General features: G+C 44.4%; 5 protein-coding genes and 3 long non-coding RNA genes across 13 annotated transcripts; 5 read left to right on the top strand and 3 right to left on the bottom strand.

Moving 5' to 3' along the window:
• Window positions 1-1,677: 1,677 nt before the first annotated feature.
• Window positions 1,678-8,315, top strand: impdh1a (IMP (inosine 5'-monophosphate) dehydrogenase 1a). Of its 3 annotated transcripts, none has more exons than XM_057051763.1 (16): window positions 1,678-3,223; window positions 3,618-3,716; window positions 4,074-4,122; window positions 4,659-4,760; window positions 4,872-4,946; window positions 5,034-5,240; window positions 5,351-5,438; window positions 5,539-5,738; window positions 5,821-5,911; window positions 5,993-6,100; window positions 6,182-6,325; window positions 6,414-6,555; window positions 6,636-6,779; window positions 6,859-6,942; window positions 7,188-7,204; window positions 7,349-8,315. In XM_057051763.1, the coding sequence occupies exons 1-16, from the start codon at window positions 2,988-2,990 to the stop codon at window positions 7,453-7,455; spliced, it is 1,893 nt and encodes a 630-aa protein (XP_056907743.1). In that variant the 5' UTR covers window positions 1,678-2,987; the 3' UTR covers window positions 7,456-8,315. The 3 variants fall into 3 exon arrangements, with proteins under 3 accessions (XP_056907743.1, XP_056907744.1, XP_056907745.1); XM_057051764.1 differs by having other exon boundaries at window positions 1,679-3,223; window positions 5,993-6,088; XM_057051765.1 differs by lacking the exon at window positions 7,188-7,204 and having other exon boundaries at window positions 1,679-3,223; window positions 5,993-6,088.
• Window positions 8,316-8,605: 290 nt separating this feature from the next.
• prrt4a (proline rich transmembrane protein 4a) lies at window positions 8,606-13,248 on the bottom strand. The gene is made up of 3 exons (XM_057051760.1): window positions 13,090-13,248; window positions 12,340-13,001; window positions 8,606-11,226 (listed from the first exon to the last, which is right to left on the bottom strand). The coding sequence occupies exons 2-3, from the start codon at window positions 12,926-12,928 to the stop codon at window positions 9,119-9,121; spliced, it is 2,697 nt and encodes an 898-aa protein (XP_056907740.1). The 5' UTR covers window positions 12,929-13,001; window positions 13,090-13,248; the 3' UTR covers window positions 8,606-9,118.
• On the top strand, window positions 9,423-18,223 carry si:dkey-5i3.5 (uncharacterized protein LOC565091 homolog). Of its 2 annotated transcripts, none has more exons than XM_057051766.1 (4): window positions 9,423-9,563; window positions 15,918-16,236; window positions 16,454-16,700; window positions 16,814-18,223. In XM_057051766.1, the coding sequence occupies exons 1-4, from the start codon at window positions 9,559-9,561 to the stop codon at window positions 17,173-17,175; spliced, it is 933 nt and encodes a 310-aa protein (XP_056907746.1). In that variant the 5' UTR covers window positions 9,423-9,558; the 3' UTR covers window positions 17,176-18,223. The 2 variants fall into 2 exon arrangements, with proteins under 2 accessions (XP_056907746.1, XP_056907747.1); XM_057051767.1 differs by lacking the exon at window positions 9,423-9,563 and adding an exon at window positions 15,241-15,598.
• Window positions 18,224-18,549: 326 nt separating this feature from the next.
• rbm28 (RNA binding motif protein 28) lies at window positions 18,550-24,396 on the top strand. Of its 2 annotated transcripts, none has more exons than XM_057051762.1 (20): window positions 18,550-18,891; window positions 18,989-19,135; window positions 19,212-19,309; window positions 19,388-19,463; window positions 19,556-19,648; window positions 19,726-19,797; window positions 19,888-19,996; window positions 20,086-20,333; window positions 20,427-20,493; window positions 20,635-20,744; window positions 20,816-20,889; window positions 20,964-21,099; window positions 21,184-21,248; window positions 21,354-21,512; window positions 21,621-21,770; window positions 21,882-21,956; window positions 22,055-22,187; window positions 22,327-22,465; window positions 22,824-22,935; window positions 24,019-24,396. In XM_057051762.1, exons 1-20 carry the CDS (start codon window positions 18,762-18,764, stop codon window positions 24,157-24,159), a joined length of 2,334 nt encoding a protein of 777 aa, XP_056907742.1. In that variant the 5' UTR covers window positions 18,550-18,761; the 3' UTR covers window positions 24,160-24,396. The 2 variants fall into 2 exon arrangements, with proteins under 2 accessions (XP_056907742.1, XP_056907741.1); XM_057051761.1 differs by having other exon boundaries at window positions 22,824-22,938.
• On the bottom strand, window positions 24,324-26,260 carry LOC130536113 (leptin). Of its 2 annotated transcripts, none has more exons than XM_057051768.1 (3): window positions 25,992-26,260; window positions 25,466-25,661; window positions 24,324-25,379 (listed from the first exon to the last, which is right to left on the bottom strand). In XM_057051768.1, the coding sequence occupies exons 1-3, from the start codon at window positions 26,033-26,035 to the stop codon at window positions 25,077-25,079; spliced, it is 543 nt and encodes a 180-aa protein (XP_056907748.1). In that variant the 5' UTR covers window positions 26,036-26,260; the 3' UTR covers window positions 24,324-25,076. The 2 variants fall into 2 exon arrangements, with proteins under 2 accessions (XP_056907748.1, XP_056907749.1); XM_057051769.1 differs by having other exon boundaries at window positions 25,997-26,235.
• Window positions 26,261-27,568: 1,308 nt separating this feature from the next.
• LOC130536380 (uncharacterized) lies at window positions 27,569-28,028 on the top strand. The gene is made up of 2 exons (XR_008953340.1): window positions 27,569-27,686; window positions 27,769-28,028. It is a non-coding gene; the product is annotated as an uncharacterized LOC130536380 (long non-coding RNA).
• Window positions 28,029-31,670: 3,642 nt separating this feature from the next.
• LOC130536696 (uncharacterized) lies at window positions 31,671-34,658 on the bottom strand. The gene is made up of 2 exons (XR_008953437.1): window positions 34,233-34,658; window positions 31,671-33,974 (listed from the first exon to the last, which is right to left on the bottom strand). It is a non-coding gene; the product is annotated as an uncharacterized LOC130536696 (long non-coding RNA).
• Window positions 34,659-34,776: 118 nt separating this feature from the next.
• Window positions 34,777-37,399, top strand: LOC130536695 (uncharacterized). Its single transcript, XR_008953436.1, has 2 exons — window positions 34,777-35,452; window positions 35,583-37,399. It is a non-coding gene; the product is annotated as an uncharacterized LOC130536695 (long non-coding RNA).
• Window positions 37,400-59,952: the final 22,553 nt, after the last annotated feature.

Genomic DNA, 59,952 nt, shown 5'->3' with positions numbered 1-59,952 from the left:
GAGTTAAGCGCAAGGGGTCGCTGCTGAGTCGTATTTCATATAAGAAATGTAAGTAAAATTTATTTGTATAGCATATTTATAACTAATATGCTGTGCAGTAAGTGTATGAAGGAAAATAAAAAATAAATCACATTAAAAACAAGGCATCAACCCTCGAACTGTGAACTTTTAACTGATTGAAAAATGGTGAACTTATTTGAGTTAAATGTTATGTGACATTAACAAAACCAAAAATTGATGAAAATTGGGACCCTCATTTACTGTTTGGATGGGAAATTCAGGACATTAGAGACCAAACTGATTTCAAGACTTTTTTTTCTAATGAGGCAACGCTGGACGACCTGTCCGGACCTCCGCCGTGGTCCTTGGCCTTCTGCTTGGACAAATACATGGTTCTTGGGATGAACTTCCTGCATTCCAGAACCTGAAACGAGGTCATGGTGAGCAAGGGACTCAATGCCCAGGTAGCTTCCTCCACCTCCAGCGCTTCTGATCTCATAAACATGAACACGCTCGAGTTATTTTATCGATTTCCAGTCTCATCCCTGTTTTATTGGACATATGTCTTTACAATCAATGAGGCTGACTTCTCTTCTCTTCTACAGAAGAACAGGCCTCCAAGAGAGGTGACTGACCCCAGGAAGGGTTTAAAAGAGATGTTTGACCTCATAAAACCCATCATCCATCCCATTTAAAAGACACCTCTGTTTGATCTATTTCTCTTATATCTAGTTTTTTCTGGAACATGATCTGCTGGATTATATTGGATAGTTTTTATTTGAAGGCTACTCTGCCACGTTTTTCTTATTTTATCAAGATTGGCAGCTCACATCTCTGTTAACTGACTGAAAAACCCTTTCATCCTTCAGAGTGCCTTCAAATCACAGAAAATGTGCTCCTAAAACACGACAGTTCGACAATTCGAACAAGTCTGCTGTGTAGTGTGTAGATTCCAAAATATAGATTAACAATATTAAAATATCGATATTCTGACAATACCCGAAGAAAATTATGAAACTTTGCACATTTCTTTTTTGTCTGTGTCCAATGACACGACTAGAAACCAGCATTCTGTGGTTACACACAGCTTTGCCATCCTCTTGCCCTCCTCAGACACCAGGTAATCTCACCGGAGTGAATAATCCTTTTATAGTGATTCTGTACTTCCTTAAACAGGATGGATCGGTTTTGGTTTTTCCAGAGATGTGAAGGATTGGAAACTATAACGCTTGGTCGATCGCACCAGTAAAGCGTCTGTGCTTTCTGTCCAGCAACCTTTGTGGATAAAAATGTTTCTGAGGTCACTGCAGTGGCGGACGACCTTGGAGATAGCGTCTGCTCCCAAAATTCGTGCCAGCGGGATGAACCGGGAGCGACAGCGTTCTTTCCAGAAGTTTTAAATCCGGACGGTTGAGGGTGAAAGCAGCTTTTTGTGATGCCCTTAAAGAAACGCCAGCCAAGGCTGGCCGAGAAGCTCAGTAAGAGAGCAGAATAAAAGTCATCTTTTATGTATTTGGGTCAGTTGAAGCCCACCTTTTCCCCCCTCAGGTGACTAATTTTAAGCCAAAGTTGGCCCTCCTCAATTTAATGACAGAAGTGTCAAAGTCTTGTCAAAGTTGTTTTTGGTGTAAAACATACTTTATAATGAATGTGTGAGATAAATGATGGAAGATAAATGATTTAATGAACTTTATAATTATCAGACACTGTTCTACAGCTCTAATGGGGAAGGAGGATGTATGAGAGAAGAACGCAGAGAGAGGTAGAGAGAGGTAGGAAAGGGAGAGAGAGCGAGAGAGAGAGACAAAGAGAGAGGGAGAGGGTCAGAGAGAGGGTCTGACTGGCTAAGAGGCTTTTCTGGTTCAATTCCTCAGTAACTGTCACAAGCAGTCAGTCAGTCACCTGCAGATGATGGTGTTGAGGGCATCCCAGGCAACTAATCAGTCCCCCGTCTGCCGTAATTTTATCAGATGTGTTGCTTGTTACTGTCACCGTTGACAATATTGCGTCAGTAGTTTGATGGAGCCCAACAAATAGCCGCTTCAAAATCGGAACAGATATAATTTAAAAGGTAACCCGTCTGATTAGTGGAGGTAAGGTCTTAAAGACGAATTAAATCTGCAGCACAAGCAGACACAAGTACAGACGATTGCTCCTCCATTGTCACGCTGCAGTGGTTCGACCTCAGTCTCGTTCACAGCTCTGCCTCCTTTAGCTTTGGAAAAAAAAAATCCCCCACACTTCTGTAATCCTTTAAAGGGGGGGAAAGTGTTCGAGTGTCATCTTGACCCGTCCCTCTCTCCTTCAGTTCCACCGCCTCACTCCTCCCTGACACACGCCCATGTCACCCCACCCCGTCCCGCATTAATGCTTGCAATCCTCTTTGTGGGAGAGTGACGTCTGCTACTGTCAGAAACAGAGTTAAGCTCAACAGGCACCGGAGGGAAGGAGAAGCTCCCCAGATAAACCAGCAGCGCTGCATTCAGGGGCTCTGTTGGGACTGCTGCCACCTAACCAGAGACCTGAAGCGTATTTCCCAGAGGTTGGCTGGTTGACTTGAAAAACACTGCGTACGTCAGCTTCATCGGGTTAGCGAGGAGCACGTCGTCCCCACCTGTAGGCCGTCAGGGGCCTTAAACCTTAAGGATGATGGACGACAGCATGGAATACAACACCGGGCAACCGTTTCAGTCTTAGGAAGCTTTTATTGCCACTGTTTTGACTTTTTATTGATATTCTGGAGAACTTTTTAAACATCTCTGTGGCTTACCGACCTTATAACAGATGGCGAGTCGGCCTCCTCTCCTGTCAGGTGCGTCTGAAGGGTTTTTCTGTGAGCGTGCACCCAGAGCATTAGGTGTCTATGAAATTGTATAGTTGAACAGCAGTTTGAGTGCATCACCTTCAGAAGTCCTTGAAGTGTGCGCGGGAGGGACAGGGAGAGGTGGTGCGGCCTGGTGGAAGGTGTAGCCCTGGATTTCCTGGAGATGGAGGGTCATGGTTATGACCGGTTTGGAGATGGAGAAAGGGACAATTACCAAATCGACTACCGGAGGATTGTGGGAGACACGGAACCGGCACGGCCACGGATCTCCAACAGAGAAGGGGAGCAACCTCACCCCTTTGGGGCGTATGCCCACCCGATGCCACATGGACACGGGCATGAGACCGCGGCCCAGAGATACAGCGCTACACGCATCCAGGCTGGATATGAGCCAGAAAGGTCAGTCCTGTTTCTAGCTGTTTGGCTCATGCTCGGATAGAAGCTCTTAATCCTCAATGTTTTCACTTTCTAGTAACACAGGCTTCTTGCGTCCACAAGCCCATTTGTCTACGTACCTGGGCAACCAACCAAATCCTCTTACCTACTGTACTGCCAGACACATTCCCTTTGTTTCCTTGTCTTCACTCCAATGGTCTTAATGGGATTGGACTTGTGCAAAATAATGTTTTAAAGGGTTTATCCTTATATGACATTGTGCGACCTGCCCACAACCAGTAGAAGTCTTGTATAATAAGCCTCATAAAATAATTTTAAGGAGAACATTATTAAGTGACAGAAAATGGGGAAATGGCTAATTTTTTGCTAGCCTGACACTTGTTGTCTGTGTACTCAGCATGGCAGACTACCTCATCAGTGGTGGCACCGGGTATGTTCCAGAAGACGGCCTGACAGCGCAGCAGCTCTTTTCCATTGGAGATGGACTTACATACAAGTAAGAGACCCTACTGACACATGTCTGCGCACATACCGAGACACACACACGGAGTTACGCAACACGTTCCATTAAATATTTAGTGCTGTCAGTGGTGACGCATCTGCTTGGGTTTTATACGGAGGATTATATTGACTAATGCTCATTTCAAGGATGACTGACTGATGTCCTAGACATTAAAAATGCCGCCTGTGTAAGTGTGTGAGCGCACGCCGCATCCATGCGCCACAGTTGTTAAGTCGCGCAGATGTTCTGCTTCACATTTGCAGCTATAACCACACGATACATGGTGGAGGCTGTTGTGATGTAAATTGTGGACGATAAATTATCGCTCTGCCGTCCTGTGTTTCTCCTCAGCGACTTTCTGATCCTGCCCGGCTTCATAGATTTTACCTCCGATGAAGTGGTGAGTGCCATGGCTGTGCCACAGCTCACCTGACCAGGGTTGTTTGTTTCACTGGCTGTGTTTTTCGGCTTTGCAAACTCTGCTGGGACATTTAATTAATTTCACGGGGGGGTTATTGGGGGATGGCAGGTGTTACAAACAGGAACAACTGCATCTAAATATTCACCCTCTTGTATATTCCATTTGATTTCTATTTGATTCTATCTTATTTTTCTCTGAGTGCTCTTGTTGCTGTTGTTGCACTGTAAATTTCCCCGTGTGGGACAATAAAGGATCTGAATCTGAATCTGAATCTGAATCTCTCAGTGGGTGAATTCAGACAGAGTCACTGCAAGGTGACTTTTTATTTCCAATGAAGTTTTGCCATCTTTAGTCATTTTTTGTTAAATTTACTCTAGTTTTGAGGCTAGGCCTCATATTTGAGAGCCCCCTAGACTCTTTTCTTCCTTTATGACTGTCTGAGAGACATGCATTATTGTTTTTTATAAGGTCATAAAATCTTGTCTTGTTTGCTTCCAAATGCATTTCAATTTGAGGATCTCACCTCTGCATTAACGAGGAAGATAACCCTGAAGACGCCTCTCATTTCGTCTCCCATGGATACAGTGACAGAGTCATCCATGGCCATCGCCATGGCAGTGAGTCGAAGGGCTGCACACAAACATCACAGAATCTGCTTTGCTCCATCAGTTTGATGCCCAGTGGCAGTTTCAAAGGCAGCTCACAACTTTCCTTGGGTTTCTTTTCAGTTGATGGGCGGGATTGGAATAATTCATCACAACTGCACAGCTGAGTTTCAGGCCAATGAAGTGCGCAAGGTCAAGGTAAGAACGTCTGGGTTGGGGGCTTTTTTCTTTTGCAGTACGCAGTGAATGCTTTTGATCTCAATCAAAGCTTTTTGCCCTCGCCAGAAATTCGAGCAGGGCTTCATCACGGACCCAGTGGTGATGAGTCCGCGGCACACGGTCGGTGACGTGTTCGAAGCAAAAATACGTCACGGCTTCTCTGGGATCCCCGTGACAGAAACGGGCAAAATGGGCAGCAAGCTGGTCGGCATAGTGACGTCCAGAGACATAGACTTTCTGTCTGAGAAGGACCATGACAGACCTCTGGAGGAGGTGGGAGTGTAGCAGACACATCCATATGCTACAAATGTATTATAATTCAGCAGAGAGATCAGTTGTTAGATGAATGAATAAAAATGTGTACTTATATCTTCTTGATTCAGGCAATGACAAAAAGGGAAGATTTGGTTGTTGCGCCTGCTGGAGTGACACTGAAAGAAGCAAATGATATACTGCAGCGGAGCAAGAAAGGTAAATCTGCTAAGTCCTTTGTGCTTCTGGAGAGGAAGTCTGTTCGGAACATTGACTCCTATTGACCTTTAACTAATTTTGATCCTCTGACTCCCTCAAGGTAAGCTCCCTATCGTGAATGACAGTGATGAGCTGGTGGCCATAATTGCCCGGACTGACTTGAAGAAGAACAGGGATTATCCTCTGGCTTCCAAGGACTCCCGCAAACAACTGCTTTGTGGAGCTGCTATCGGTACAAGGGAGGACGACAAATACAGGCTGGACCTACTGGTGCAGGCTGGGGTGGACGTGGTCGTCCTGGTGGGTTTGTTGGCATTTACACCAAGTAAAGACTAAACATCTAATACAACTAGAGAATTTTATTGTTTTTTTTTTTTTGAAGGACTCCTCCCAAGGAAACTCTGTGTATCAAATCAACACGATAAACTACATCAAGCAGAAATATCCTGAACTCCAGGTGGTTGGTGGAAACGGTAACAGCCTGTTCATGCCTCGCCATCACGCTCAAACGCCCCGCTCCCACGCTGATTTTTTGTGCGTTTGTCTCCCTCTAGTGGTCACAGCCGCCCAGGCAAAAAACCTCATAGACGCTGGCGTGGACGCTCTGAGGGTGGGCATGGGTTGTGGCTCCATCTGCATCACCCAGGAAGGTAGAGTAAAGGGTAAACTAATTACAGGTTCATTTGCATCACTTAAAATCAGGTATGAACCGTAGTTTGTAGCTGACCAAAACTAATGTGCAGTGATGGCATGCGGACGGCCCCAAGGTACATCGGTGTACAAGGTTGCAGAGTATGCGCGACGATTTGGGGTGCCAGTAATCGCCGATGGGGGGATTCAGACCGTTGGGCACGTGGTAAAGGCTCTGGCCCTGGGGGCATCTACAGGTACGACAATATTGTGATCATCTGAGTGTTTGTAATCACCCAGTTTCTCCCTTCTTTGAGACATGTCTTCCTTGTTGTCTCCACCAAGTCATGATGGGGTCCTTGCTCGCCGCGACCACTGAAGCTCCGGGGGAATACTTTTTTTCTGATGGAGTGCGTCTGAAAAAGTACAGAGGGATGGGCTCCTTGGATGCCATGGAAAAAAATAATAGCCAGAAGCGCTATTTCAGGTGGAATGTCCTTTCAGTGGTAACAATTCATAGAATATCACCATCACAGAAAAATGAATACATTTTCTATGTGGTTCCAGTGAGGGGGATCGGGTTAAGGTGGCCCAGGGCGTGTCAGGATCAGTACAGGACAAGGGCTCCATACACAAGTTTGTCCCATACCTCATCGCTGGGATCCAGCACGGCTGTCAGGACATCGGGGCCAAGAGTTTGTCCATTTTACGGTAAATGCAGATTTGCACTCGTTTGTTCAAGGGCTCACATCTGAACATTCTTCTGACTCTGGTGAGCTGTGCCTAACAGGTCCATGATGTACTCAGGAGAGCTCAAATTCGAGAAGCGAACCATGTCTGCTCAGATGGAGGGAGGAGTCCACGGCCTGCACTCGTAAGTCTGACCACACGCTGCACCGACCGACTCCACCACTGAGACGTCTTCTGATGTGTCTCCCCCGTCATCTCTAATTACAAAGAGCTTAAATATTTCAATGAGCGATGCTTCCTTTGTGATTATGACACTTTAAAAGTTATACATATTTTCAAATAAACCCATTACTGTCAAACGGAATGAAATTTGCAGATGCATCAAATTTCTCTTCTCTTCCTCTTTTCTCACCCATGCTATCATGTTAGATACTCTTTTGTGCCATGTAAGTACATCCCAGGGTTGTTATCACAGCTCCATCTCATTCTTTCATCTGTTCGTCTTCATCCCAATTTGCTGTTGCCCCAGTAAAATGAGCAGATTGTGGGGAAATGGCTGAAATGTGTCTGCTTTTCTTCCATGCGCCCAGTTATGAAAAGCGGCTTTACTGAGGCAAAAGGAAGAGGAAACAGTCGATCAGGAGGACCCAACATCCCGACCCCGGCAGTCCTGAGCAGATGCACCGGCAGCATGTGACAGCAGCCCAGACAGGAAGTGTGGGAGAGATCTCAGGAAACCTTTAAACTGATCATGAAAGTTCAGAGAAGAACCAAAGAGCTCATGTTCCGTTATTATTAATAAAATAATAATAATTATTTTTAAATAAAGAAGAAGAGAACTCGAGATATCTCTTGAGAGAGAGTGAAAGCAGACTCCAGAAGTATAGATATTTTCTGATAAGGTGAATGTGTGTAAATCTCTCTGAGCCGAATGGAAGCATAAATGATTCTATACAGCATAATACACAACCTTCTTCCTCTCTTTTCAAAACAGAGTGAATCTAAGTCAGGAGGAAATAGAGGTTTATTTTTTTCTTATTTGATCTAATCAACCGTATTTTAAAGTGACAAGAAAGGTTTGTTTGGATTATTCCATAAATCCTTCGTCACAATAAGAATAATCATGCTGTCCGGAAACGTCCTGATCAGCTGCCGTTGCATTTTGCATTATTATTATTCCCACGGACTGTACATAATGGAGCGAGTTATTTGAGATTATTGGACAGTGGGTTTTCGAATTTTAATGTTAATAGAGCGTTTGAGATAGTTAATTGCATTATATTACATGATTTTATTTAGATTTGCAATGAAAACTGTTAAAAAGCTTCAAATTTGACAGCTCATTTTATGAAAGGAACTCAGTGTCTTGCACACAGTTTTGAAATTAAATGAGAGCTTCCTAAAAATGTGTTTGAAATTGTTTTTCCCTGTACAGACAAAAAGAAATCTTATTTATTGTAAGCAGTATTGCATTACGACCATTTCTCCAATGCATTTTGATGAACATGATAAACATTTATGGCAAAACACCAGAAATATATGAAGCAAAAAGTGTTATTGATGATCTTTTTGGTCCTTTTTAATCACATCTGCAATAATATTCATTATCCTCCATCAATCATCCAGTAGTGTTTAGAAGCCATTTCATCTCTTATCAAAGATTTTTTTGTAGGTCTGAATCCTGGGCTATGGTCTATCCTCTGATTCAACAAAAATCTTGGGGGAAGACAAGTGTTACATATGATCACGCACAATACTAGCCAGTATCATTAAAATGTGTGGCAATCGTTGCAACAAATAGGAGATCAAGATGTTTCAGAGGCCTGAAAAGTAAGAGAAACTCTATATGATGATTTTCCTCTTGTTTATTGCAACACACCAAAGTATCATGCAATCTCGTGAAGAAAACTCAACATGTCCAAATGCTAAGCACACAATCTAGCGGAATATCAATGTGCTCCACTGTCATAAATTGTAATATAAATAAATTACATTTTCCTCATTATGACCATAACCAGCAGGAGTCCAGAGGGGTTAGGTCCTTTCTGAATTCACAGCCATCTGCAAATAGACTAACTGCTGTTTGGATCCATGTTGTTTACTTACTATTGAAAAACAAACAAACAAATAAAGTCTTTAATATTACATTTAGAATCAAACAAAAACTCTACAAAACCTTTTACATAATGTTAAAACTCACTCTAAAGATAACCTCTGAATGATTCACAAGATTCAAATTTACACTGGCTTATAAATTAGAATAGTAACAACACGAATATCATTAGTGCGTAAAAAAGTTACAGAGATCAGCTTTACTTCTGTCTAACTCGGGCACTCGAGCGTTCATCTTCTGAGACACGCTACAACTCAATCGTGTCACTGCACACACTAAAAGCGTCAATTTGTTTGCACACATTGACGAACTCTGCCTGTACAGCCAGATCCCATTCGAGCTGTTTGCTTTCACTCAGGTGTTTGGTCTCTGCCAGCCTGCAAGATCCTCGACTGTCCTGGGAGGCTAAGCTAAGGGTTCTGTAACGCCTGTGGTGAGACAGGTGAGGGATCGCTCTCGGGATGCTGCTTTGGGCAAAGTTTTGACCTCTGTTGGCCCAGGAATGCGATCGCAGCTTTTTCGTCTCCTTGGGGTTGCCGCATAAACCCTGAGTTGAGCCAGAGACACTTGCTTTCCAGTCCCATTCCACTGGGGATGTCTGTGGTCTGACCTGAGGTGTCAAAGAAGAATGTGGATGGGAGGGCCTTGAAGTGGAGAGGACGTTCTCTTGATCCACATCTCCGCAGGATGAGGTACGGTATAGTGCACCTTCAACAGAGCTCAGCCCTTGTTTTGCCTTTTCCTGGCCCGGAGAAGTTAAAGACTGACTGGAAGAAGCGTAGAACATTCTTGGCATCCCAAATATACTTGGAGAAAAAATAGATTCACTAAACAGTGCCTGGTCAATGCTGCGAGACAGGTTTATGGGAGTTGGGGGTCTTAGATCAATAGTAGAATCGGTGTCCAGTTGTAGGCTGTCCTGTGATGAAAGCCGAGGCAGAACCGTATTTTGAAGCTTGTGTGGTGGGCTTGTTGGTGTAGGTAGAGGTAGGATTGTGGTTTGGTTTTGGCTGGTCTTAGCGACACAGTCTAGTGCATTTTCAGGAGAATCTGTCATCGAGAAAAGAGGAAGAGCCTCTGAATGTCTTTTAAATGTTGCGTCACAGTTGTCTAGGACTTCCTGCTTATTCCAGGAATCCTGCGTGAAGGCAACGGGGGAATTTGCAGCTCCTTGGGGTGGCAGAGTAAGCCCTTGTGGCGGCAAGCTGCAGGAGAGGCGTGACCAAGATCCTGGCCTAGAATGACTTAGAGACCTAATGGACACCTTGTTGTGACAGAACAGAGGGTGTGTACCGATCAGAGACAAACCTAGACACACTCCAACTTCACAGAGCCTGCAGCCTATGTGGAAGCCCCACCAGGGCCAGGGGTTGAACCCATATCCCTCAACCCCTCCCAGTCCAAGAGCATGCAAGATGCTGTACACTTGGAGACCTCCACAGCCTAACAAACACAGTGAGGCTCCTACCCCTGCTCCTGCTGCCCTGTCCCAGTCCTCTAACTTGGCAAAGGGGCATCTTGCATCTCTTACCAATTCAGGAGATCCTCCACTCTCTCCACTGTCATTCAGTCTGTAGACGTGTTTAGTGTTAACTTTTACTAAACAATAAAAGGTAAGATAGGAGCATGCGAGGACGATGGTGAGGCATACAAAGATGGCTTGCGGGACTAGCAGGATCACAGTGGGAAGGCTATGGAAGAGCTCCAGTATCCCAACACAACCGAGAGAGGCCGCAAACTGCAGCAGCGCCATGCACAGCAACGGGCAAGGCTTCGGCAGTATTGAGAATGAGGTGGAATTAGCAAGGTGCAGTGGAAGATACATGCGTGAGCGTAAGGAAAGGAGCAAGATGGCTAAGGAGAATGCAGCGATCAAACAGGGAAAGGGGAGCTCTAACAGCAGCAAAGAAAACAGGGGGGAGAGCCGGTCTTGGTGACTATAAGCATCATAAATCAAACTAAAAGCTTGGATCCCTGCAAATGCAGCAAGGAAAAAGTGCAGCAGGATGAAGTAAGGTATTCCTGATGGACACCGCAGTGGCAGACCTAACAAGCAGACAACAGAGATTAGGCAAAACGCAGAGAAGACAGAGCCCAGACCGTAGATGTGTGCTTCCCAGGCAAAGCCCCAAGTGGCCAGGGCAGAGTTCCAGTCTGAATACAAAGGGACAAATAGGGCACTGCTGAAAGCCAAAGGGGGTTGCAGGGACCCGCTGGACGTTACATTGTCTGGGTATGGAGAAGTCCAGGACTGGTTCAGTGTTCTGCATGGTGTGCCAGATGTTTGCATGTTCCTGTCAAACAAGACCATGGCGCTGTTGCTGGAGACATGGAGGTCATTGTCTTTAATGTCCTCTGTAAAGCAAACACAAGAGAGTGACAGTTATCCTTTGCCTATCTTTCTCCTTTTTTTTTTTTTTACAGAGAAAAGAGAAAATAAAGCTGGTATAAAATTTTGTACTTGTGCTAACATTTAGCATGTTAGCTCAATCGGCTGGCACTACACATAGAATACAGTCTGCTGCAAAGGAAGCTTTGGAAAAACATTATATTACATATGTGATTGTAGCAATTAGATGATTATTCATTGAAAATTTAGTCAACAAATTCGAATAATCGAATTTAATTCTATGTTTTTTTTTAAATGAAACAGAGAGTAGAGAATCCACATGAAGGCCATCCATAATAAATGAGAGCAGGCTTGTAACTGGGAATGTTTAACTGGGTCACAGAAAAAGCATTGACATGAGAGAGAGAGAGAGAGAGAGTGAAGGAGAGAGAGAAAGTATTGACCTTTCTATCTCTCACTATATCTGTTTATTGTAATTATTCTATGTGCCAGAAAAAAACATCGATATGTATCGATACTATAGTATTCAAATCATTAATATGGCAGAGTTACATTATGGATCATATTGCTATATCTGCCTGTGACTTATTATATCAAATATTCTCCAAATACAGCTCAGGATTCGACAGTTAGAGGCACCACAATCAGGAACCTACTAATTACATGCATTTGCGATGTGTCCTATTTCTGCTCCTGCTGAATTAATCACATCAGTGCAGAAATAAACATCAAGCAACATCACTGGGGGGGGGCACAAAAACATCTCCAGACATTTCACATTATGTCCAGAAGGACCGGCTGTATTCAAGTTCCACAAGGTGAACATTGAGAGGGGTAAACATCTTGCACTCATGTCCCTCTTGTTCCCTGTTTGTGGACACAACGCATCATTTGCTTTGACAAGTGCGTGTGGTCATGTGGCTCTGTTTGCACAGCTAATAATGCATGTGGAACACTGTGCTCTGTTTGCTCAGGACGGGGCCAAAATGAAGGTTTGGGAAGTGTGATGGAAAGATTCTTTTGAAATTTGAGACATTTTAAGTCGTAAATGAGGGGGATATCTTTTAATGTCACAATGCTAATTTTTGAGTGATTTTAAATCAAAGCCAGGATCTTACCTGTGTCTTTTTCCACTGTGACAGTCCCAGACTGTGTCCTCCCCTCACTGCCAATAAAAGGACTTGTGGTCCAACTGCCACTGTCTGTTGGAGTGGGGTGTCCCATGTTCCATTCAGGTCCAGGAGGCACCAATAGAGTGGTTTTCTGGTCTAAATAAAGTGAAGGTTGGTGCACATTCCTGCTTGGCATCGACTGGGTTACTATTGTTGATAGCTCCTGGACAGTTGGAGTCTGTCTTCTCCTCTTGGAAGAAAGTTCTTCTGTAAATTTTTCTGCAGAAGTCTCTGTGGGTCTGGATACTTTTGTTCCTTTGTCATCTGGATCCAAGAGCGACACCTCTGTGCCCTCTGGTAAATCAGCATACTCGCCGATCACGCCCTGTCTGTGCGACTCCTCTGATGATGAGAGAGGCCAACTCAAAGGTTGACCCGGGAAGGCAACATTTTTAGTTGCAGCCATCGGTCCTCCTTGCTCTGGCTGGGCTCTTTCCGTGACATTCTCTTCGGTAACAATTGCCACATGGAGCAGATTCAAGGAGAAAAAGACAACATAGAGGTTCCGCATGGCGATCACAAAGTCACATGCCATAAATTTGAAAAAGTGTTGTCCAATCACATGATGCCAGATCGCTAACCGTGGTCATTTCTCATGATTAACACATCTGAAAGAGAGAGAACAGTAAATCCCATTCAGAACATACTCACTCATTAAAGCACTGACACAAACCCACATCCTCCAAGCCCTCTTACCTCTTTAATAGCCTTCTCTGCCGCAGCCTCTGTAACCACATATGCTGCCGGGTCGCTGCATGTCTGCAGTCTCTCTCAGCGTAGCACTGTGTCCTCACATCGTCACTGCGCTTCTCCCCATCACACAGTCGACACATGGGACAGTCCCCACCTCCATGAGACAACCCTCCACCCCCAGCCCCGCACCCTACTGCTGCCCTCATCTGATAGTAACTTTGATTGTTTGTGTGCGCCCTTCCTCTAACTTTGAGGCAATCGCCGAATGGTTGTCATGGTTTCGAACATGCTCCTCACTTCCACTACGCATTGATGGGATATCTAATAGGAGAGCAGACCAGAGTGGAAGAGAAAAAACGTAAGACTATGGCGCACACATCACCCGAGAGGCCCTGCATCCAACTAACCACTGATCAATACATGTTATTGAATGTAATTTACAACAGCTTTCTCAATAGCCATCACTTAAACATTAACATGAACATGTGATGATAGAGCAAAATCCTTCTATTTACTAGCATAGCTTTAAATAGCACACATGCATAATGTATTGTTTCTGTGCTTCCCTAAGTGTATAAAGTCTATATGCTTCAAAGCAAGTATTTGCTAACCCTGACCTAGATGCCATATAGCGGGTGCTAATTCCTGCTATAGAGTCTTGTGGCCTACTTCAGTCCCCAAGCATGGTGCTAAAATAGACACTGATCCACAAACCTGACTGTCCCAATTTATTAAGCACAGTCAGACCTACATGATTCTTGTGTTTGCTGTATATGAATGTCTGCAAAGTTCCATTTCCTGCTACATCATAATCCATAGTATTCTAAAAGCAAGGATTTGAAAATTATTGTTGGAAAAATTTGAGTTTCAGACCCTCTAAAAGCAGAATGATACAGGAGAACAGATCATTTAGGCGATCAGGCATTGGTGAAGACAGGAACTTTCCAAGGGGTGTGGGTTATGCTGTTCCCTGATGAGGACACAGGAAAGCACTAACCGAGCCGTAACTAAAGGGACTGGAAAGAAACAATGACAGGCCAAACATATGAGCTCACACAGAGACATGGCCAAATTATTGCCGCCTAACAATTGCTTTCGCAACTAGTTTCTGTTTAGATAAGTCATCCTGCAATGAGATAAGTCAGCAGGGACTGGTGTCTAGCTGGGAATGGCCACTCAGGGCATGATACAGAAACAAAGCTGCACAAGCAAAGAGGATAAAAACAATCCACAGTCTTCATTAGGATAAAGGTTTGAATAAGGTTACTGCCCATGCAGCACAATGAATTCTAGATACACAAGGCATAGAATTTGAGACCATTTTATCCTTACTGTATGTCACATTTATGATAAGGATAATAGAAATAATAATTGTTATTCTTAGGTAAGACAATACCATTAAGGCCTCACTTTAATGGTTTAGCTGTAATACTGACTGTTTCTGGTAGGGAGCATCAGTGCACAGAGCAACTGAAGCTATGGAAGGAAAATAAATGCAAAGAGGAAGATAAGGTTAGGATAGGGTTAGAAATAAAAAATCAGTTTGAGAAAACAGAGAAACAAGTTGTAATATTCAGGGAACAGGTACTCGGATAAAGTAAATATCTGAGCAATAAAGCAATAATAATTGCACCGAAATGGATAGAGGAGCGTCAGATAGCTGGGCAGCCCTCACAAGCATACAAGCAATGAACTCTTGCAGGAAAAATATGATTTTTGATGTGCATAATGTGATATATAAAATCAAAAACAGAGGGATGCAGTGTGTTTTGGTTCCTACTCATGTAGGGATTCAATGGAATGATAATGTGGATATTTCAGCTAAACAGTCACTAAGATATTTCTTGGTGGATGTTCAAGTCTAGTTAAGCAAAACAGAAGGGAAAGCACTTACGTAGACCCACATACAAAGAGTGTAGCAAGAGTATTGTGAGTTACAAGGCACAGACAGACACTTATACGCATTAAAAAGATAGTTTGGGAGGGAGGGAGGCTTGGACAGAACTGTAGGGAAGAGACAGTATAAATACAGCTGAGAATATAAACCTGGCAAGCATGCAACTGAGAATAGTGAATCTCAATTGGAACATGATGATGGACAGGGGAAGCTATGGGGGAGAAGAACATTGAAGACAACAGTGGAGAGGGTAAAACAGTGTGCTTTAGAAAATCAACTTAAAGTACAGGTGAACGAAATTTTGAGGCATGCATTTCAGTTTCTACAGAACAACATTAATCGGAAGAATCTATTACTATACAACCTATCTAGTACTATACTGCCTGTTTACTCTGGCGTCGTGAATCCAGCTCACTAGGGGGCGGTAATGCTCCCTGAAATGGGTAGCAAACTGCCACAAAACAGCAAAGAAGAAGAATGATGACAGCCAGATTCTCAGCAAACAGAAGTGTCGGTACAGCTTGTTGACAGATAGTTTTGTTTAAACAAGGTGAAATTTGCTACTTTGTTAGTTGAAAAAATCTGCCAGATTCATCCCAGCATCTTTTTCCGTAGGTAAGTAGGTTAAATCCTACATTCAGGGGAAGAGGGTAAAGTTTACACAAGCCGACCTTTGCGTCCGACCGATATCTGTTCTCAGTGTTCTCATTCATTCAAAGTTTGACAAGATTTTTGCGCAAGTCTAATCCACGACTCATTATTTTCGTTATTTTGTGATATTTAGTGTTGTCTTCTTTTTTTCCTACAGTATATTAATACAAACTCAAACGACCCCCCTCCAGCTGTTCTAATATTCAGACAATAAAATTGTAATTATTTGATTTTCTCGTTTTCCGGTTTTTGATCAATTTCTCCTGTCTGTCCTTGTTTCCAGTTTTCTTGACTGCGGGACACTGTTGTCTCTTGGCGTCCAAAGCCTGTTGTGTCTTGACCCCTCTTGGAGGTCCTACTCGGCAGCTATGTTGTGTAGGACAGTGCAGAGCATTGGCGTTAATGCCCATCGCCTAAGTAAGAATGTCACTTTATATCTTACGGAAGCCTCCCCAGTCCCAGTACTTCAGAATGAAACATCACAGAATCACAAACCGCTGATGCTGATGCTTCCTTGGCTGGGTTCACGTCCACAGACTGTGGACAAGTACTGTCAGATCTACTTTCGGACAGGGTTTGATGTGCTTGTAGTTGAGAGTGAGGTAAGAACTACACCAGCTAACGTTTGCTTAGATTACCTTGTATTAATGATTTAAGTTTTCAGGCCATTTGGATATTCTTGGAAGTTGAAATATATTTTGAACAACGATGTACACTTGTAAGGGTTTAATAAGTCTCCTGACCTGAACTGTAAATAAAATTGCTGACATTTACAAAGCCTGACATGAAAATGAGAAAATCTTGTTTGTTTTGCACAAGGTGCAAGACTTCCTGTGGCCTCGCTGGGGTCTCGATCGTGGAAAGAGTTTGTTAGATTTGCTCCACACTGAACGCTTCATCTCCCGCCCCCTCATCATCCATGCCTTCTCTATTGGTGCCTTCACATTTGCTCAGCTGCTGGTGCACGTGGCTCAGGACACACAGAAATATCAGCCCCTCATACAGAGGATCAAAGGTCAAGTATATGACAGCATGGTGGTGGGCACCCTGGAGACGATGGCGGCAGGTCAGCATTAATGTTTATTGCGCTCATACTATTTATTATGTTTTTAATGCCATCTCACACAGGCTGGATCTGCATTTGTATGTTTTCATCAACCATTCCTCATCTTTGCACAGGTCTTGGGAAAACTTTATTTCCAAACTTGGAAACCCTGGTAAAACACGCAAGTCTGACATACTTTAGCTTATTCAAAAGCCAGACAGTGGACCACTTCGAAAAGGGCATCGATGTGTTTTGGAACACTCCAGTGACTGCGCCCGTGCTGCTGTTCTTCTGTGAGAATGATTTGATGAGTAACGCACAAATGACAGAAGAACTGATCAGTCACTGGAGGAAACGTGGAATGGATGTGACTGCGAAGAAGTGGGAGGATTCGACGCATGCGAGTCACCTCAAGAGGCACCCACAGGAATATCTGAGCCATGTAGACAGGTTCCTGTGCTCACTCCAGCTCAGCCCTCTGAAGGCCAAGCTCTAATATCTTTTCAAACATGGCTTATTTTCTCCTTGAAACATGATTTATGAAGATTTATTTCGGTGTAATCTGAATAAGTTGCATGGGATTTGATTTTAACTAATCATAATATTCTCTGATTACTAGATGAGATGGTGTGATATGCTAATAATTTTATGTCTGCGAAGGAATGTACGAAACGAAAGCAAATGGGAAAAGCAGGGCAGGAGGTGTCTCCATGTCTCTGGTGCCTCAGCTTTAACAATAACAAGTGTGCTTGAATGTGGAAACTGTTTCTCCTAACCTAAAGCACATCACGATGCCGACCTTGGTATATTTTGCACGGCTTTTATCTTGCACCTGCTCAAAAAACTGCCTGGTGTCAGCGGGTCTGTGATGAGATGGGTTCTCTCTGCAGGATAGTGCCTCCTGCCAGACCATTAAAAACTGCTCAGGAACCACCCAAGGAGATACTTCCAGGCGTCCCTGTGAGGTTGTAGCTCAGTCACTGCTTATCTCACAATGTCTGGTTAGAAGGATGCATGATACCTCAAACTGGATGACGGTCATCTTCTTGATCATACCCACGAGTCTGTTACTAAGTTTTTATTTCTATAAGACAAGCTCCAAATTAATGTGGGGTAGATCAAAGTACCTGAATTACAGGGCTCCAAGGTCTGAGGACTTTGTACTGTATCTGATCTGATTATCAGTTTTATTCAATTATTTATACTCAACAATGACTGATTATAATTGTTCCCTGGCATGAATGTTGTGGATCAATAATAAATACAGTATATTTCAACTAGTTTCAAATTACTTAAAAAAAACTCACGCTAAAGCAGGTCAAATAAGATAACGTTTCTCCAAGTGTGTATTTTATTTTACATACCATAATTTGTTGCGTAAATGCCACAGTGTAAGACATTAATCGTTTAATGTTTTAATTAATGCTACATTATATAAATTCTTGAACCTATATGCCATTTGCAACTACATACATGTATAAATACTGTTCTTTCTGAAGCTTTTTGAAATAAATATAAAGCCCTCTGGGGCTTTTCAGGGTGAATGTAAGTGTGTTGTGATTTTATTTTATTGATCTTACGTGATTAGCCTGACCAGTTGTTACTCTTCACTTTCCACTGCATTGACTGATACTATTGCATATTCCAATATGCAAGTTAGATTATAAGAATATGCAGTTATTCATTTTATTTCTAGGTTATTGCTTTTTTGTCAGTTCCATAATTTAAATGTAAATATCTATTCACTAAATAGATCAAAATGTGTGCATAGAACTGGCGTAATTGTTCACAATATTGAAAATACACAAAGTGACAACAAATAAACTTCCTGGTCACGAGGCAGCGATAATGGGTAATCACAAGATACTTCCGGTTCCGTTTAGATTTCCAAGATGGCGGCCCACATATGTAAACATGCGATGTGATCTGGAGTGTAGTCATTCTTTAAATTAACATTTCATATGTTAATTTGATGGACTCATATCATTAAACGGACTGGCTTCGGATTCAAGTGTTATACTTAGTTTAGGCTCCACTAAGTAATTGTTGATTACGTCATTAGTGGCTGTCGTTAGCATTAGCATGGCAGCAGACATGTCAGAACATACCGTGTTTGTTAGCCGCCTCCCAACTACAGCCTCGAATGAACGCTTAGAGGAAATATTCTCTGAAATTGGTCCGGTAAAACAGTGCTTCGTGGTCAACGAAAAAGGTGAGCTTGTGTGTTTCACTCCATAATTAGACAATTTACAGATTTGTTAGTAGTGCAGCCAAAAACACGTGTTACCATTATTTCATTCATCAACCAGGCACACAAAAATGTCGTGGATTTGGTTATGTTACTTATTCAATGACGGAAGATGTACAACGAGCCATGAAAGAAATAAAAGAATACGATGGACAGAAGATTACACTATGTGTGTCAAAGAAGAAAATGCACGAGAAAAAGAAACCGGGTGTGTATGTATGAAGTCATATTCTAGATAGCTTGTACTACACATCTAACGGTACTGTTTCTGTTTCTGCTTAAAGCTCTGGATACGGAAAAGAAGAAAAATGAACATGCACCCAAAGGCATCAGGAAAAACGTTCTCAAAGCGAGGCTCATCATCAGGAATCTCAGTTTTCAGGTGCAGTGAGCTACATGGGTATAGAAACCGGTAGAAGCAGAGGACACTTTAATAAATGAGACTCTCTTGTATTGACAGTGTTCAGAGAATGATCTGAAGCAAGTTTGTACCACATTTGGACCGATTCTTGAGGCTAAAATTCCTCTAAAGCCTGGTGAATAAAAGTTTGATCTTGCAAAAAGCATACACTCCACATGATAACCATCACGTGACCTATATTTGTGACTTAATGTTTTTGTATTCTAGATGGGAAGATGCGAGGTTTTGCATTTGTCCAGTTTAAAAACATGTCCAGTGCGGCGAAAGCGCTGAATGCCCTCAACTTGAAGGAAATCAAAGGTCAGATCGAAATGATGTTTGTGATTGTCATTTAATTTTAATATACATATTTGGAATCGAATTCTTTTCATTCATAGGTCGGCAGGTTGCAGTTGACTGGGCTGTGCCAAAGGACCGGTATGTTGCTACACAGTCATCTTCAAGTGCAGGTAACCTTAAAATAATAGACAAAGAACCATGATATGGCATTATGATTTTTTTTTTTTTTTAGTAATTATACTGTTTTGTTTACAAATTAGAAAAGAAAAACACTTTGGAAGAAGCTCCACATCAGTCTAATGCCACGACTGTCACTGAAGATGATAACAAAGATGAAGAAATGGCATCAGCAGGACCTCCAAAGAAAAAGTGAACCTCAGCTTTGCTGTATAGGGTCTGTTGTTACGCATGTAAAATGGTTACATTTTTAAAGTCTTGCAAAAAAACTCTTTTTACAGAGTTTTGTCTAAACCAGCCACACGGCAGGAAGTGGAATCTCCATCGGACGATGAAGCCTCTCATGAGGAGGAAGATGACACCGAGGAAGATGATGTGTCCCTGGACGATGATGATGAAGATGACGATGATGACGATGACGAAGACAGTGAAGATGATGATGATGACAAAGATAGTGATGATGATGACAAAGATAGTGATGATGACGATGATGACGTTGACGAGGGCAATGATGAGAAAGATAAATCGGGTAAAATTCATGCCATAAATTTATGCCAATTTAAAAATATTTTCATCCATACTGTAGTTAAAACATGATCTTCTGTGACATGTTCATCTGTAGCTCAAAAGAAGACCGTGAAAAAAGATTTGCCATCGGATGTGAAAGAGGGCAGAACCATTTTCATCAGGTGTGTGATTCTTTTAAATACTGATCTGTTACTGATAAAAGTGGGTAAAGCACAATTGTGCATTTTAGTTGTGATGTAACAGCTGTGGACACATTTCCTAATCTGTTTTTCCATTGTTGATTTAATTCATTTCTGTTCAAGGAACCTGTCTTTTGACACAGAGGAGGAGGATCTTGAGAAGGTTCTCCTGCAGTTTGGAGAACTTAAATATGTAAAGATTGTTATGCAGCCAGAAACGGAACATTCAAAAGGTCAGTTGGTCACAGCGGACTGAAACACATTGCTTTCTGACTGATGGGTTTTCTTGGTGCTCTTTTTCCAGGTTGTGCATTTGCCCAGTTCAAAAGCAAAGAGTCCGCTGACCAGTGCATAGCTGCAGCACAAGATGAATCAGAGGTAATCAATTTAATGTCCTTACCAAGCTTTTTTGGCATGTTTCTGCACATTAAATGTTTTGTCCTGTGATGCAGTGCGGTGGGATTCGTGTAGATGGCCGAAAGCTGTTTATTGTGACAGCAGTCAGCAAAGAAGATGCTGTCAAGATGAAAGTAAACAAAGTGAAAGTGGAAACTGGCACCAGAAACCTATACCTGGCACGAGAAGGCTGTGAGTCCACACTTTTAATTCTTCTTTTTCACCACCTTCTTTATCATATCAGCCTTAAACTGTAACATAATGGGTATTTCGCAGTGATCCGTGCTGGAACTAAGGCTGCAGAGGGGGTGTCCGAAACAGACATGATCAAAAGAACCAGAGTACGTCTAGATAATTTTTTAAAAGACCAATGATCATGATCATCACGTCTTGCACTCGTCATTACTTTGATAACTCTTGTATTGATACTTATTTGTTCACTTTAGTTTGAAGAGCTAAAGAGGGCCAAGCTCCGGGACTTAAACGTGTACGTCTCAAAGACTCGCCTGTGTATCCATAACTTGCCAAAGTCTGTGGACAGTAAAAAACTCAAAGCTCTGTGTCTGCAAGCTGTTAAAGGGAACAAAGGAGTCTTCGTTAATGAGGTTAGGAAAAAAATATCACATTTATTTTGGTTGAGAAATTGGCCACATGTCCGGTAGGGGGTGCTGTTTTCAACCGATTTCCGCTGCATGTGACGTTTGTGCTTTTAGAGCCGGGTGATGTATGACAAAAAGCCACTGAAGGGTCAGGTGATGGGGCAGTCTTTAGGTTACGGATTTGTGCAGTTTAAGGAACACGAACACGCTCTTGGTGCACTTCGTTACCTTAACAACAACCCTAACATCTTTGGTCCAAACAAGGTAAACTTTTACAATACATCAAAGACGTAAAATCATTATCAGCATTATAACTTAGAGTTTAAAAAAAACTTTTTTTATTTTGAAACTAATTGCTTTATTGTTACCATGCAGAGGCCAATTGTTGAATTCTCCTTGGAGGATTCAAGAAAACTCAAAATTAAAGAACTGAGGCAACAAAAATACAAAGTATGTTTGAATTCATTCACACACCCAGTTTCCTAATGATGCTGATTTTCTCCCCACTCTCAAATGGAAGTTGACTTTGTCTTGTTTTTTTTAAAAAGGAAACCTTGAAAGGAGCCTCTCAATCCCAGATGACTAGAGAAAAAAAGAGTCCTGGGACAGACATTAACATACAGGAATCATCAGAGCTGCATAGTCGGGGGAAAAGTGTAAAGGATCCATCTGTACAGATGAGTAAGCGCCTCAGATTTGCTTTTAGATGTAACACATACTACACATGCAACTGTACTAAAATCTAATATGAAAAAAACAGTTCTTAGACTTTACTTTAGAATCAAACTAATTTTCAGTTTCCTCTTTTCTGTTCTTCCAGCTGCTCCTCGTGGCCAGACACCAAATAAAAGCCATTTGGGATTCGTGACCAACCCAGAAGTGGAGCACATAGAATTGCAGAACGGCAAGAAGCGGAGGAAGGTCCTTGCATTTCCTTCCCACCGAGGACCAAAGATCAGGTACAGTTTTGGCAGGTCACATTGTGTATTTAACCTCTGTGGCAGAGCTTTTGGATGCTAAGCCAGGGGCAGCGTTTTATGATTTGTTTGATTTGAGTTTCCAATTTTCTAAGCAAAATCTGTTTTGCTATTGAGGAATCCTAACACCATCCTAAAACTATTTTGCCTCTTGCTTGTTTTAACTTGGCAGAAAATTGCCTACTACCTTGTCCCATAATTGTATAACTGCATACATTTCTTACTTTGTGTATGTTACATTTTAAACTTAACCTCAGTAAAACTTTGCATCTTCTTTTTTAGCAATGCTCATTTGCTCACACTATTTATTATTTATTTATCTATTTGTTTATTATTGCAGAATGCGTGATCGAGGAAAGCAGAAGGTTCCCCCTCCCAAGAAAACCAGACCGGGAATGAGCAGAAAAGCACAGAAAATGCAACAGATGGAAAAACCCAGACAGCTACAAAAGCAGGTGAGGGCTCTCAGCCTCCGTGTGGCTTTCTGAGATTTATTCTTCTTCCTAAATTTACCGTCAGAAAGTAAAAGGGGGAGTTGCTTAAATTTGCATAGAGTCGTATAAAGGTTGGTGATGTAGTAGTTTGAGTGCCAGAAAAGCAGTCACCCTAAGCCCCACCCTTAACCCTGACAGCAAATGAACATCCGAAAAAGTGACTAATCTCAGAACATGACACAGTACGTGCGTTTACATGCACACAAGGAAACTGAATTCCTGCACTAGTTTGGTGACGTAGAATGCATGTGGGCTCAGCACATGCTTATAGTTCACAGACCATTAAGTGGGAGATTTTGACTTTGTGGGATTTTGTTTTTATCTCCCCACACACACACACAAAAAAAATCGGTATTGAACAGATTTGATGGTCCTGTGTAATCTCAGACAAAAAGAATACAAAAAGAATGCTTCAGCGTCACTATGCACAGCGCCATGACACTTTCCCCCCACACACACACACAGTCAAAGATTTTGGTCAAGTTTAATATTTATGATTGTGGGCGCCAACTGTTTTGGATAAATCTTAACACACGTCAGACCACAGATTAATTTTATAGGATAATCTTGCAAGACTCCACCCATAATCCTGCAAATTGCCTTTTAGACATACAATCCAGTTGAATAAATCAGGCATGCTGATGTAGCAACAAGTGATTGGTGAATGTGAGTGAGATGTAAAGTAAAAGTTAAGGTCAAGGAGCATAAAAAAGCAGCAACTTTCTCGCCTGTAACATGTCCACACGTAAACTTGCACCCGATAAGTTTTAGCTTGCAAGTTTGTGGACGCGCAGCTTCCTACACAGTTAATACCGCTGCCAATCAACTGTTCAGAATCATCTTTTCCCAGAAAAAGATGACCACGTAGGAAAAATACCGAGCAACATTGTAAAGTTTAATAAGATAAGTGGGAGAATTTCCTCACCGAAGACCAGAATCTACCAACAGCCCCGTTTATTCCTCATTGTCCGTTTATTCCGCTGTATTTGGGGGTGCTTTATCACCTCTGCTCACCCGCTGTGTTTAATTAATTCTTTTTAGGTAAAAACGGCAAAGAAGCCTTTCAAAAACCGGAATGGGGATCATTTTGAAAGCCTGGTGTCGCAGTACAAGAAGAAACTGATGGCGTCCAGTGACAAGGGCAGCAACATGAAGAGGAACAAGTGGTTTGATAGTTTGTGAAGTGCAAGTGTGCGTTTGTATGTCTGTGTCTGTGTGTGTGTGAGCGCGTGTGGGTGTGAGTGAGGGTCCCCCATCCGCTGACAGCCCATGTTTTTTCAAAGTCCAAGCGTCGTGGGTGTCAGATTTGTTTGTACAACTCCTACCATCCCCTTAACTCAACTGGCCCCGTTCCAACTGTTTTCATTTATTATTTTGTTTTTAAAACAGCCACAATAAAAGACATCCGGAAGATGTGAACTGGTGTCTCATCTGTTACATCGGCAGAAAGTTGTGTGTGTGAGATCAGTTATCAGGAATCTGGATAAACAGTCAGTATTTCCAAACCCTGATGTGTCTCTGCATGTCAGCACACAAACGGCAGGAAATTGGTCCTTATTTGCATATTCAATCCAGTCTGTTCAAAAAAATAGTCAACAGTATAAAAATAAACAAAGTGTTGCAATTTTTTGAGGGGAGAGATGACATCGAGGCGTGCCCAAAGTGGGTCTATCCCGCGTGTCCTTGGTCACGTACAAACACACCTGGTAACCCTGGCAAGTTTCTTTGTTGGTCATTGCAATATTTACTTCAGCTGCTGTCCTGGAAGAGTTGAAATTGTGTTTAGGTGCATTTAGGTGTACACACCGGCATATTTCTAGATATTTTTATTTTATTTTTTAACCATTTTTCTGTCGGCGCGGCTGCAGCGATACAGAAAAGCCTTTCTGTGCCGCCCGCTTCTCGCACAAGGTTTTGGGTGTTTTTCTACAAACTATGTTTCAAAATACACTTTCAAGAGTAGATAAATAAATGCATTAACTGCGTAAAATGTACAAGTGTAAGATAATATACAGATGGCATCACGGAGGAAGACGTGGCAGGAAATCCTCCAAAAAGGGGGGAAAACCAGCCATGACTCCCAAACACTGGTCCGTTTTCTAACATCTCTCCAGAAGATCCAGATTTTTCTGCAGCAGCTTGAGGAACTCCTTCACCCTCATCAGAGCCTCAAGGGACACGGTGTGATTGAAGATGTTCCTCCTCGGCCGCACTTTGGGCTGCTGCTCTTGGCAGTTGCCCTCCCTCCAGTGATTGAGGTAACCCGCCAGAGAGGAGATTTCGGTCTTGATCTGCGAGACGCCGCCGAAGCGGTCCGAAATCAGGTTGTTGTAACTCTCCAGGGAGGCCACAACAGAGGCGGATCCCTCCACCTTGTCGGTGTCGACGCGGAGGCCGTGATCCTGCGGTGAAAAGGCCAGTGTTAGTGACACGGGTGCCGATAACCAATCAAGGAAGAGCGAAGATTGTGAAACAAATGGCGGGTTACCGGGAAATGCTTGTCTATCCGGGCCACCAGCCCTTGGGCCTTCCAGGTCACCTTTGACTTCATCTTCTCCACGTCCATTGCATCCAGTGCACCAGGCAGGGCCACGCACAAGCTCAGCGGCAGCAGGGCCAGCACAAGGGCCAGAATGTGATCCATGTCGGCACCTTTTTGTCCAGGTGTTGCTCCTGAAAGCTTCCTGGAAGAGTAACAAAGTCAGCCACATGGTTCACGCATTTCCTTCGCTCACTGGCCATTTCACCATCGTCCCATATCCTTCAGCTTATCACCTCCTGGTCATTTTATTTATTTATTTTTAAAACTTTCTTGCAGTTGTACTGATGTCTGCAGCATTGGGAAATTCCCACAGGGAAATCTGCATCCAGACTCAAATGCAAACTCCCAGCTGATATGTGCAACAATCTCTCACCTGCCACTAACATCTTGTACGATAACAGCCAGTATTTCAAGAACAAACATGCACCGACAAAAGCAAACCCCCCCCGAGAAAAAAAAAAAGGGCGCTGACCTTACCTTAGTGGCGTTCGAGCGTGTGCCACTGGTAGGCTCCATCAGGGTGTCTTATAGTGGAGGGCTGTTGACTCATCTCTTACTCACCTCTCTCGCTCTACGCCCACACCCGCCCCCTCGCCTACCTCTCCATGTCACACCCCTAAAAGCCCTGAAAGGGTCCGATCATAAGGGAATTATATAGCTGACCTGTTTGAGTGGGGCTTAATCAAAATTCGGAGTATTCTCCGGCTGTGAGCTGATCGGAAGCATCAGTGGATTAATATCCCAGTCCAACCCCCCACCCCCCCTTCCGGTTCAAACAGTCTGATTGAACAAGTGTTGACCAGCACACACCATATATGTCACATCCTGTGCTGAGGACGACCTCGACGTTGCCAAATTTGGTCTGATGCCTTTAAAAGTTATGTGTATCTCTGTTGAAATAGGGGAAATTGCCCAGCAAGATAAAACACACCTGTGTGTGTTTTATGGCAGAAAAATCGATGCTGATGTTTTATAATAAGTGGGAAAAAGCAAACAAACACATGATTTTCCTGGGTTTCCGGGTAACATTTAGCTATTTAAAATGTACATTTAACCTTCCCCAGAGCTCAATGCACCTTCACCTGTGCTTTTAAAAAATCATTTCCCATCTTTTAAACAAGCCTTTATGATTACAAAAGTTTGGGTGTGTGCATGTATGGATGCACAACGCCGGGACATCAGCGTGGTCTTTAAGTGTAAACTTGACTACTGCTGCATGCACGCTGTCCTTTGTAATATGTTCAAAACAAATGGACATTGTCCAATTCACTGGTGAATGTTTTCCCTGTTCTCCGATCGTCTTATCGGAAAAAGAAATTAAATCATTTTCCCCGCTGTCTTCACTTTGGAATCCCTCCTCTGTTTTGACTCAGCATTCGACAGAATGGCTAATGAACTTCTTTAACTCTGTGTGTGTGTGTGTGTGTGTGTGTGTGTGTGTGGGGGGGGGGGGTGTGTGTGTGTGTGTGTGTGGGGGTGTGTGTGTGTGTGTGTGGGGGGTGTGTGTGTGTGTGCTCCACATAAGTTGAAACATGTGAAGCCGTCAACTGCAGCCTTTACTGTAAGTTGCCTCAAGAGAAAAGTGAAGTTAATCATCCCTCTGCACACACGTGCATGAACACACACATATACACACAGATGTGATAAGATCTGACAATTGTTGGGGAAAAGACTGGCTGCAGGACGTATTTCTGGGAAGTAGTGGAGCAACGCTGGCTGCTACGCATGTGCTGTGCTAACAGTAAGTGTGTATTATTTATTAAACCAGAAACACGAATAAAAAAAGGATGTTTTTCCCGATGTCCTCGGAGGTCTTGCAATTTAAGAGTTGTTTTGACAAATTCAAGGTTGCTTTCATTCCATCCAAAGGATTTTCTGGACATCTGGGATGAATAAATGCAGCCTGTTGCTGATGCTCAGCAAAAACAAGGTTGTGTCACTAGTTTAGTGTAAATTTCTATTCACTCAACATAACTTTAGTCACTTTATTTCCTCTCTGAAGCCATGAATTAAACCACAACGATGCATTCCAGAGCTGCGGCCACAGGCGTCGATGGACAGGACATTCCCCCGGGGGCACGGGACGTCACCTGGAGTATGACAGAATGATGCTGAAAGGCCTCATCAATAATTCATGAGGATCCGGTCACATGACTTATGGGAGCATGTGAGTCACATCTTCAGAAAAACGACGTGGCCCTCCTAGCAAACTTTACATGCATGAAAAGTCCATTTCCATCTACTTTCAGGAGAATGGATGTGGTCATTATACCGCTTAGAAAGAACTGAGGACCAGGAGGTGAAAGCTAGCGGCTCATCCATTACTGGGGAATTGCAAAATATCAGATTACTGATCCAGATGCAGAATTCCACTGAGAAGGACTTGGATGAGTCACGGGGAATGACGGGAATTTGTAATGACCCCACACCTGCTCCCAGTCAGGTTAAATGGCGTCGCTCGCCCCCTGGGATATGGGGGACGTTAACGCCATGAATCCAGTCCGAAAAAGACCCGACTCAGCTTTTCTTCGTTGGTGTTTCTCAGCACTATAAAAGTCAGCTCACATCATAACATATTTAACAGCATTTTGAGAAGGGGGCCAATGAAACTGTTTGAAAACACCCCCGAATCCATGAAGACTACAACTGGTGACACGTTATGCAACTTCCCAAACATTTAAAGGTTCATCACACTGATGTGTATTCTCACAAGCATATTTTTAGTTTTGTAGATGCTCAATAATATATTGGAAGGACACTTAGAGTTAATTCTACAGCCTGCTAATGCACCCCCAACCCCCCCCCCCAAAAAAAAAACACACACACACACACACACACACACACACACACACATATATATATATATATATATATAATGAAACCCAGTTTACTATAAGATCTTGGGCAAGATTTACTGTTTATTTCAAGTATTTTGGATAAGTGACCATCATGACATTGTTGACCGGAACTCTTTGGCTCAATACTGGTTTCACCAGGTGTTCTGTCTGTTTTTGATCTGGGAATTTAGCTCAGACTCAGTATTCCGAGGCTTTTCCACCCCCCAATATTTCTTGATGAGCGAATCTGGTCATTCCGTCATTTCTGCTTTCATCTCCGCTTGAAACAAAATAATCAGTGAAGGTTTGTCCTGATTGAACAGCATTGGAAACACACACATACACACACACACACACCACACACACACACACATATATATATATATATATAAATAATGAAACCCAGTTTACTGTAAGATCTTGGGTAAGATTTACTGTTTATCTCAAGTATTTTGGATAAGTGACCATCACGACATTGTTGACCTTCCCTGTCTATGAGGGGGTGTAATACCTGTTTTGTCCATCAGGGGGCTCGGGGGGGCTCCCGTAGGTTAAAATTTGCAGAGTTGGCGCCACAAAAGTGAACTGTAGGAATAAAACAAATAAATACAGTTTTGTTGGAAGGAATAAATGAAGTCTTAGCACCTGAACTCTTTGGCTCAATACTGGTTTCACCAGGTGTTCTGTCTCAAGGTTTTTGATCTGGGAATTTAGCTCAGACTCAGTATTCCGAGGCTTTTCCACCCCCCAATATTTCTTTCATTGAGGTTTTTTTTTCTCTTTTTCTAATTGATTTGGATATTCCGAAATTTCAAGACTGAATATTGGTTTATATTTCTTGAACACCCAGGCTTAAATGGGGGGCTAATCAGTTATTAGGTCCACGTTTAAATGCTGCATTTATCACATGATGTGGAACTCTTGTTTGAGCCATTGTAAAACCAACACCAACAACAATTCTTCCTTTGGATTAATATTGTCAGGACCAAAAGACAGTTTTGTCTCCGGAGAAGAATGGCTGGAGTGGACGAGGTCACAGTAGGAGCCGACCATTTCAAAGATGTTTTCGTCGACTCCTCTTTCACTAAAACTTAGTTTGTCTTCAGAACGCAGTAAAATGTAGCTATTTTTTTTTGGGGGGGGGGGGGGCATTACCGCAGCACGTCCCATTCACTCAAGGAGCCGCTCCATGCATTCCAACGGAAGGCTGGAAGTAGAAATGAAGAGGACATGTGATGAGGGGTCTTTGTGGCCACAGACTGCTGGAAGGTTCAGACTATGTGTAAAACTAGTTTATTTTTAGACTCTAAACGTCCCTGTGGACGTCACTGTACACAGCAAAAGTCTTATCCTGTTTTTATTTCATCAGTTTTATGTTTGGATATTTACCAGAAGCGAAACGATCCCGAAGCCTATTGGAATTTAGGGAAATTTGGTTTGTTTGGATTCACTCGTTCATTCACGACTGATTCTGTCCTACATGAGTCAGCAGAGCAGCATTTGGTGTTTTTCTCAGCCCTGTAAAGGTTTGCGGTTTTAAAATGAGATTAGGATTTAAAAGCCTGGTTCACACTGACCTCTGACCTCCACTCACCCAGAGATGAAGCCGCCTGCCTGTTACTGGAGCGGAGGAATCGTGCCATTATCAGACTGGTCAATTCTCCAGCTGCATCGTGGCAAAAAAATAGACAAAAACTGGAAATGTGTTTTCAAAGAGAGGTTAATTTTCAGGCCAATCAGTTTAATCCGTCCTACTTTATTAACTGTTTTATGCTGGTGTCACAGGACAATTTTATCATGTCCAGATGAGACCCAAGTCATTCTGCTCAAAGATTTATGAATTTATGCATTAGTATGGAGTACAAATAGGAAATGAAACCTATTTAATATCTATGAGACTATTCAGTTTTATTTTATCGGGCTGTTGGACGCTAAACACACAAAGTTGACGAGCGAATCTGGTCATTCCGTCATTTCTTCTTTCATCTCTGCTTTAAACAAAATAATCAATGAAGGTTTGTCCTGATTGAACAGCATTGGAAACACACACACACACACACACACCACACACACACACACACACACACACACACACACACACACACACACACACACACACTTCGTTTTGAGTCATTTCCCATCAGTAATAACACCCAAAACCAAATGGTTGCCAGAATTCATGTGAAAAGGTTTGAAACTCACACAAACACTCTCAGGCTTCAAAGCTCTCTGACGAAGATTACTGACGAAGATTACTGGTAGGAGTTCCGCAGCCATATGAACAATAAATGGGTCAATAAATGGGAATTGGAAATTTTCTGTCCCCACCATGACATTTTACACATACACAAAAGATGGAAACATCCACTTGTGTAAATTACAGTCACCCTGAGATAAAATATAGGTGTAGCTTTAGTAAAAGTGATTACTGATTATTTAATACCAAATAGCTCTCGAGCACCCCCTAAAAGGGCTTTTCATTTCCTGTCCCTCCCTCTTGATTGCCAACGTAGGCCTCAAGTATAACAGATAAGATGAGGTTTAAATCGGATTATTTTGGCATGAGTTTGTTAATATAGTTTCCCTGTATTTGTCAAAACATCGCGTTTTGACACAGACATATTTAGGCGCTCTATTTTCCTTTGTTCAATATTTTCAGCCAAAATGGAGTGTGCCACTCAAAGCAAAGTAGCCCTGTTACTCATATTACCAGAAAAAGACTATCAAAGTTTTTATTTTTATTTTGTATAGCTAGTTTGTTAGTTAGTTGTTGTTAGTTTGTTCTGCTTAGTAAGCATTTATAATCTGGATGGCATGCTTCTCTCATATTGATGAAATCATGTTTCGATCATTCTCAGTGCTTTTCTCGATGTCTTATCCCGCTTTTAATGGATTTCTCCAGTATTCTCTCACACCAGTGAGCACTGCTGAAAAACAGAGGTCACTGCCATCAAAGGCACGATGCAGAAGGGCAGAAAGAGGAAAGCTATCGAAACAGATGAGAAAAAGAAGCAGAAAGACTGAAGAGAGAGCAGAATAGGTGGATAACGGCACATACGAGGAGCAAGGTCAAGAAAGATGCAACTGAACTATTTAACGCTCCTCTGTTCAGCTCCAATCCTCCAATCAGGCCGCTACCAGAGACCTCCAGTCTATGTCTCTTCCCTCCCCAGGGACCATCTATAGTGTAACAAATGCTGTATGAATAAAGATGAATTATTAAATTAATTTGGCAAACCAATATGTAAACAAAAAAACTGTTGAATTTTTTTTAAATGTGTGAATTTTATCGTTTCATAGAAATGACAACAGGATTTCCTCAAAAGTGTTTTATTGTGTGGACGCGCTGAGAAGGGCTGACCCCCTCAGGGGACAGGTGATATAATAGTGTGGGTGCAGTAAAACATGGCTGTAAATATAAATCCGTCTTTACATGATAACATATCAATGAAGAGTAAATATTGTGACTCACGCCGCAAAACCAAATCCAGCGAAATCCAGGGCTGCGGTCAAATGCTGCCCCCTTCTGGAGAAAGGGCGCATTGCTGGGATAGTTTAAATGGCAAGCAAATATTTGACTGTAGCTTTTCCCCCATCTTATCACATAAAAAACAATCCAAGTTTATAAACTATTTCACTTCTTAGGGACTGAACACACATCTAGGCTGGCAGAAGAAGAACAAAAGCGGCATCCACGATTTTACAGTGTCACACTTGTGAAAACAGGGCGTCATAGCACATCTGCTGAGGTCAAGGGTCAAGCCGCTCTGATGTGGGGGTCCCCTGCAGATGCTTTTTGGGGTAAGGGCTTCCTGGGTGGTCATATACAGCAAGCCCAGACCGCAAAAAGACCTGAAAAGAACGGCAGTCATGGTCAGGGTTGTGAACTCAGCTCAGCATCTGAAACACACAACAGAGCTATGAAGGACAAAGAAGGGTGTTCAGTCACGCTCAGATTTCTTTCTAGCTTGAGCAGACCTCAACTCCAATTTATGCTTTGAGGACAGTAAAATTTGCACATTAAAAAAAAAATACTATTATAAATTTGTTCACCAGTTCCAGTCTGCAAAATCTCAAGTACTCCTGCAATTAATGTAGAATATCTGATTAGAGTGGAACACATCCATCTAAACCGATCAATTCCACAAATACACTTTCAGGACTAGAAGATCTAACCACTGAGATGTCGCATCCATGTCGCCGCCACCCTCCTTGAAGCTCCTATTTACACTTCAGGTACAAAGGTTATATTTAAAATCCCAAACCAGCAGTTCTTCATATTAGCTTGATTTGGGGTTTCTGGTGAATCTTTCCTTTTCAAGTGAGAATGCACCTCGGTCCAAAGAGCCTGAATGTATCTGCTCTGTCACTATCTATCACTGTAGAGAGCAAATACATCACATCTAATAAAGCCCCTTAAGAAACCAGCCAATGAAAACGAAATCAATTAAACTTCGTAAAATAATCCGTGTCTTCCTAAAAGAGGTTTTGTGACTAAAAGGAGTTTACACTTCAAAAACCAGACTGTAAGGTCACAACATCATGCCCAGGAACCCAGGAGATGGGGCAGTGAACACATGTGGAGGCTCTCAGCACATCTGGGGCCCTTCAACGCAAACGTCACCTGCTGTTTGTCCATCACAGCAGAAAGGATCCAACCGGCCCGGTACACCTGCGGGGTGCAGCGCTTTTCATTCACACAGGTGCACAGGAACGGCCACCAGGTCATGTCAGAGGGTTTACAAGCCGCTGTACTGGCTGGGACGCTTCAGTCCTTAAAAAAAACCTAATTTCTGAGCTTCCTCCAGGTCTCCCATGAAGCGTTGAGACCAAACAAAGAGCCGATGCGGACGCGCCAGACACAATCCTCGGCGCTGTCCGCGGTCCTGGAGTCACGCCGGTAAACGCCCAAAACCGCCCCCCCCCCACCCTCACCTCCCCCTCTCCCATCACGACACCGTGCATGTGTGCAAAAGTCCCTCTCCCTTGCACGTCTGTCGAAGCGGCGTGCGCGCGCGCGGGCGCGCGGGGAAGCACTCCGGCCCATTGCGTGCGACCTCTCCCGGGGTTTTTCTTGTGGCAATCCAGCCGGGCTGCCCACGTCACCTGGACGGCAGCCTGCTTACAACCCACCGGGAGAATGGCCCACCCCCACCTTCCCCACCAACAAACTAGTTGCCCCCCCCCCCCCCCCCCCCTCCCCCCGTGATGGACGTGCTCACAATCAGAATTCACACACACGAAAAAAAACCTCCAAACTCCTCATGAGACACTGAACTTTCGCAGTAAATACCCCCCTGACACCATCCAGCGGAAAATTTAAAGTTTTTTTTTTTTGGGGGGGGGGGGGGGCGCACACATCCAAGCGATCAGCTCGGCCGTGCGCGTCGACAGGTCCCGAGGTGCGATCGGCCGTGACGCGCAGATCCCGTCTGCAGTAACTGTTCCTCCACCACACAAAGCACCGCAGGCAGTTTAAAAGACTGAATTCGACCCTCCGCGGAGGCTGCGTGAGACTCACGCACAGTCGGCGCGTGAGATGGAGGGAGAAGGTGCCTCGTTACCTCTGCGCCTCCAGGACGGAGCGCCTGGAACAGGTCGGGGTTGTGTGAAGCCCCCTGGGAAGAAAAAGGAAAGAATCATGGAAATGCAAGTAAAACAGGACGCGGCGAGGAGGACACCTAGACACCACATGTAGAGCCAACACAATACACGCACGCACACGCATCACGCCAGGAGGAAACAGCCGGAATCGTCCGTCAAATGACACATTGAATAGCGATAAATCTGGATACGAGTATTCCACAAGTCAGCGGCAGGTATGATCCCGTGCACACACTGTGGACGAGGAGTAAGAAGCATCCTTTCATACACACCTCCCGTACTACCGCCGAGGCTCCGAGGGTTGTGGCGACGTGATGCCTCTCTGATCATTCTGGCTGCTGCGTTTTCATTTACCTCTGGGTCGCGATGCCATCGGCTTTTTCCCCTTTCTTTCGGTTTTTGAGGAGGAAATCCACTTCCATTTTGGACTCGATGCCATCCTTTCTGTAGGAAATACTGCAAAAGCCCCAAATGGAAGCCACTCAATTCCTCCAGTCTGCGATTGACTCGCATTGACGTCATTGCGTCATTAGGTCTCCCCTGGAAACACGGGGCTCCCAAAAATAGCAACACATTAATTCAGCCTGCGCCGGGGTTGGCTTGGCGGGGGTGACTATTTGTATCAATCCATAACCCCTCCTCTGATTCTAAGCAATAATACATTAGCTCTACAGACGCACGCACGCACACGCGAGCGCACACACCTCTCCCTCTCTCAAGGACGAGCTGATCACGACTCGTGGCTATTTTTGGAAAAAGAGAGAGGGAAGGGGGGGTGAAAGAGAGAACGGGGAAAGGTGTGTGAGTGCGTGTGCGTGTGTGTGTACGTGATGAGAGACGCCCGTACCTCTGCCCTCCTCTCTGAGTGAGAAACAGAAACAGCAGCGCGGGGATAAAAATAGCAAAGGAGCGGTCATCTAACCAGCCGGGGGGAGGTGGATGGGTGGCGTGTGTGTGCGCGTGTGCGTGGACACGAACATAGAGGAGCCGGCTGTCGCTGCACACATTCACTGATACACACACATGCACGCTGTTGGCTCATTCACGCGTTGAAATTCGCTATGTCGCCATCACATCCGCGGGTGATCTCCAGGTCTATGTGGGCCGCTCGTCTCTATCTGAGTGAGTTTTTTCTTTTGTCTCATCATGGAACAACCTGTTACTTAGCTCAAGCACAACCCGCCATCCCAGACCAGGCAGCAGGAAAGCGGAAGGACAATGCAACTAATGCTCTTTATGCAAGTCTCCATGCGCCAATGGCGCTTAATATGACATGAGGAAAATGAAAACATGGAGATAAAACAAAGGCCACGTATCTCCGGGCTCCGTGTCTGCTCTGATGACGAGCTCTGCGTCTCTCACTGTTAATCCTAACGTGCTGATGCCATCTACTGGGCGTGCGAGAGACCAACGCGGGATTGCAGGGTTGCATCATCCTTATTACTCAGGACGAAGAGGTCCTTCACGCTGCCTACCCTGGTGGCGGACTTTGGTATTACACACCCTTCATGATCAGATTAGGAGGAAGAAAAGGGGGGAGGTCAGCCCCCCTCTCTTACCCCGATGATTAATGGACACAGTGTAGTTTGTTTTTAATTTACACGTGTTCTTCTCAACTATAGATGAATGAAAGGTGGATTTCTTGAGACAAGCCAATGGGGGAAGCTAATTAGAAACTGCAGTGGATATAGATGAACAGCAGGGGGCAGCAAGGAGCACCGGTGGGAGTCCAACCAGATCCTGCACATCCAGAAAGCCCCCCACCCCCCTTTTGCCTGACACTCAGACAGATCCAAAACTCAACTGCACTAATTGCAGTTAAGATAAGCTGTGTAAGATGGCTTTAAAACATTAACAGCAAGATTTTTTTTTCTTTTAATTATTCCAGAGTTGCTAATCTTCATACGTGTGCACATCAGAGCTTCAGTCTCATTACAACCTCCTTTCCATTTGCCAGATCACACACATCAGACGTCCCCAGCGTGGCAGCGTGGACCAGAATTTAAAATCCCCCCCCTCCTTGCGATCAATTTCAGAGGAAAACTGCATGTCTTTAATTGCCGCATTTTGCGCCCATATGTTTCACATATAACACAGTGGGGTACTTTGGAAGACATCAGTGAAATTGCTTTGGGGGGAATAAAAAAACAGCCGTATATTTATCCCCCACACACAGAAACTAAGAGCAGACGCTGGCATCTATTACAGATCCTGACGGTAAGTAGTTTAGCTCAGCCTGCTGTAAATCACTGCTGCGGGAGTCATGTGCTCTGCTCTGGCTTTATGTGTGGTTTTATCTTCACATATTCCTGATTTATCTGTTGTTCAAATTCAGCGAGGAATAAAAACCAGCAGAGCCTCACCTGGTACCATACAGTGGCTTTGCACTCAACAGCGTATTGATTGATGCACACAGCCGAGCTATTCCCTGCATCAAGTAGGAGGTTTGTCCTTTGGAGAGAGGGTGTGTGCTCCTTTAACAGCTTTACAAAGGCACTGCAGGGAGACACAGGCTAGTTCATTTTCAATTAGCTGGAGACCCGCATTAACTGGAGATATTAAAGAGGAGAGTAATGCTGTTAGATAAGCCAATAGTCTGTGAAGTCTGGATTCTGCTGAGGCTGCACTGTGAATAGAGAATACACAGAGGCTAAAATGCACTCAGTTTTGAAGCCCAACGCGCCAAAGTGCACTCGGATTGATGCACACTTGTCAGGAAGACGGAAGCGTTTATGCACAGAATGGTGTTTGCCGGCGCTGCCGGGTGGCTCCCTGCAGGTCGTGGGCAGGTTGCTGGTTATCCCCGAGGAGCACAAACAAATCCCCACAGCATGGAGGTGTGCAGGAGGTGGTAGAAAAAAGACCTCTGGAAGTGGGAGTATATAGGTTGGTTGCGGTCAGTGAGCGGGGGGAGAGTTAAGACGGTGACAGCGTTGCGTGACAAAGCGTCTCAGGGCAGGACAACGACGTCCCGTCGCTTTTGATTGAAGTATTCAGGCTGTTTGCTGGCCCATGGAGCAGAACATGAGCTCTACAGATGGGATTCTGGGTAGCGAGATACCTAAATCTCCTCAGCGAGGCCTGCTGAGACTGAGATGGAAGTCAAACAAAGTCTGGTTTGTTTTGAATTTTGAAGAGAGTTGTTGGCTTACCTCAGTTTTTCAATTCCCCAAATCCAATTTCTGAGTATCTTGTGAGTTCCCAGCACATTTTGGGTGAAGGTAACGTTTAACTGGTGGAAATAATATAAAAGAAAGAGAATTCGATCACTTTCTTTTTTCTTTGTCAGCCACCACTGGACCTTTGCTCTTTTTCACAATCTTTTTTTTATTGTTTGGAGGATGTGAGTTACAAAGTTTGGTGTGCTGGATTTATATCTGTGTCACACAGAGATATTGAAATATAAGATCTGGTGGATTTGATTTTCCAGTTAAGAGAAGCCCACTTGAGACTTGCTGAATATTTTATAAAGACGAATGGGTTTATTTTCCACTTACTGCAATTGCCAACATTTCGGGTTTGCTCTGTAGAAAAATAATATTAGCTTGCTTTATCATCCCCCATTCGGTTGCCACAAATTGACGGCTAATTTAGGCCCGAGAGCAAATGAAAGCACAAATGCCATTTACAGGCGCCTAACGTTTAGCATCAATCACGACCTGCCACTGAGCCGGAGAGGCTAAATCCCTGTTTGAAATCCCCATTTAGAGTCGTGTGAAGCTTCGCAAGATCCCGCCATCATCCACAAATGCCGCTGATGTGGTTTAAAACAAAGAGCTCTCCTGCACAAATCACCATGGTGACCTAAACAAAGCAACCTGTGATTCCCAATTTATTATACCTTCTGCTTCATAACGCCCAGAGCCAGAGAAGAAATGGGTGAGGATTTCCATCATGGCTCAATGTATTCATGCTACAACACTTATAAGGTAATTATGCACGAATAAGACCAGAGAGCGCACATCAGCACCGTTCATTACATCACTAGAAGTGTTCAAAAGACTTTAGTGTTTAAGCGAATTAGCAGGGAAGCTAACGGGAGGATGGAAGCTGCTGTCAGAGGCTTGTCATCAGCTTCTGAGGGTGACTTAAATCCTCCGCTGCTTCCTGCTGAGTCGGACTGACGGCGGCTGTGCATTCAGCTCTCAGCATCATTCGTCACAATTTATAGAAGTGTTCAGCATTCCACTGTTCGGGAAGTATTGATAAAGCCGCATCACTCGGAAGGAAAATAATGAACCTCTTTGTCAGGCGGCGGATGGAATGATTTTATTTTTGGAGTGATGGATGATCAAAATGCTGGCGTAGGGAGGAAAAAGATGAGTGAAGAAGGAACCAGTAAAATCAACTGGATTACCCAACGGACACAGGCTGGGGGCGGAAAAAAGGCAGATTGATATTCTATCATCACTGTTTGTGTTGTGTTGAGAGGATGGAGAGAAATAATAAGTGACAGAGACTCTATAGGAGGCGGTTTTATGTGAAGACATCTGTCAGCGTTATTTCTCCTCAGAAACCAGTCCTTCATGTTGTGTGCATGCATGTCTGCATCAAATATTTGTTTTGTCCCTGTTTTGCCATTTGCAGTGTCTTCCCTCGGGTATTACCCAGCACCAGCGCTGGAATCGTGTTTTTTTTTTTGCTTTCTCTCTTTTTCCAGCGTGTATCCATTTGAAATTTTGATGGGGGGAAAAGCTTTTCCAGACGGTCACATTCATGTTCATTACACAAGCCTGCAGAGGATGAGGATGAAGTTTAAAAAGCGACAATGTGTATAAAGACGTTGTCTACACAGATTCTGACGCGTCTGTTTATTTTTGTCCGTTGATGTTAACAGTCTCCTGAAAGTGTTCCGTCCCCGGTTGTGTCCCTGTCATGCGTGCTTCCGAAAAGGACAAATAGGCCTGGAGGGTTTCCTCACATGGACTGTGCTGAGGCTGAAGAGCTTTGAGGTGGGTTCCTGCCTCCATCAGAAGTCCTGATGGAGGCCACAGTTTGTTCTGGTCAACAACCATCAGACAACCATCCCCCTTAAACAAAAACACTTAGGAACTAATGATTATCAGCGGACATTAACTCTAGTGTTACTGTTTTATCAATTTACCCCCCCTGAAAATTGCAAAGATATACCGTATTTTCTGGACTATATGTCGCTCCGGAGTTTAAGTCGCACTAGCCAAAAATGCATGATAAAGAAGAAAAACAGACGTATAAGTCGCACTGGACTATAAGTCGCATTTTGGGGGAAAATTTATTTGATAAAATCCGAAACCAAGAACATACATTTCATCTTGAAAGGCAATTAGCATGGATTAGCAATAGGGTTATGGTATGCTAACGTAACAAATTCAGCTACATGACCCACAACGAACTGAGTACGTGTCTGCTTTGTTAACGTAACAAATTAACAGTTATTCAGATAACTATAGCATAAAGAACATCCGAGCAAGTTTACCAAACAATCAAGTCTAACTGACGAAGCACCGCTTCATCTTCTGCGTCACTAAAAGAACTCGTTCCTCAGGTACACACGCCTAGAGCGCCCCCTTGTGGTTGTCAGTGTGAAACTTACGAACATGTGAAATTCTGTAATAATGTATTTATTTAAGTCGCTCTGGAGTACAAGTCGCACCCCCTGACAAACTATGAAAAAAAGTGTGACTTATAGTCCGGAAAATACAGCAATCGATTTTAGGACTTCAAGTATCTCCGTGTGATCCTCGATTATAAAGTGTGTTTTGAACCTTTCGTCTCTTCTGAGAGGAAGTTTAATTGAGTCGGTTTTAACCTTTTGTATGGCTGCATGTTTTGGAAACAAGAGTCGAAACTGCTGGTATAATCTCAGGAAGTTTCAGGTTCTGTTTGTTTTCTTAATCCTCCACTTCCCAATGAATTTGAGCCTTTGTCCTCAGGCCATTGTTATAGGGTGCCGACAAGGACGACGAAAAGACTTCCTTAAGGTGACATTATCACCTTGTCATCTGTGTGTCCTTCATGGAACAATAAAGAGATTCTGATTCTGTATGGCTCTATGGAATCACCTTAGGATACGATAAATGTCTGTTTTACTACTTTCTATACAATGATTTGCTTCATTTGTAACAGATTGTAACAGTAATGTTCCAAAGATCTCCTGCAAGCTTAACCCAAAGCTAACTGTGGTCATTAACCTTGTCTGTAGTATCATTAGTAGAAACAGCTCACTCTGTTATATAGATGGAGCAGAGGCCACTTGTTACTTCATGACGTAGCAGGAAAAGGTTCAGCATCTGCAGGAGGACCTTCAGCAGAGGAAAACAACCCCCCCCCCCGCCCAGAGTCAGTCCGACCTCCCACAAGCAGAAGGAAAAAAAGAAGATCTCAAGAAAAAGGACCATATCATAAACTACATGGACAGTTGAGTGGTCACATTTCTGAGGACCTCCAATCAAACGGTGAAGTCTTCCTCCCACAGGAAGAAGCAGGATGAGGAATGAGAGACAGAACTGTCTCCGTCTGGAGGCTCGCCGCTTAAAAGGCCAGTGGGGAGAGAAGCGATGAGGAGGGAGCTGGGACCTCAGAGAGCAGCTCAAATCACCATGAATACAGCAGACTGGGACACTTGCAGAGGTCTCTAATCACCCAAGGAAGTCAACCGTGTCCCTACATACTTAAATAATCTTATTCCTTATATTTCTGTTGTTTGTTTATTGTCTGACACGTCTCAATGTGCCAAACATCAGAAGATGTTCCATAAACGATGCTGTTTGCTAGGCATTCGGTTATATTTCCTTTCCTGTCGCTCTTGACCATCTTTGAGATGATTCCACATCTTGCGGTAAAGTCAACAGAGCGGACTTGATCTGGACAGGCACAAACTCGCCTTTACAAGGTTTCACAGCTGAACTCCAAACCTAAGAGCTTTAGCTGCACAGCTCCTTCGGGTGAGGTCCTCTCATGTACAGCTAGATGAGTGATAATGGTCAATCAATGGGTCACATTTTGTCATTCATGGAGACAATAAATGAATTAAATAAGTGGGGGGAAAAGTAATGGGATCCACTCGTTCTCCATTTTCTCAATGGGGAGTCAGAGAAGATTGTTTGTGTGTGTCTAGTGCATGCGTTTGTGTGTGTGTGGGTGTGTATGCGCACGCATGGGTGCCTCCGAGGGGTAAACTGCGGCTTTCCTAAGTGAAGAAACAGCTGGAGTCCCACCACTGTTGTCAGGCCTCCTGAGGGAAGGACACTGGAGGACAGCTTGTATAGGAAACCACTCTGCACTTGTTAGATGTGATCGGAGACGCACGTCTCGCTGCAGTTGCACCCTCTGTCCTGTATGAGGCAGCAGAGATACAGCCCTCCGCACCTCCGTGGAAGCACAGCGATGACTGACACATGCTGCCGCACTGACACACATTTGAAAAAAAAAATAAAGCATGTGCACACACACACGTGCGCGCTGCAGGTTGACCGTGCTAGACAGTGACGTCGACCGGACACAGGAGATCACTTGCCAGCCAGACATCTTCGCATCTGGGGGCGGGGAGGAGGGGGTGGGAGAGTGGGGATCGTTATAAATCTTTGTCTCTTGTGGAAGGAAGTGATTTCATTCCACGAAGGCTGCTCGCGAGACTGCAAGGACAGCTTCTGTGTTTTGCGGCTGATTGATGATAAAAAAATTTGCCTGGAAGAATGGAAATAAGGCTAGGGAGGGACTGGGGCAAGAAAACGTGGGCACGGAACACTCTCTCTATCCCCAAACCTCGCTGAAAGCAAAAAATATGATTCCATCCTTGAGGAGGGGAGGCAAATGGCACACAAACGCGTCCTACTGTAAAGACGTGACGCCTTTCCGTGCAATCAGTCTCCCTGAAGAACTTATCACAGGGTGATTGATGTTTCAGACATTTCTGCTTCATTTCAGACTCATTCCTTCCAGCCTTATGGCCTGTGATGGGTGGCGGGTCAATCATTACTCCCACCTTTCCCAACAGGTGCTGCAGCGTAATGTGCTTTTGACCAGACAGACGTGCGCACATAAATCGAGGGTGTGAAATAGAGAACACCTGCAGCCTTGACAGCTGAAGCTGAAATCATAAATATTAAATGGCCATTTGGATACCCTTAATATGCAGCATGCTAATTAACCAAAGCATAACTGGCAACTATTTGACACTCCCTGGGTCCCTGGCTCGGTTTACTGATGAATACATTCATGAAACAACATGTAGTGATCCACTGAAGGTGCACCGAGTGGTCAAGGAGATAACAACGGGTCCAGAAATACTCTAAATGTGCACTCTTTTGGCTCCTTGTTTGCCTCCCCTGCTGACCAAATGGGTTTCATGTGTTTGAATGGTGGACGGGCCTTAAAGGTCAGTGGTGTGAGATTGAAATGGACCCGAGCCGCACGGTGCTTGTGTGCATGTGCACCCGGGTCCCTTCCGATGCCTGTGTGCGCATTTAGTAGCGCGCCTTCGTAAATCTCCCAGCCCGGCTCAATAATGACCGGCTGATTAATGGCCGCAGTGCTCGGAGGGCATCTCGTTGTCCTGCAGATTAGCACAGGGGCTCGACCCAGCCGTCATGGCACGCACGCACATATAAACTCACACGTTAACTCTGGGCTCTTTCCTTTCCAGTTTCATGACCTCTATTACTTCTTTTGGACAGGTAATCATGTGGGGGAAAAAGGGCCTTGGAAATGGAACAAGTACAGTAAACAGAATAAAACCGGCAGCCATTTTATCAGTTGTGCACTCACAGCGCTTTATATGGGTCTGTCTTGAAGACACTAATTTGGTCGTTGCCCCATTTCACACGTCATATCTCCTTATAACTGTGAGGGAGGTGTCTCCAGCGCCCCCTACTGACTAGACACAATTGAAGTCAAATGCTGGGTCCAAAGAAATAGTCTAAAATACAAAAACAACATTGGTGCTTTCACATAAGAAGATGCCTGTGGAACAGCACGCTGGACAGTCAATCCAAGGTGATTTTAGGTTTGAGCCGCCCAAATATGCTTTTGTTGGGAGCTTAAATTCGGGCGAGAGCAAACATCTGGCTATGTCCATACTGAATTCTTACATTTCAGTTTCTCAATAATCCACAATGCTGCTGCAAACTGGCAAAAAAAATAGATTGAGGCTTTTAAACAACCTCCCAGACACGCGCACGCACACACGCACAAACAACGTGACCCGCAGTGACACGGGGAAAGTGATCAAAAGCTAATTGTGGCGTGCCTTGGAAAGCTTGTGCCTAAGAGGATGAAATTAAAGCAGGTGCTTAATTCAATCTGACACATCCATTTGCACAAAGTAAACGGTCATTACTCACGTGTACACAGAATTCAAAATTCCCCGCGTGATATGGGCTGGAGATAGAATAAAACACAGACGTGCGACGTGCAACATGCAGCGCGGGTCTATTCAGCCGCAGATTTATTGAGCGGAATGGAGAGAGACGTCTCACTTGATTTAATTCATTCCTCAGTCTGCTGGTGAAACATGCTTTTATAAGAAGGACGCATTTATATTCATGCCGCACATGCACGGCGCTTTCTGAGAGCCCCGCTCCCATTTCAGTGTTTGGCTAATGTGTTCTGATCCCTCACATTCTCTAATACAAATGTGAATCAAAAGTAATAAGGCTCTCGGCAGGTGACAGCGAATCCTCTGTCCTCTTACATGAGACTCCATGGACAAGTAGAATATTTCCTGCACACATTTTTATTATTTTTTTTACAGTAAGGTGTGTTTTAAGTGATATGACCTTCACTGTCCCCATATTTCCACAGACCTGCTTTTCTCCATCACTTCCATCCTGCCAACAATCACTTCCTGCTCCATCCATTTTAGCTCCTCTGTTGTGGCTGCTGCTGTTTGTGCTGCTCGTTGAGGCAATATCATAAATAATCCCAGTAATTTCCTACCCTGCCTCTCACCCATAAGCAGCGGGGTAGGCGTCATTAAGGGAAAAGGTGGAGGGAAGAATGGATGTTCGTCATTTTTTACCATTAACTCCTGACTCTCCGCCTGTTTACCTTTGCTCCTGTCCAATTCGTGGTCCGACAATGGCTGCAGACTAAGCATGGAAAGCTCCGTCTGGCCTCTGTCCTGCGTGGGTGGTGTAGATCAGACAGCAAAGAAGCCTGAAGCCCACTCCTTTGACTCAAAATAGGAAGAAAAAGTGGTTGAATATTTTACTATAAGATCAGTTGACCCCTTGAGTTAAAGAGGGACGTGTCAATAATAAGGACCAGGCTGGGTTGCTTCATACTTATGACTTAAAGGCTTTATTTTATTAATCTGCAGTGGCAAAGAGCATCATCACAAACAATGCAAAAGCCAATAATGCCCCAAGTCCCGTCCCTTGCATCAGCTACCATGTTTACATTCGGCCATCTTTTCCTACAAGGGAAACATAAATAGATGAAAAATGCAGCAAATAACACACTTGAAAATAATTTCACGCTAGAGCGGAAAAACAACCTCCATTGCAGGAGCCTTCAGCAACATGCAAACCGGGATGAAAGTCTTCCCGCTGGTACGACTCCCTCCTTTCATCAATAGAAAATATTTTCATTATATTGCTCGTGAAAAATGTTAGTCGGATTTCAATCAGTGTATGACATAAATAAAAGCATTCATCAGTGGAGGACCTGGTTTCCCTAAAACTACTGTTAAACTACATGAAAACTCTGCCTGGAACGGCGTCTCTCACCCACATCCAGAGAGTTTGGACCGAAGTTCAGAGTAAAGTGCTATTCCCCCCCCTTCCCAGCACCAGGGGTCTGCAGTTTTACAGAATGTTGATGCTCCATGATAAATTTTTGATGCTCTAACTGGAAAATGAACCCTAACTGTATCAACCAGCCGGTGTGCGTGTGCATTATTGATGTGCTGGGAATCGCATTGATATTTATATAGAAATCCCTATATGAAAAAGTCATGATGTGTGTGTGTCGTGTGTGTGTGGGGGGCTGCACCTATTGCATCAGTGGGTATGTGGAGCCTGAGGCAGCATGGCTGAATGGTTATAATTCATCCACAGCGACAGCCTGCTGTACTTGACAGAGGAACTTAAAGCTGTGACATTGAGCCGTAAACCTGGGGTGGGAAGGCATCTGTTACTTTAGGATATTCAATCAATATCAATAAGTCATGATCTACTTTTTAAAACTAAGTGCGGCTCCTTTTCCCCAGTTTCACCAGTGGATTCTGGTTTTAATAAACTGATGCATCAGAACAAAAGGTAAAAGGTCATAAAATAATATTTCAGACTACAAATGTGAACAAATGTTACGTCTTGGCTTGCTAGCTTATGGCGTAATCCATTTTGGAGAGTTTTCCGGCAACACCGGCATCCAGGTCAAGCATTCGTATTGCTATAAATGGGATCCAATCTTTTAAATTGGGAGCGGTTGACTCTTAAGATTGTGTTCTAACCCTTTCACATAAGGCATTACTCCTCCATTCCACTGATACTGAGGTTCAGACATGTGCAGACAGTGAAGCTTTGGTGTTCAGGAAGGAAAGCATGGCTGTTTCTCTGATTAACAAGTTAGATATAGATGCCATGTTTAGTGGAGGTCACCTCGGACTTAACATTTGTCACATAAATAAACTTGAATTATTTTTAAATGATTGGTTGAGCAGCGTCGGTTAGCCTAATGCTATGAGTGTTACACGCCCTCTTAATTTTGATGGAATTTCTTTTTCAAACTGTAGAAGGCAAAAAAAAATAGAACCTGTGAAACACACACACCCCCCCACACACACACAGACACACACTCATCCTTTCTCCTTCGCTGTTCTCTGCCCTAATCCTTGTTCGGCGCAAGGTGTTTTATTCTGTGCCTGTCAGCAGTTTGAAACGGCAAGCTCACATCCATTCATGGCATTGTGTTGTACAATTACGCTGACAAATGCTTGAGTGATTTTCTTGGCGGTGTTTCATTAAAAAATGAAAAAAAAGAGAATATTGTACAAGGAGTGGAAGTAATAGAGAATAAAACTAACCATTTTCCCCTGCAGGGCCCCTCTCATAAATATTGTAATTGTCCAGTGATAAAGGAAGGATTGAGGTATATTTTCCCTTTTTTGCCCCTTTGCTAATACATGGTGCTGGGTCTGGCAGATAATAGGAGAATATCTAAACAGTATCTTTATAATTGTGCCTTGCCACAAAGAGATGATAGTGCTGTGTAAAACAGGCAGGTTTCAGGGACAGAGAGACACCAGCAGAATAATGATTACGGAATTGCTAATGCTAGTGTTACACAGCATAGCGCAGATAGCGCCTCATGCTCATGCTACTGTTGGTACCACTGAGTGTTTTAATAGGAGTTGGGAATGTATGAGCGCTGTCCAGTTTAATCCTGTCAGCCATCATGACCCCAATGTGTGTTTGCACTGATGGTCAAAAGCTCAGAGGCTAATCTAAGGACATTTAATATGATGACATGTCATGTAATGCCAGGCTAATATAGCCAATAGAGCAAAACATGTTTCTCTCACTACAGAAGAGAAAAGAAGAATTAGAATTAGGTCCAATTAGACTGACGTGGGGCACCATTTTGGAGGAAATCAAAGAGAAGCCCAAGTGAACCATTTGATAGCTTAAGACATCAAGGATAAGTTCCTGCATATGCCTGTTAAAAATACTGGAGTAAAATACCTCCTGGTTTCCTGTGGTGCACAGTTATGACAGGACTTCACTAATGACAGATTTTTCCTCAAAAGTTTTGCCATGAAATATGATACCAGCAAATTAGCAGCGCTAAAAGACCTGAAGTCAAATAATATTCTCCTATTGCAGGTGAAAGGTTTTTGACATGGCGGTTAATTGAAGTCAAATATGTCGAGGTCTGATCTTGGAATAAAAACCTGTTGCTATCAGAGGCAGCCAGCTGAAACAGAAATCCCCTGAGGCTGCAGATGTTGGCGTCTGATGGAGTCCTTTAATTCTCACCATCGGCACAGATGTTGGGTTAGTTTGAACAGATGAACAGTGCGCGTGACAACACCCTTGTTTTAAGTCCAAAACATGTGCAGCATCCATCCACAGGCTCCACCCACCCATGCGGGGGTGGGTGAAGCCTATCCCAGCTGTCTGTGGGCGAGCGCTAACATATAGAAAATTCACACCTAAGGTCAGCATTAAGTCACCTATTAACTTGTTGGCGAAATGTCCATTTTTGGAGTGTGGGAGGAAGCTGGAGCACCCAGAAAGAACCCACACAGACATGGGGAGAACCTTCACACCATAACAGAGCAGCCCACGTCCTCCAGAGGATTCGAGGCCTGCCAACAAATGTTGGGTCTTAAATCAGCCGGAGCGAGTTGCAGGTCAGTCCTAATGATAACGCAGATTGACAGCCGGCGGAAAGGCGCGAGGCTTCCCATCACCTTTACCTCATTTTCCCGGTGCTATTATGTTAGCCGGTGCCACAGGGGGAAACGGGAGCGGGATCGCTAGTAACACACGGGCAAGAGAGCGTCTAATAAGACGGTGGTGCTTGTTATCATTACCCTTGTGCTATTGGAGTGTGGATTATTGAGGTCCAAAGCTACAATCCATCACTGCAGGATGATTCATTATGATCCTAGCTGCAGGTTCAGATGCCAGGATCTTCGTGGACAAATACAGCAGGTGACAGACAGATAAAATAAAAGGAGACAGCTTGGATTTCGAAATGTTATCAAATGTTAATAGCGTCTGATATCCTCCTGGAAGGAGCCGCTGGAATTCTGGTGCCGGTGTTTGAATGTCCTGTTGATCTCAGCAGATCGCCAGGGTCTGTCTCTGAAGGTTCTCAAGAGAAAATCAATTCTAGTGAAGGGCCGGAGAAAGTTGGAGAAGACCCCAGAAACGGACAAAAGCGAGGATTAATGGACCCCGTCCGGGGCCTGGTCCTGGAACCAAGCCTGGGAGAGAAGGCTCCTGGGGTGAGTGACAGTCTCAGCTGCAAACATCCATCCATCAGTCACTGGGGAGTGGAGATCGGACAGGGACGCAGCCCCCCCCCCACCTCAGAACTCTGAAAGTAGATTAGCAAAGAGAAGTGCTGCTGCTAAGAACAAAGTTCAGTCGACCTCAGCAAAAACATTCCCTAAAATGTTGCCGGCAAATTGTGGCGATGAGAAGAAGAGTCAAGAGAATGTGGGAGGAGCCAAGAACCCCTCTGACATTAGGACAGATGATCTGCCACATAGCACACAACTCTATATTAATAAATGCAATAATAATAAAGCTCTTTATTGTTTTTTCCCTTCGTAGGAATCAAAATGCCCCTCAAAGAAGGAAGTTCTTCCCCTTTATTGGCTCATCAGGGGGTTGTTTTCCCCACCACCTGTTTTTGATGCTGCTTGCAAACGTGCCCGAAATGCCAAGGACTTCGTGTTGCGTTCACAGACCAGTACGGCAGGGAGGCGATGGGCCCGTCTCCCACCACCTGTGTAAGAGCGGAGCCTGGAATGCGTCAGAGTCATATTGGTGTTTGCACTTCGTCTCCGTGCCCGGTGGCGGTTACGCTCCCGCTCGGCGTTACAAAACAAACACCCCGCCGGAGTGTTTGTTCCCTCCTTTGAGGTTTCGCGGTCAAAATCAGACGACCACGAATTGATGCTCTCATTTAAAAAACCTCTCAACCTTTTTTTTCTCTCTCTCTCTCCATCTAGCTGGCGCCTCAGTCACTTTGTTGGTCCTAGGGGTTTTGGAGGGGGGGGGGGTGGAATCTAGGACACATGAAATATTAAAGTGCTTCTTGGGAAATCCTCATTAGCATATGTTGCTCTCGTCTCTCTGTTTTCTCGACCTCAGCCTTCGTTGGAGCTCCTCCCACCTGCGGAGGTCAAAGTTCAGACTCCCACGTGCTCTCTGTGGTGGGTCATTCACGAGGTAGCTCCTCCATTCAGTCGCGGAAACAAAAGTAGGCCACACACACACACACGCGCCCTTGTAAAAGACTCCACAGCTGTTACTCTTATGTTTTTCATACATTTGAAGAGATTTATTCACCTGCTTGGACAGCACCATTAAATGTTTGACCCGTTCAAGTTGACCCCTGCTTCACCGGTACGTATGTGCCAATTACATTGCATTGATGCTGCCCGTTAAAAGGGGATTTTAATGGAATGTTGACACAAGCTCAATCAGGCCGACTGTTAAAACGGCATTTGAGGGACTTTGGATCTTTCATCACTGTCACCTCTCATTAGCACGTGTCCTCGTGGCTGCGCTTCTCTTATTAGGATCTCAGCCGTGCACGGCTTGTTATTTCCAAGTGGTTCAAAGAGTGAAAAATGTCTGCTACTTCAGCATACTAAATCACCCACTTGGGAAATGAAAAGGAGATGTGAGGGAGGGAGGGAGAGAGAGAGAGACGGAGAGATGAGAGCGAGAGATGGCCCATAAAGGTAAACTGGGCGAATGGCCAGAGATTTAAGTCTTACTTTATGGAGGAATAACTTCATCAGATAAACACGTGCGCTAACAGCAAATGGCAGTAACGATCTTATCTGAACTTGTGTGTGTGTGTGTGTGCGGGGAGAGGTGAGGTGGGGGTGGGGGTGGGGGGCATGAACAATCCAGTCTGAGTGGTGCTTGACCTTCAGGAACAATTTGACACCCTGTTAAGCCTGCCTGGCTTTTGCTTCATTCGGCCGTAATTGGCCAAACGACCAACAGACGCGACGTCGGGGAAAAGTTTCCTCGTAAAAAATAAAAAAAGGCGTAAAAGAATCTCCACTCGGTGGAATAGGGACAGCAAGTGTGTCGCCGTTTGTTTGCCTGAGCCTGAAAACAAGAGACGAGAAAGAGGGACGTACTCTCCCAGTTTCCTAAACACATTCGGATTGTTGTCTCGAGTGGCTCGGCGGCAATCTGTGTGTTCGTGTGTGTGTGTGTGTGTGTGTGAAAACAGTGCATTATGTTGATGATGCTGTCACTGCTGTTGGAAGCTTGGATGAGCACTGGAATATCAAATCTCATTGAGAAAAAGATGCACACGCACAAACACACACACCTTCTGCAGTCTTCTCCCTCTTGTCTGGCCTTGGTGGGCATCTATTAGGAACAGAGAGTGTGTAACTAAGCATAGACAGTCATGCTATCTTTCTGTGGTCCAGACCTCTCCTTCCCTTCATGCTCCGTTTGCCTGGAATTCTTTGGGGACAGCTGCTCCGAGCGAGAGGGCCTGCAGAATGCTGGGAGGCTGCATTGCATTGCAGTTACACACGTCATCTGGATGCAGTCTCAAAGAATTTACATTAGAAGGCTGAAGAACCATCTTTCCATTAGCATACAACATTAGAATAATAGAACAGACTAGAGAATAATTCCGAACATTTTGAAGTACTGCAGGAATGTGGTTGTACACCCCCCCTCAAATAATAAAATAATTTAATATTGGGCTGTGATGTATAGACTCTGATTTGTGCTGCTGCGGTCAGATACGTGTGGCGTACACAAAGTTTTCCCATCAGGCTGCACAGCCGCGGCACCAGGGCTCAGCCAGCATGCGTTAGCCGCTAATGGGTCAAATTGCTGATGAAATTAGATGTTTTAAACTGCTACAACCTGGAGAACTGCAACAGGAGCTAAGATTCTTTTGTCATTCGTGCTACAGAAGGTATAGCCAGCCTCCACAGCAACGAAAGTCTGCTACGCGCAACGTTGATGGTGCAAGAATACCGACATCTCTTCGAAGTGAGATACATAAACAACTACAATGTGGTGCTTTCATCCACCTCTATTCACTGTGAGAACTTCCTCAACTGTTATTTATTGCCGAATTTATTAATCCTAATAATAGACTGGCTCGAGCGCAAACTTCTACACCTTCTTTCCGGTCGGGGTATAAACAGGAAGTGACAAAGAGAGGAGACAAGCACAGGGAAATCAAAATAATCCTTTGAGCAACTAAATGTAGAAAAGTTGAGCAGCAATTTCCTTTTTTAATTATTTTTCATTTATATTTAATTAGATTCCATTTGGCAGTGTTTTGTTGAGCATAATAAAATCCATTAAAGGAAATGAGACCTGAGAAGGCAATAATTGCTCTGCTATGTGATTTTGATCAAATTCTATCCCTGGTCTCTGTAAAAATTGTTGTTTTTAGAAAGGCCTTACCTTCACCTCATCTCCAGTGCAAATAAACAAACAAATTTATCCATCATCTCGGCCCAACAACCAGTAGAGATGAACGGCTCACTGGTTTCATAAGAGAAATAAGACTTAACATTTGCCTCATTTATCCAAACCCAATCAGCCACGACAGTTTTTCAACAGCCAGGCTGGAGCCATTTCACTTCAGAGGCTGTAATGTTTGTCTGCTGGTTCCTCCAGTACGTAAACGCAGATTTTCTGAAGTATTTACTGAGCTCCTCCTCGTCATTCGACACTGTTTCTGGCAATTAGCTCGGCTATCAGCGCGTCGCGTCGCATTTGAAGGAGTTTAGTCGTCTGGAAAGCTACAGAATGCGATATCATCAGACAGGGAGGGGAGGCTCCGTCAGCACAACGCAACAGACCCACAAAAAACACGTCAAGCATGACAGAACTGTGTATGGGCTTAATCATAACCCCTGCTTATCTCCTATGTTTAATTTATGCAACAAAGGGCACTTTAAAAGCATTTTTTTTAAACATTTTTCTGGCTACAAGAATCAGGATATTTCTGAACTGATTCTCTTCACTTCACCTTGAAGCGTGCTGGAGCCTCTCACTTCAAACTTTGTTTCTCTTAATCAATACACATTACTGTATTGTCCCTGGGTAAAAGAAGTGAATCAGGAAGTAGAACAGAAATATCATTGATTACCTAACAAACAGCGCCTATAGAAAGCCCTGAGGTCAGCTGATTCTGAGCTAAAGAATTTAAGTGAACGCCCTAAAACAACACTAACTTCATCAACAAGATGAAGAACCCCGATGATTCACCGTTCTCCTGCATGCAAACACCCCCAAATGTCCCACAGCAGCGGCACTTGTTCAGCCTCCCTCTTGATGACTTTGTAATCAAGGTGTTGTTTTCAGACAAAGCCGGCCTGCCTCTTTACCTCTCATCATTAGCGGAATTACTCTTAACAAGAGGGTGCGAGGGACGCAGCGGGAGCTGAAACGGAGGACCACGTGTCAGCTTGAAAAATGTGACTAATGAAGAGTACATCTGCACAGACATGTTTGTGTGCAGCTCCCCGTAAGGAAACATGCGCCCGGGGATGATTCCCTCACCAGCAGGGCAGCATGCTTGTTAACATCCCCATAATTAAAAGCACGCGCTCCGGAGACTGGCAGGTCCTGCTGCAGATGCAAACGATGTTGTTTGTACATGTAAACACACACTCACACACACGCGCATCTGCATTCGCAGCCGTGCGAGCACGGGATGCACCGCAGCTCTTCTAGTTAGAAGAACGAGGGGCTCGTGAAGTTGGGAGAGCTTGGTGAGACACCTGACAAGGAGACTCACCGGGAGCCACAGGGAAGCCGAGGGGACTGTGGTGGTGGAGCATATGGTCGGAAAGTGGAGGCGCTGAAACCAGACACCCTATACTAACGGCACAAAGAGACGAGCTCACACCACAGCCTGTCTTGTCCTCACACACAGAGAAGCTGCTATATATGCTCACGCTGCCTCCCCTGTAACAACACTGGGGGGGGGTTTGGGGGTGTTTAGCACAGCGAGATCCCTTTATATCTGTACAGGAAAACTTCTGTAACTTCTTTGCATTTCTGTTCGCTGTCCCCTGTCCTCAGCGCAGTGTCCACAGAGGCCAGGCTAGGGTCAGGGACAGCCGCCGTCCTCCTGAATACCCATTTTCCAAAAACAAAGTTTGCGCACTGTAAAATGGTAACAGAAACAGAAGTAAAGACTGTCACAAAGTTACACAGTGCAGTTGAGAACATCACCCTCTGCAGCATCTAATTTTTGAGCTGTAAGAAGAAAAAATCAGCCAGACGTGTGCATTAAAACGCAGGGATGTGATTAATCTAGTTTGTTATCAATACACATTTCCAAAGCCAGCATCCGTGATGGTGAAGGTGAAGGTTTTGGAGGGCGGTGAGACATTGACATCTCTCCTGGGAGGGCTTGCTCAGTTCCAGAGGCGATGCTGAAAAGAATTCAATGCTTGTTAGTGCGACATGGCTCTGTAGAATCACAGAATGTCAAGTTAGACTCCCTGCAGCCCCAACTTGTCACCCACTGAAACTCCCTGATTCGTCACGAAACCGAAAAATAGGAGAAAAAGTCAACTTGGAGCTGGGGAGCTGAAAGTAAACATGAATCAGAAGACTTTCTATTCATTAATTGCAATGATTAATCTCCATAGTGGTTATTTAAAGATACCCTCCTTTTTTTACCCTCCTTGAACATCATTTTCTTGGCGATTACTGTGAAGAATTTGGTGATTTTGATAGTAACGTCCCCAATTTTCAGTCATTTTTGGCGCGTCGGTCCCTCTGTGGGACTGAACTACAACACCAACGGCCTCCCCAGGACTGAAAAAGTGCCACTGATGCTGTTTTCCTTTGCCCCGTCCTTTGCTCTCAGTTTTATCAGAACAGGTATCAAGCCTCGCGTGGCACAATCAAAGTCAGCATGTTCCTGAATAGATTTGAGTCAAACTCTTCATGTCTGTACAAGCAAAAAAAGAAAAAGAAAAGAAAAATAAGGCATGCATCAGCTGCCAAAGGAGCATCACGACATCTCCACTCATCGGCGCGCAGCGGGGGGGAGCGCAGGGGAAAGGGGAGGCTCTGCCAACGCTTACCTACGTCAGGAGACAGCCAAGTTTAGAATATCACAAAGCTCCACCTCATTACTATTCCCCTCTCCCTACAAGCGTGCGTGGATGTTTCTGCGGGTGTTAAATTTAACTTTTCCTTCTCCCCACAGTGAAGTCTTGGCCGTGCTGCTCCCCTTGATTTGCATGCATGCATGAATTAGGATCCTCTGTGCACCCTCAAACAGCGGGGCCTCGGTGTTTGCCTCCGTAGATAGCACACAGGAACCACGTGTACAGTAAAGCACCACTATGAGCCTCAGTCGCTTCGATTTTCTCTTCTTTTACATCTTCGCGAAGGGGTTCTCGGCGTTTTGACGAAGAGAATTTCAAAACGAAAAGGGATGAGTTGGCAAAAAAAGGGCAGCAAAGGTCAGAGGAGTTCGTGGCAGCTCGTCCCAGGAAATGCACAGAGGAGTCAAGTGGGCTCCGCTCGGAGACAGCCCTGACTGTTCCGCACGGAACGCTGCGCTATCGAAGCCTGTCTCTGGAGCTGCCTTGTCTCTTCGATTCATCGTGCTGAAGGATGACAGAGTCGTCGCATCCAGAAAATCAGTCTCACCCCGTCATAAGCAAGGACGCGCTCCGTCTTCATCTGTCTTATTCCCAAAAAGTTCATTTCCTTTTCCTCTCCTCGTTTCCTGCGTACTTTCCCTTCATCTGTCTTGTTTTCGGCTGCTTGCTGGATTCTTCCGGCTGGTGATTAAAACCTTTTTGGTGCAGCACCTGCGCCCACAGGTGAATATCCGCGATTTTATGAGACGCTCCCCACTTATTTATGAGGGCGACTCGTGATATGAGGGTTATTTGACTAACCTTTGGGTTAAGGGACGTCACGAGTCACGTGATCAAGGCAGCTGACGGGGGCAAACACACTGCAAACAGAGAAATAAACCGCATGAAACAGAAAAAGGCCGCAAGACGAAAATGTTGCAATCACAGAATCTAAGCAGGAGCAAAATCACACACACACACACACACACACACACACAACCCCCCCCCCCCCCGAAACAATTGTCCTGGGGAATGTGGCAAATTAACTCCACAGTGGAAGTGCTCCATGCCAGCAGGGGGAGCCGACAGTCTTGAAAGAGGAATGGGATACCCAGATTAAAGGTAGCTAACGTTTGAAGGGGAGAACAAAAGGTGTGTTATCTCCTCTTATGTCTTTTGCTTCATTTCTCTCTCGTTCTTGGAGCATTTTTCTTTCGCACTTGTTTAGTGGCTGTCTAAGTTTTAGCGGCTTTGGTTCTGTGGTCGCAACATTTTTCCCTTTTGGCATTTTTCTGTTGCATTTGTTCCATGAACGTCATGTTTTGGTCGCTTGCATTGCGTTTCCTCTCTTGAATTTGCCGTCGGCCGCGACAGAAAATGACCTGATCCACTTTGTGACTGAACTTTTGCTCAAGCGCAGATTTTAGACTTTACACAGTCAAATGCGCGTGTTTTATTTTTATTTTTTTTACAAATATATGTGAATGTGGTTTTGGATGGCACATTCACTGGTTTCAACACACCGACCGACCGTCTGTTCCTTCCTGCTTCGTTTAAAAGTGGCCCTCTTTGGTGAGTTTGGGCTTTCTGAGTGGTATTTGAATGTTGGGTGGTCGGGCAGCTCGTTTACGAACGTCACCGTTCTCCCTTCCCTCCCCTCCTTTGGCTACTTTAGTGTGTTGCGTTATTCAGCTCCCCCATGTCAGCAAAGGTGGTTCAGCCCGCTGACACTTTTTAATTAAAGTTGCTTACACTCATCTTGATCCCGTCTTAAATTGATTTTTTCCCCCAAACAAGTGGATGGTGCGGAAAAATTCCTTTTCCCCTAAAAAAAAAAAAAAAAGCAATGTATTGACCTTCACTTCCCTTATCAGCAGGCTTCACGCACACACCCGGGGCACCCTCCACACCAAAGACCAACGCGCACGCAAGCGCGCACAGACACGCACTCCCTCTTGACCCGTCTAATCCTTAATTACCATGTCTAATTAGACCATGACAGCAGAGGTCAATCAACTAATTACGGAATCACGGGATGAAAGGAAGAGGGAACAGAGGACGAGCCAGCCAGAGACCCCGGAGCCATGATTAAAATCTGAACACCGCCCTCCTCCCTTTAGCACACGGACATCTCCTGACCTACACTGCAGCTCAATAAGAACATACCCAAGCGCGCATCTCGTCCATACACCTACATGCGCGTGCGTGTCATGCTCTCGTGCACCCGATAAGTACAGGGACAGTCAAGGCTTTGACAGGAGATGCGCTCATAGCGCCCACAAGCCTCTTACTCACAGCTGTCACTTCAAGCCTCGTCTCTCATCGATCTACGGCCGAAGATCCCTACCAGATACAGCTCAATTCCATCCGTAGCTTGTGTGTCGCTGTGCGTGCACTTGGGCCATTCAATCACGTTGGCTTTTAGGTATTTATTTGACTTATGAAGCAGTAAACAGCCCTCGTACATGCACACACATGTTAGTGTCAGGGGTATATGGTGGTAAATGCAGATTAATATTCAACATGAGTGCCTTGTGTCGGGTTCGGGACCACGGATCCACACCCCATATTTTACAGCTGCATCAGTGCTTGGATGAGTGTCTTAATCAGCAGTGTGTGTCTGACCTGGAAAGAGGGTCTCCTGGGAAACGCTGTTAGGAAGGCCAGCTCAGGTTTGAAGTGTCGCTGCGCCATCCATTATCATGTGCTCTAACATTCATGAACTCAGGCTGCACCACTTCATGCAGAGAGTTTCAGCGTCATTTAACCTTGCAGACGCTTCCCGAATAATTCCGCAACATCGTAGCATTTAGCTTGCACAGATTTGTTGGCAGATTTGGTCCGAAGCATTTTATTTAACCTCGTTAAAAGCTGAAGGGCTAAACTGAGATAGCGTTTATGCTATTATGCTTTTATTTTGTGCCTGTGCGCTACCAAAACAGGTTATCTAAACCAGTCAGTTCTGAAAACTCATGCCCTTTGCTGATGATTTGAAGTAGCTCTGAAATGCCCCCCCCCCGCCCCCCCATTTTTCTCACACTTCCACTCTTTTGATTTTAACAGGTGAGTGTGACAAATAAGGAACTGAACCTCAAAACACTTGCTCACGCAATGTTTGTCATAATATGATGTCGTCATGTCTGGTATTTTACAAGTTCACACCTGACTCGCCAGTATCATCCTATCAGATCTTCCGATGGCCCCTGCTCCTCCCTCGGTGCGGCGCAGAAGATTAATTGAAGGTGGTCGTGTTACAAATCATCCACTGTGCATTTCCCTATTCATCCTCCACCCCTCGCTTACTCTCCGCCACCCTGCTGCTCCTCGTGCCCCCCCCTCCCCCTCTCGCTCTCTCTTGTCTCATAAACAGCAGAGTTGTCAGACTGCAGGCCCGCTTAAAAGAGCAGCTCGTTTATCTACATCTGAACACTGGAAACCTGCCACAGGTGCAATGAAGTACATTAAATCTTTCCCTTCTGAACGCACGTGCACCTTCACTTGCAGCAGAGAGGGCTGTGTGTGTGTGTGTGTGTGTTTGATCATTTGAATGCAGGTGATATAAACATTGATCCTAGACAACCTTTAAAACTGGCTTCTAAGACAGTGCTAATCCCCCCCACCCCCCTCGAAGGCTCAGCCACACCGTTCCTCTGAATTTCCCCTCACATTTGGGCTTTTCTTGGCATATTTCACCTATTTATTCTGTCCCCGATGGGTCTTTTTTCGCCTACCGCTCTGCCCTGATCCTTTACCCTGTTCAAAGCCTTTTCTGCCTCCAAGTCTTTGCTTTTTGGCTCCCGCCTGCTGCTTGTATTTGTTGTCTGAGCAGCTTTCCTCGGCAGGGGTCTGATATTGGCAGTAATAAGTTGTATCTTTGCTCTGTGCCACCTGTGTCAGCTGGCAGTCTTTTCCCTCAGACACACATCACACACTGCGTTCTTAATACATTTCCACCCCGCCGCCGCGAGGCGAGTAAGTGCAGCGTACAAGTGTGTGTTTTGGCGCGAGGTGTGTTTGCTGGTGCACCAGGGACGTGCATGAATCCGCGCATCACCATATTCATCACTGACTCACTCTGTGAATTTTAATGCAAATGGAAAAGGCATCGCTTGACTCTGAAAAACGTCCAGGTAGTTTCATTATTTACATGAAATATGTTATTGTGTGTGTGTGCGCGTGTGTGTCCTTTGTTACCTGACACCAAAAAGCTCACATGAGCAGGCGACCTTCAGAAATCTTGTTTATAGGCTGAATTCTATCCGAGCGCCCGGCTGATGAAAGATGGATGATACGATGTCGATAGCTCGGCGGCTAAATTATGACCTGGTGCCACCAGCCTGCTCTCGAACACATGACTGACAGCTGAGGAATGCAGAGTCTTATCAACAGTCCGCACTGACAGATACAGACATCAAAGGCCATTTTGGAGCTGACATGTTGCAGCTTGAATTGCAATACTTTAATATATTGGACAAAAGTTCAATCAAAGCTTTGAAATAACTTTATTAGCTGAAATTAATTGGAAATTTTCTGTCTTATTTCCACCAGCTCAGTGGATGCCGAAACTCCAACACCTCCTGTGAGGGGTGGGCTCATGATCCACCAGCGCTACTAGCATCGGGGAGGTAGCACCGCTACGTTTTGAGACTAAGCCCAAACTTGCCCTGATTAACATTCATCAGTACATAGCTCCGCCCCCCAATATATAATCTGATAAATCCTACCCTCCATCTAGGGACTTTTTAGGGAACAGGTTTAAAGTTACCCCACCTAGAAATTTCAGTGAAAACACACTATGGGTCGTTATTTTCCCCAAAGTGATAGCCTTCCCCGCGGTGTAAAAGGGGCTAGCGATTTAATCCACATAACCTACTTCCCCGACCAGCGGTGACTTCTCCCCACTTATAGTTAAATATATATAGTTAAATGTGAAGAGATGTCCTTTTGTCCAACAATGATGTCAACTACTTTTGCATGCAAATTATCCGGCAGCCTTTGAGAGCCACTTGAGGTTGGACGCGGCCACAAGAGCTTACTTAAAAACATAACCTTGGGTGATAATTAGCATCTTATTTAGACAGAGCAGAACTGTAAAACACTGGAGAACATTTGGCACTGAACAACCCAGGGTCCACACAGCTTCGAGCCTCTACGCCCTGTATTGTGGAATACGAGGTCAGCGTGTAGCGCTGTCAAGAAGGAGGCATGTTCCCCACATGCACGCCGGGAGCCGGTTGAGCGGGGTTTCGCCTCAAAGGGATTTTCCCCAGAGAGGTTTTAAGATGCATGCGTTGATCGCGTCCTACTTTCAAACGGGCTGAGAGTCTTGTAGTAGTCTCATGGAATTTGCACACACTTGGGATGTCACACCAGAGTTAGCTGTAGTGCTAGTGTAGACCAGTAGCTAAAATACATACATTTTAAATAAAATACAGTTAGACAGCGAGACATCGTAGGCTGAAGGCACTGATCACGTCTCCCTTTAGCCTGGACATAATTACACACATTAAAACCTGCCTATAGGCACAGAGGTGGACATGTCCACTGCAGGTGAGCGTGCTGAGACAGGAAGGGTTGCAGCTGGAGACAGTGGCGACTCCGAATTTCCGATGCCAATTGTTTCTCCATGGAAATCTGATAAACTGCACAATCAAGCAAATGATCTGCCGCAGCTAAATAATCCGAGTCTAAAAACGAGCTCCCCGCTGCATGAAACTAGCATACATTAGCCGTTAGTAGCACAACACACACTAAATCTCAGACCGACCCATTAGCGGTTCAGTTGCACTGTGGGTAGCGTTGGCACAAAGTTTTGACAGGGATGAAAGATGTGTATAATAAAATCCATTCGTCTAAACTGTTCATCGCGAGTCCATTACTGGAGTGATATGCCGAATCAGCGCAGTACTCTTAATGCGATATGACAAAAAAATAAAGAGCGCATCTACCGTATGCAGATGATTAAGGCTTATTTTTGCGCCGAGGTTACGCCAAAGTGATATTTGATTCCTGTGTGAGTGTAAAAAGGACAGGAATGGAGAAGAGAGGCGACTCATGAGGGGAGGGGGGGATCAAATTTACCGGTAAATTCTGGGATGGTGGAAAAAAGAAATAATAGGGGACGGAAGATTTAAGTCTTTGATTAAACTTCAGAACAGATTGCACTCTCCGCAGATTGGCAGGCCCGTCCACTTTATGCTGTCGCATGGTGAGATGCCCGTTAA

Source organism: Takifugu flavidus, chromosome 13, assembly GCF_003711565.1.
Source record: "Takifugu flavidus isolate HTHZ2018 chromosome 13, ASM371156v2, whole genome shotgun sequence".
NCBI classification, from domain to species: domain Eukaryota; kingdom Metazoa; phylum Chordata; class Actinopteri; order Tetraodontiformes; family Tetraodontidae; genus Takifugu; species Takifugu flavidus.
The sequence above is the reverse complement of the archived record's forward strand: the minus strand, read 5'-3'. Positions and strand labels throughout refer to the sequence as shown.

What these genes read in the sequence shown, in the direction of transcription:
- impdh1a (XM_057051763.1), top strand. Translation starts at nt 2,988, where the DNA reads ATGGAGGGTCATGGTTATGACCGGTTTGGAGATGGAGAAAGGGACAAT. An exon ending in GCTGGATATGAGCCAGAAAG is followed by an intron (nt 3,224 to 3,617) that starts GTCAGTCCTGTT and finishes CTGTGTACTCAG; the next exon opens with CATGGCAGACTACCTCATCA. An exon ending in ACTGCAGCGGAGCAAGAAAG is followed by an intron (nt 5,439 to 5,538) that starts GTAAATCTGCTA and finishes GACTCCCTCAAG; the next exon opens with GTAAGCTCCCTATCGTGAAT.
- si:dkey-5i3.5 (XM_057051766.1), top strand. An exon ending in TGCTTGTAGTTGAGAGTGAG is followed by an intron (nt 16,237 to 16,453) that starts GTAAGAACTACA and finishes GTTTTGCACAAG; the next exon opens with GTGCAAGACTTCCTGTGGCC. An exon ending in CCTGGAGACGATGGCGGCAG is followed by an intron (nt 16,701 to 16,813) that starts GTCAGCATTAAT and finishes ATCTTTGCACAG; the next exon opens with GTCTTGGGAAAACTTTATTT.
- prrt4a (XM_057051760.1), bottom strand. Translation starts at nt 12,928, where the DNA reads ATGGCATGTGACTTTGTGATCGCCATGCGGAACCTCTATGTTGTCTTT. An exon ending in CACAGTGGAAAAAGACACAG is followed by an intron (nt 11,227 to 12,339) that starts GTAAGATCCTGG and finishes TTTGCTTTACAG; the next exon opens with AGGACATTAAAGACAATGAC.
- rbm28 (XM_057051761.1), top strand. Translation starts at nt 18,762, where the DNA reads ATGGCAGCAGACATGTCAGAACATACCGTGTTTGTTAGCCGCCTCCCA. An exon ending in CAACTTGAAGGAAATCAAAG is followed by an intron (nt 19,649 to 19,725) that starts GTCAGATCGAAA and finishes TTTCATTCATAG; the next exon opens with GTCGGCAGGTTGCAGTTGAC. An exon ending in ACATCTTTGGTCCAAACAAG is followed by an intron (nt 21,771 to 21,881) that starts GTAAACTTTTAC and finishes GTTACCATGCAG; the next exon opens with AGGCCAATTGTTGAATTCTC.
- LOC130536113 (XM_057051768.1), bottom strand. Translation starts at nt 26,035, where the DNA reads ATGGAGCCTACCAGTGGCACACGCTCGAACGCCACTAAGGTAAG. An exon ending in TCGAACGCCACTAAGGTAAG is followed by an intron (nt 25,662 to 25,991) that starts GTCAGCGCCCTT and finishes TTACTCTTCCAG; the next exon opens with GAAGCTTTCAGGAGCAACAC. An exon ending in GGATAGACAAGCATTTCCCG is followed by an intron (nt 25,380 to 25,465) that starts GTAACCCGCCAT and finishes TTTTCACCGCAG; the next exon opens with GATCACGGCCTCCGCGTCGA.